This window comes from Nansenia antarctica, assembly GCF_963989245.1.
Source record: "Nansenia antarctica genome assembly, chromosome: 3".
In the NCBI taxonomy this organism is placed as follows: Eukaryota; Metazoa; Chordata; class Actinopteri; order Argentiniformes; family Microstomatidae; genus Nansenia; species Nansenia antarctica.
The window spans coordinates 61,748,494-61,802,870 of record NC_137688.1 but is presented as its reverse complement, the minus strand read 5'-3'; the positions used below and the strand labels follow the sequence as shown (position 1 = coordinate 61,802,870).

The 54,377-nt window shown below is 46.5% G+C and overlaps 2 protein-coding genes across 2 annotated transcripts; one reads left to right on the top strand and one right to left on the bottom strand.

Moving 5' to 3' along the window:
- Positions 1 to 18,051: 18,051 nt before the first annotated feature.
- Positions 18,052 to 21,534, top strand: atf3 (activating transcription factor 3; the record flags this gene model as incomplete). Its single annotated transcript, XM_080527417.1, has 3 exons — positions 18,052 to 18,297; positions 19,195 to 19,302; positions 21,172 to 21,534. The coding sequence occupies 3 exons, from the start codon at positions 18,052 to 18,054 to the stop codon at positions 21,532 to 21,534; spliced, it is 717 nt and encodes a 238-aa protein (XP_080383543.1).
- Positions 21,535 to 28,954: 7,420 nt separating this feature from the next.
- On the bottom strand, positions 28,955 to 45,419 carry emilin1a (elastin microfibril interfacer 1a; the record flags this gene model as incomplete). The annotated part of the gene is made up of 13 exons (XM_080527416.1): positions 28,955 to 29,292; positions 29,813 to 29,947; positions 30,245 to 30,262; positions 30,419 to 30,544; positions 32,451 to 32,865; positions 33,820 to 34,307; positions 34,502 to 34,723; positions 35,215 to 35,626; positions 36,316 to 36,619; positions 37,864 to 37,960; positions 38,432 to 38,619; positions 39,305 to 39,424; positions 45,253 to 45,419. The coding sequence occupies 13 exons, from the start codon at positions 45,417 to 45,419 to the stop codon at positions 28,973 to 28,975; spliced, it is 3,012 nt and encodes a 1,003-aa protein (XP_080383542.1). The 3' UTR covers positions 28,955 to 28,972.
- Positions 45,420 to 54,377: the final 8,958 nt, after the last annotated feature.

The following is a 54,377-nucleotide window of genomic DNA, read 5'->3' as shown; positions in this document are numbered from 1 at the left end:
CTCTATGTTTCCTCCAAACCCACTTCCACCCACCCTCCCTCCTCCCTCTGTGCCTGTTTACATGAACTCAAATCCTGGTTCACTTCAAATTTCCTTAAACTAAACAGTGATAAAACAGAGGTAATTCTCATTGCCTCCAAATCCACACTCACCAAGCACCCCAGTTTCACCCTCACCATAGACAACTTGGTTTCCCCCTCCCCCCAGGTTAAGAGTCTGGGTGTCGTCCTCGACAGCACACACTGTGTATTTTATATTGTTGGAAAGCCTGATTAGTCACCTTTACAACGAGGTACAACTTGTAAGGATCATGCATTGGTGGAATGAGCAACACAGCTAAACGTGTGGGTAGCGGCCCAAAAATATTTGCCAAAATCCCCTATATTCTTCTGTTGGTATTCACTCTCGTTTTGAGTTGCTTGGTGGATTGGATGATTGCACTCTCCCACAGTAATAAGGAAAAAACAACACATATCCATACGCAGTCACAACAGCTTGGCACCTCCTCCTCATGCTGGTCACCAGCCTGGTCACACACTGCTGTGGGACGGCATCCCATTCCTCAACTAGGATTTGCCGCAAGTCAGCCAACATGGTTGCGTTGGTCACTCTGGCACATACAGCACGCCCAAGCTGATCCCACAAGTGTTCAATTTGGTTGAGGTCTGGACTCACGGCAGGCCATTCCACCCTCTCCACTCCCAAATACTGGAGGTGCTCTGTGATGATCCTGGCTCTGTGCGGGCGAGCGTTGTCATCATGGAGGATGGAGTTAGGTCCCAGATTCTGGAGATATGGGATCGCCACTGGCCCCAGAATATCATTCCTGTCAATTAGGTGCCATTCAGGTGCCACTCACACACCTGTGACTGACATACACCTGCGCTTGAAGCTCAAAACGAGAGTGAATACCAACAGAAGAATATAGGGGATTTTGGCAAAACATTTTGGGCCGCTACCCACACGTTTAGCTGTGTTACTCATTCCATGAATGTATGATCCTTACAAGTTGTGCCTCATTATAAAGGTGACCAATCAGGCTTTCCAACGATATAAAATACAATACCAATTGGTATTATTAAAGGGGAGGAATAATCAACAAGAAAAGCGTTTCCGAACTTTTTTTGAGGGGTTTATATATATATATATATATATATATATATATATATATATCTGTCATATCATACCTCCACTATGATTGGAAATGAAGTAGTGTCCAGTTGTGGAATGATATTTAGCAGTAGCGATATTCAGAGTCTGGGGCAGTTCTTATGCGCTCTGCTCTGCTGACTGCGCGATGCAGGACAGCTGTGAAAGGAGACGGACCAGGGAATGTTCAGGCTTCTGTTCACACCTAAGCCTTCCCTGTAAATTACATGGAATTATACATGGTCTCGACCACGGTAATTGCCCGGGCGGATTTCCCTGGTCAGTCGCGTTCAGACATAAGCTGACCCTGGAAATCCGTGGAATCTACTGGGAAGGCTCGTATGTGTGAAAGGGGCAAAGGATAGTATAAAATCAAGCTTTATTTGTACAACATGTTTTATACATAAGTAAACCTTATCAGTGTCATGAATGTTGCATGACGTAAACACCACCTAACCATAATAATCACTTAATAATCACCTAATAATCACCTAACTATAATAATCACCTAATAATCACCTAACTATAATAATCACCTAACCATAATAATCACCTAACTATAATAATCACCTAACTATAACAATCACCTAACCATAATAATCACTTAATAATCACCTAACTATAATAATCACCTAACTATAATAATCACCTAATAATCACCTAACTATAATAATCACCTAACCATAATAATCACCTAACTATAATAATCACCTAACTATAATAATCACCTAACTATAACAATCACCTAACCACAATAATCACTTAATAATCACCTAACTATAATAATCACCTAACCATAATAATCACTTAATAATCACCTAACTATAATAATCACCTAACCATAATAACCATCTGTTACATAAAAGCAATAAATGTGCTGAGTAACTGGGTGTTTCCATAGGGCAGGGAGACACGCTCACGTGTGTGTGTGTGTGTGTGTGTGTGTGTGTGTGTGTGTGTGTGTGTGTGTGTGTGTGTGTGTGTGTGTGTGTGTGACAGAGACAGAGACAGAGACAGAGACAGAGACAGAGACAGAGAATGCTCTTTAATGGATGCCAGCAAACAGGAAATTCCCTTGGCCTGTCACATGACGAGGGTGTGGGAAGCTGCTCGGCGGGGACGGATGAAGAGATGAAATCTTGTTGTTTGAAATCCAGGTTTTGGTAAACAATGATTGCAGAGATGTTGCATCAGATGGTTTTCCTTCTTCTGTTTCCTGGTGTGTCCAGTCCTGTCAGAGTGACTCAGCAGGCTTAACCCTAACCCTAGCCCTAACCCTCAGCCCTAACCCTAACCCTAAACCTAACTATGAACCGTCATTGACAGCTTGGTTCTTCAAACCAATGGTCATTTTATTTTTTATTTTATTTATTTAACCTTTATTTAACCAGGAGGTCCCTTGAGATTATGGGGCGGCTGTGGCGCAGGAGGTAGAGCCGGCGTCTAATGATCGCAAGGTTGGCAGATCGGCGGTTCGAGCCCCGCCTGGCCACATGTCGAAGTGGCCTTGGGCAAGACACTGAACCCCAAATTGCTCCCAGTGAGCGGGCCGGCGCCTTGCATGGTAGCTTGCCGCCATTGGTGTGTGAATGTGTGTGTGAATGTGTGAATGAGAGGCCGTTGTAAAGCGCTTTGGATAAAGGCAGACCATTTAGATTAAAATCTTGTTTTCGAGGGAGACATGGCCAAGAAAGCACACCAGTACAGAAGTTACAGAATAGGCGAATAAAACATAATAAATAACAGACAGATAAGAGATAACAGATACATATTATACAAAAAACATCTTAGGGTTTGGGAGTAGCAATTATTGCTTATTATACAGTAGGCAGCATTACTTTATCACGAACGCTGCAATGGAATATAATGTATTTATGTACTCATAATATACTAGTAACATAATAAAACCAATACTATTAATATAATAATACCAACATACTAGCATGCAGTGTACTAGTATTACTATTACAGTAGGCATAGTGACACTGTGGACCTTTACTGATCTGATTCAGGCCGAGGATAAATGACATGTTGTTGACCATATCACATTGATTGTGAGGTCACAGAGGACGAGCTCTCTCTATCTGTCCAGACACGTAACACACACACGTGATGTCTGTTCTAGGAGGTAATTAAACATTTCATCCCAGCATCTTAAATGTCAGCTTCTTTAGCTATTAAAGCATGACTCATCACTACTGGCCATGAATCATTACCACCAGATCACCCCTGTCAAAGGTTTGATCACCCCTGTCTCTCCCTCTCTCTCTCTCCGTCTCTCTCCCTTTCTCTCTCTCTCCCCGTCTCTATCCCTCTCTCTCTCTCTCCCTCCCTCCCTCACTCTCCCTCTCTCTCTCTTGCTCCCTCTCTCTCTCCCTCCCTCTCTCTCTCCCTCCCTCCCTCTCTCTCTCCCATCCTCTCCCCCTCTCCCTCCCTCCCTCTCGTAACAATAACAGCCCTTATCAGACCCTGTAGTCACGTGATTCCGATTAGCAGCAAAGTGCTGAGATTTCTCCCCAACCTGAGTCACAGATCACAGTGTCAGATTTCAACAGCAGGCTACTTCTCTGCTGCCTTGTGTGAGTGTCCTCCTCCCCCGCCCCAGATGTGATGGAGGACAGTCCTGCCTTGTTCCCCGGGCCTTGTGTGACTGGAAGCCATTATGTCACAATGAGCTGTGGGCGACTTCCAGACTCTCTTTACAGAGCTCTGTGACAAGGAGGGCTAACGGCTAATGTCGGCTAACTAAGGTTGTTAGTCTGGCAAAAAGGGGGCGGCTACACGCTAGTGTAGACCTGGCTAATAGGCTACATGCTAACGTAGCTTCACACCTAGTCGTATGCTCAGACCAGGCTAGCAGGCTACGTGCTAATGTAGCCTCAGACCGTCTACATGTTAATCTGTTATAAAGAGCTGATCTCAGTTCTGTTGAGAGCTTTGTCCTACAACTAGCCTGCTTTAGACACAGGTCCTCTGCTCCAGCCTGCTAGCTGTCAGCGTAGTGTTAGTGCAATTAAAGAAAGGCAGCCTGCTTCGTTTCAAAATGCATAGGTAAAAGATATTTAATGTTTTCCGCTATAGAAGGAGAAAGTTTACAGGTTCGTCAGACAAGTCTGAACGGTTTCTCGCAAAGTCTAGATCATCATTACATTTCAGTATATATGCCCTCAGGTACCCTCAGATAACAAGTCCGCCCTCAGGTGAGGTCTAGACCAATCATTTACAAGGGGTGTGGATTTGTACATTGAGGAAGATGATGGGGGATGAAGGTTAAGGGGGAATCGATGGCTTAAGGCCGATTTAAAGTTCTGCGTCGAATTTACGTGCGTAGCTTACGTAGCCTACGTAAGGGGTCTTGCACTTTACACTTCTGCGTAGGCCGCGCTGCAATTACACCGTCACATCGCTAGGTGGCAGTGTGTTTTCTATGCCCCTGTGCTGTACCTCTTCCGGTTAGGAACTCAACGGAGCTCAAAGCTCAAAGCGGCATAATAGCGATCTTTTTGTTGTTATGCTTGTTGTAAATAAAAGTTCTATGATGCATTGAAATGACATTAAACTATATAATTAATATATAATACGATGGTTATCATAATTTTTCAAATCTTTATTAATAAGCAATTACAGAAAAAGTAAATTACATTTCTGTCATGGCTTCCGCATTTTGGCCGACGAGAGTCGGAATCTTGTCGGAATCATGTGCTACCAAGCGGACCAATGACAGAGCTTACGGTTGCGTAGAAACTGACGCGTTCTTAAATTTTTGGAGATGTGCACGTCAACCCTCTCCGTAGGCAAGGCGGGCCCACGCGGGCCGACGCAAGGCTACGGCGTCGATTTTACGCAGAAGTTTAAATCGGCCTTTAGTCCATCTAGGTGCAGGTCAGGAGAAAAGAGAGCAATCAGGTCTTTGTAATCATTTAAATGTGTCTGTTGTCTAGCCAATGTCAAGCTTCAAGTAGAGAAACTGGTTTCATTGTCTACTAGGCTGAGGTCGTCAATGTTGGTTCTGCCCTTGTGAATTCAGTCAGGTGAAAGAATATTCTTATTAATGTATAAAATGTCTTAGGCAATATTATTCCATCATAGTAGCCTAGACACAGACTGTGTGTGCGTGTGTGTGTGTGCGTGCGTGTGCGCGCCCCCCCCTAAGCCTCTCCCAGGAGGGATCTCCTCTCTCAGTCCTGATTGGTCGACAGGCAAGCGGCCTCATTAACTATTCATCCCAGCCCGGCGATGACACACACTTCAGTCACACCACGGATCTGAGAGGTGATGTCACCTCACCTGAGCCATCTGATAGGCTGCGGACCCCCCATCCCCTCCAGCAGACAGAGTTGTACTCTTGTCCACCGCTTCAAAACAGAGCTTCCAGAAAGTCACATGGTCTCCCTGCAGCCACGTCACCGCTTAAGGTTGTAGAGGAGAGATATGACTTACTGGATCTAATAACCATGAGGTTGTAGAGGAGAGATATGAGTTACTGGATCTAAAAACCATGAGGTTGTAGAGGAGAGATATGAGTTACTCAATCGAACAACCTTGCAGTTGTAGAGGAGAGATATGAGTTACTGCCCATAAGCATATAACACATTCTACACAACCATAACATGTTATACACATCAATAACACATTCTACATTCTACACAAATTAAACATATTCTAACACATTCTACACAAATTAAACATATTCTAACACATTCTACACAAATTGAACATATCATAACACATTCTACACAAATTAAACATATCATAACACACTCTACACACATTAGACATAACACATTATGCACAAGTTAAACATGCTATAGCAGTTGATATATTGATATGGGCATGTGTTTCTACGTCATGGTATTTATAATGGTTGACTTATCTCACATAAAGGCAGCTGCAACCATAACAACAACAGCCATAAACACAACCTCTGTCCACCTGTGACGTGACGTGCGGTGAGGTGTGTGTGAGAGTCCACCTGTGCTGGTGGAGGGTGGTGAGGCGCTGGCTAGTATCAAAGCCAGATTTACACACATATGAAACTGATAGAGGGAGCTTCAATTCACCATTCCATTGGCAGGTTGCACAATGTTTATTGGTTAGGCCACCGATGTTTAGGCGACCTATGTTTCATATTTCATATCAGTATTCTTTACAACACACGTAAGTTATGTATTCCATTCACATTTTATAGGCAAATGCAGTTCCCCAATTCATACTCATTGTACACAAATGAAAATATAGATAATAATAAATAATAATAATAATACATTAGACTTATATAGCGCTTTTCTAGACACTCAAAGACGCTTTACAAACTGAAAAGATCAAGGAGTAATAATAAAAAGAAACAAAAAGTAAATAGAAGACAGTATAGGGGCCTAATTAAGGTAGTGCTGGGAACACATGGGAAGGGGAGCGGGAGAGGGTTAACTGGTGAAGGCGAGCTTGAAGAGGTGTTTTTTTTTAAGTAATTTTTTTCTGAGTGGGGCAGTCCCACTCATATTTTTCATCTTTATTGACAGTTACAGTGAAGATTTAGACAGGAAGGATGGGTGAGAGAGAGAGGAGGGATGACATGCAGGATATGTCCCCGGCCGGAATCGAACCGGGGACCCTGCGGTTACATGGTCAGCGCTTAACCCGCTAACCCACCTAAGCGCCCCGAAGAGGTGGGTTTTGAGGGTGTTGGCCTGTCTGATGTGGTTGGGGAGGACGTTCCAGAGGGACGGGGCTGCGGCTGAAAAGGCCCTATATTGCATGGTCTTACTTTTCTTTTTCTTTTTACTTTTCGTAACAGCTATTTTCTTTGAAGTACGACAGGTGAGGGTCAGTATGGTTCCATAGTGGTAAATACCTGGCTGCGGATAAAACGACCTTCCCGTTCTGAAGTTGCTGTGTCATCTTCATAGAAAGTAACATGTAGAAACATGTAGAAACTGTTGAGTCACACTCCTGTTGTGGGTGGCATGGCACCGCTTTCACTTCCTGAAAAGGGACCGAAGAGGAAGTGTCTTTCAAAGACCTTGAGAAGGTCATCCACGCCTTCATAACCTCACGAGTAGACTACCGCAACTCCCTTTACACAGGGATTAGTCAGTCGTCCTTGTCGTGCCGCGTGCAGCTTGACCAGAACACCGCTGCCAGGCTCCTGACAGGGAGAAGAGAGACCCTCTTTATCAGATCTGTCCCTCCATCCCTCCATCCCCCTCTTTATCAGATCTGACCCCTCCATCCCCCTCTTTATCAGATCTGACCCCTCCATCCCCCTCTTTATCAGATCTGCCCCCTCCATCCCCCTCTCTATCAGATCTGACCCCCCCTCTCTATCAGAACTGACCCCTCCATCCCCCTCTCTATCAGATCTGCCCCTCTCCATCCCCCTCTCTATCAGATCTGACCCCTCCATCCCTCCATCCCCCACTCTATCAGATCTGACCCCTCCATCCCCCTCTCTATCAGATCTGCCCCCTCCATTCCCCTCTCTATCAGATCTGACCCCTCCATCCCTCCATCCCCCACTCTATCAGATCTGACCCCCCCATCCCCCTCTCTATCAGATCTGCCCCCTCCATCCCCCTCTCTATCAGATCTGTCCCCTCTATCCCCCTCTCTATCAGATCTGATCCCTCCATCCCCCTCTCTATCAGATCTGATCCCTCCATCCCCCCTCTCTATCAGATCTGCCCCCTCCATCCCCCTCTCTATCAGATCTGCCCCCTCCATCCCCCTCTCTATCAGATCTGATCCCTCCATCCCCCTCTCTATCAGAACTGACCCCTCCATCCCCCTCTCTATCAGATCTGCCCCCTCCATCCCCCTCTCTATCAGATCTGCCCCCTCCATCCCCCTCTCTATCAGATCTGATCCCTCCATCCCCCTTTCTATCAGATCTGATCCCTCCATCCCCCTCTCTATCAGATCTGCCCCCTCCATCCCCCTCTCTATCAGATCTGATCCCTCCATCCCCCTTTCTATCAGATCTGATCCCTCCATCCCCCCTCTCTATCAGATCTGCCCCCTCCATCCCCCCTCTATCAGATCTGCCCCCTCCATCCCCCTCTCTATCAGATCTGATCCCTCCATCCCCCTCTCTATCAGATCTGGCTTAAAACGTATATTCTTTAACGTTTCCTTAAAGTGGTTTTTGATCTGTTGTGGTATATCTACTTTCTATGTATGTCTTTATGCTTACGTTATTGTGATATATATATGTGTGTATATATTGTGACTTTATTGCCTTTATTGTGATTTTAATCCATGTACAGCACTTTGATTGAATGTGCTTTATAAATAAACATGACTTGAGTTGACTGAGGACAGAACTGAGGACAGGAGTGTGTGTGTGTGTGTGTGTGTCCAGTCAAGTTACCATGTCACCGCTTTACAAATTACACATGAGACAAAAATAATACAATACGGAGTGGGGGGGGAGGGAGGGAGGGAGGTCATGGAGTCTGACGGAGCTGCAAGTTTGGGAGTCCTGGCTGTGGCTTCCCTCTCTCTCTCTCTCCCCCCCTCTCTCCCCTCTCCCCCCCTTCTCTCTCCCCTCTCCCCCTCCTCTCCCCCCCTCTCTCCCCTCTCTCTCCCCCCCCCTCTCTCTCCCCTCTCTCTCCCCTCTCCCTCCCCTCTCTCTCCCCTCTCTCCCCCCCCCTCTCTCACCGTCTCTCCCCTCTCTCCCCATCCCCCCTCTCCTCCCCCCCCCCCCCCCTCTCAGCCTGGGATTGAAGTCCGCTTACAGTCCAGTCGGTGAGAGGCCGTCGCCATGGCAGCAGCCGAGGTAAACACAAACATTAGGAAGCAGCGCGTAGCGAGCTAGCAGAGCAGCCCTGGTTTAACGGCTGTGTTATTAATAAGTGTGACTCTGAGGGAGGGGGCGGGGGGAGCGTACTGTACTGTACTGAACTGACGGAGCGTTATTTGGAGGCCGCAGCGTCAGGGAGCATTCCAACGTAGTGAGACGCGATCGCCGCTTCGATCTTTTCAATGAAGATCTGGCCAAGAGGCCCCAGCAAGAATTTAAAAAAACATACGAACAGAAATGCTCGTCAACATAGAACAACACATACAATAGGACGGCAAAGACAGTGAAGATAAATAAATAAAAACAAAATCAACTAACCTATGTGTGTGTGTGGGGGGGGGGTTCAGGTGTGTGTGTGTGTGGGGGGGCTAGGTACAGGAAGGCTAAGGATTGTGATCCAGACACGTCTATATCCACATTAAATGAATGGTTTGGTACAATATTTCAAAACTATCCATTCATTAACAAGAACGACATCATTACTAACATTAACCACCTCAGTTATACAGCGTATATACCATTCATGTATCGTAATCATCGTAGACTTCAGGAGGAAAAAGTCAGAGATCCAGCCCCTGCTCATCGACGGAGAGAGCGTGGAGAGAGTCTCAACCCTCCGATTCCTGGGGATGCACATGCGGGAGGACCTGACCTGGAAGGACAACACAAAAGCCACCATCAAGAGGGCACAACAGCGGCTATACACCCTGAGAGTCCTCAGGAAGGAACACAGCAAGCAGGAGATACTGGTGACCTTCTACCGCGGCGCAGTAGAGAGCATCCTCACCTACGGCATCTGCAACTGGTTCTCCAGCTGCACAACAGCGGAGAGAAATGCGCTACAGAGAGTCGTGAGAACAGCACAGAAGATCACCGGCGCCCCCCTCCCCTCTCTGGAAGAGCTGTACAACACACGCTGTCTCAGGAAGGCCTCCAAGATCTCCAGGGACCCGACCCACCCTGGGTACGAACACTTTACCAGGCTGCCCTCGAAAAGGCGGTTCAGGACCTTGGGCGCAAGGACAAACAGACTGAAGAACAGCTTCTATCACAGGGCCGTCCAGGCCCTGAATACAGCAAAGACCTAGGTTCTGGGCCCTGGACAGTCTGGACGGATTGATGGCAGCTGCTGGACTGAAAAAAATAAAATAATCAGGTGTAGTGCTGAGGCACAAACATGTACATTTCAAGCCTGCAAACTGCGACACTTTAAATAAATGTGAAATAACGCTACTGTGCAATATGACAACCCTAGTCGTCTATCTGTACAGTATAGTATAGTGGATAGTGTACATAGCCTTTATTTATGTAAACCAGCTCCTTCCCTTCTTGTGATTCTTTTTAAAAAGTTTTTATTTTTTTCCCCTTTCCTAACACCAGGGGAGCCACCCCTCCTAAATTTCGTTGTTTGGTACCTGTACTGTAGCAATGACAAATAAAGACCATTCATTCATAATAAACAATAATTGCAACAATAATCAAACAAAAAAGCATTTGCTCATTTTAATTATTCTTTATTCGAGAATGTTATTACTTACAACAGGGTCAGACAATACATAGATTCGGGTAACTTGGGACGTTGGGTAATATGGGACATCTAAACTCAGGTGTGTTTATTTCTTGTTGTAACCAAATCTAGTCAATCTACTGTCGGCTCCCGCCACGCCCTAACCCTACTGTTATTATGTCAATAATATATAGATATATTTATATTATTCATATATATACTTCTTACAATAATGCCTGGATGTGTCTCAAACCAAACAGCTAATGCATGAATTAGATCACACGGCCCGTGGCGACTTTTAACCCGGCCCGCCAATAAATTCTGACAAACATTTTAATGTGGCCCGTGCACTGGTGTTTAAATTTCAGTCTGTGACAATACAACACTGAAACGCAGGAGGCGCTACCCCGCTCCACTCTCACGCTTTTATCAGAGAATGAATAAAAGCCAAATGTCATTTCAATGCATTATAGACATTTTCTTTACAATAAGCATAACAAAAAAATCGCTATTATGCCACTATGAGTACACCGACCAACTGTAAGCCCAATTTATACTTCTGCATAAAATCTACGCCTACACCGTAGGCTCACGCGCACCTCTCCAAAAATTTGACTATGCGGCAGTGCCTACGCAGACCGTAAGCACTGTGATTGGTCCGCTTGGTAGCACATGATTCCGACATGATTCCGACTCTCGCGTAGGCCAAAATGCGGAAGCCATGACAGAAATGTCATTTACTTTTTTTTTTTTTTTTTTTATCCCTTTTTCACCCAATTTGGTAGCCAATTGAACCCAACCTAGCATCCAATTATCCCCTGCCTATTGCGAAGGATCCGCCGCACGACCCCGTGGCCGGCGGTCCCAGAGGAGGCCGCCAGGCAGACTAGCTGACTGGCTCCTCGAGCCCAGCACCGTTATTCCGGCACCCCGGGGGCGCTGTTGCGCGACGGATCCTTGTCCGGAAATACTCCTATACCGCCCTCGGGAGCGGCCGCCCAATATGCCGCTCCCCGTGTGTGCCCCAGCCATATCCGGATCTGGCGAGCTCATTTACTTTTTCTGTAATTAAACAATGGCCAAAAAAGAAAAGTGGACAATGAATATCGACAATTTCAAGAAAGATGGGAAACAGAATAAAACAGATGAAAACGGGAAACAGAGGCCAATGTGTCTCGAAACAAATTCCTTGGCTTTAAATTTTAGCTGGATCTGGAAGTCGGAGGCCAGCTCATTCACCCAGCTCGCCACGGTATTTTGAGGCCATGCTGATATTTTTAAATGCCTGCTTCTTGTCGGGGCATACAACATCACATACCTTTTCGATGCAATTTTCAATAAACTCTCCCTCTGTGAACGGCTTACATGCTGTTGCTATGTCCTTCACTATTATAAAGCTTGCATTCACAGCTCCCTCAGTGCGAGTAAACATGTTTTGCTGTTCTCCCCCCCTCTGCTCTCTCCTCCTCTTCTCTCCTCTCCTCTCCTCCTCTGCTCTCTGTTGAAGGTTGCGTTTTAATCATTTTACTTTTTGTTGAACTAAAAAGCACAATGCCTATTTTGCTTAGACTTGGCATTATAGGCCCATTAATGTTGCATGTAACATTAATGTTGTTGTATTCAAGTTTGTGGGCGGCTGTGGCGCAGGAGGTAGAACCACCGTCTAATGATCACAAGGTTGGCAGATCGGCGGTTCGAGCCCCGGCTGGCCACATGTCGAAGTGTCCTTGGGCAAGACACTGAATCCCAAATTGCTCCCAGTGAGCGGGCCAGCGCCTTGCATGGCAGCTTGCCGCCATTGGTGTGTGAATGTGTGTGTGAATGGGTGAATGAGAGGCCGTTGTAAAGCGCTTTGGAGCAGCAAAAAAGGCGCTATATAAGTGCAGTCAATTTACCATTTTACCATTTCCAAAGTAAGCCATACAAACGAGATACGACTTGTTGCATTGACTATTTTGACCTTGTTGTTTTGTTAAAGGTAAAAGTACTGTGATCCAAATGTGTTTTGTTTTACTATGCAGTTATCATTTTATACAAAGTCATTGTTCAGAATAAATACTATTTTGTTTTATTAATCAGTTTTGCTGGTAACAAAGACAGTATTTGTTATTTTGTTACAGACAAAAGTAGGCTACTGTGATGCAAATGTAATTGTGCAGTTATAATTTTATACAAAAACATTGTTCAGCACTTGATAAATACTATTTTGCTTTATTAATCAGTTTGCCAGTAAGAATTACCCACAAACATGGAAAAGGCATAATATTTTATGGTTATTTGATCATCTGTGCATGCAATCCATGCATTTTCTTTTATTTAATACAGTTACTAGCCTACTTATATCTCTTCGATATCATTGTACTAAATGTCTGGGCCCAGATTTTATTCACAAACCTCAACCTGGCCCTCAGTAAGTTTGAATTTGACACCCCTGAATTAGATAAACCGACAGCGCTGCGTTCCCGAGGTGTGAACATGTGTATAACCACACTGCGCTGGAGCATTGTTACATGAGAGTTCTTAAGTATTGTTACATCATATTTCGTTTCTCGGTGTGGGAGGTTTGCAGTTTCACGGTATGACTAACTCCTCACTCCTTACTGGAATGTGCCGCTGATTCCGTCAGATCGAAAGTGCAACCAAAGCTCAACCTCCTTGGACGTTTTAATTATTTCTACCTTTTCTCCCAGGCAGTCCCGTGATCAGATGGTGCACAATCACATCTCTCTCTCGGTGCATTTCTCCGGTTCACAGCTGGTTGCCCGATAATGCAGGGAGGTGGTGAGTCGGCTACTTCCCGGAAAGGATGACGTGTTCTCCTCCTCGTGCTGCTCCCCGAGCAGGGACTTTGTTCCTTAAAGACACAATCTGTCCGTGACAGGCTATAATAGTGATATCTTACTAAAGACAAACAAGGGCAGGAGATATGTCCGAAATGGAACGTGAATGTCAAATATTTCCACTACATACTGTATGTGATCGATAAATGCAATATCTGATGATGCATATTATTATTATTATTATTATTATTATTAATAATAATAATAATAATAATAATAATAATAATAATAATAATAATAACTCCTTACTATTAATTATGATTATTAATAATAATAACACTATAATAATAATAAGAATAATGATACTAATAAAAAGAATAATGATACTAATAAAAATAATAATGATACTAATAATGATAATGATAATAATATAAAATGTACTTGTAAAGCAGGATGATAGGCGTACTGCATTCTTATTTTATTGAAGAATAGAAATTGAAAATAGAAACTCATGCTCCTGCTAACTTGACTCATTTAGAGGAAACTTAAAACATGCTGAATTAAAACCTCGGCCACTCAATCTAACATTATGCAACACCAAGCAGGAACCTCTCACACACACACACACACACCCATCAGGCCGTCACACAGGAGGTCAATCAGTCTGTTGGGCAACATGTGAGGTCGTGTTTCCCATCATTCAGAAGGTTTGACGTACGAAGGTCACACGTCCAGAGTTTCTGCTGCAAACTCAGAGTGAAACTTAGGGACCTGGTCACTCGTAACCCCTAACCCCCCCTTACCTTAACCCTAACCCTGACCCCAACCTAACCCCCCTGACCCTGACACTAACCCTGACCCTGATCCTAACCCCCCAGACCCTAACCCCCCTTACCCTAACCTAACCCCCCTGACCCTAACCCTAACCCCCCTGACCCTTACCCTACCCCCCCTGACCCTAACCCCCCTGACCCTGACCCTAACCTAACCCCCCTGACCCTGACACTAACCCCCCTGACCCTAACCCTGACCCTAACCTAACCCCCCTGACCCTGACACTAACCCTGACCCTGATCCTAAACCCCCTGACCCTAACCCTCCTGACCCTGACCCTAACCCCCCTGACCCTGACACTAACCCTGACCATAACCCCCCTGACCCTGACACTAACCCTGACCCTGATCCTAACCCCCCGGACCCTAATCCTAACTCTGACCACCCTGACCCTAACCCTAACTCTGACCCTCCTGACCCTAACCCCCCTGACCCTAACCCTGACCCTAACCTAACCACCCAGCAGGAGAAGCCAAAGTGAAAGTGTCACTGTGGATTCTGACTAAATGTCTCACAGCTGCCCCTCCCCTCCCCCCCCCCAACTCTCCCTTCATCAACAACACACATCTCCTCTCTCCTTATACCCCACTGACATCATCTCACCATGCTAGACTCAGTCTCATAGGGTAGACATGGTGAGTCAGTATTGATGACATCACAGCCCCGACTTGTCTCTGGGTGCCCGGCGTGACCCCCTGACCTTTTAATCACCTGTCCTGTCTGCCATGATGGGGCGTGGCTAAACACCTGTCTGTGAAAACTAGGAGTGCTTGAGCAGCCTTGACACAATGGAAACTAGATTTCCTCATAACCCTAACCCTACTGTCAATCAATAACAATAACAATCGAATAACTGTGGAATAACCCTAATATAACCACTCCTAACCCATAAACCAGCTCACGCCACATCTAAAGGAGCACTCACACTTCTGCTCTCAGGAAAGCCCCCTCACACGGAAGATAACATACAACTGTTGTTATCAATCCCCCTTTGTTATCAAGTCCTTTATCACAGATTACGTCATTGTTTCCGTAAGTTTCATGAAGGCGTAAAGGTATTTCCTGGCTAAGCATGTGACTGTGACTCAAGTTGTCCACTGGAGTAGATAATTGACCTGCCAACATGTTGACGATGTTAGCATACAAGCTAATATACATATGATGTAAGCATACACATACAAATTAATATACATATCTATGATGTTAGCACACAAGCTAATATACATATGATGTTAGCATACACATCCAAGTTAATATAAATAGCCTATCTATAATGTTAGCATACAAGCTAATATCCATATCTATGATGTTAGCATACACATACAAGTTCATATCCATATAACTATGATATTAGCATACACATACAAGTTAATATAGGCCTACATATCATTATCTATGATGTTAGCATACAAGATAATATACATATCTATGATGTTAGCATACACATACAAGTTAATATACATATCTATGATGTTAGCGTAACACATACAAGTTAATATACATATCTATGATAATAGCATACACATACAAGTTAATATACATATCTACGATATTAGCATACACATACAAGTTAATATACATATCTATGATGTTAGCATAACACATACAAGTTAATATACATATCTATGATGTTAGCATAACACATACAAGTTAATATACATATCTATGATGTTAGCGTAACACATACAAGTTAATATACATATCTATGATGTTAGCATACACATACAAGCTAATATATGTATATATCTATGATGTTAGCATACACACACAAGTTAATATACATATCTAGGAATAAACATGTCATTATTACTTTTGAAATATAACGTTCTGCTACTTTCATGATGAACATAATACTCCAGAGTAGTATTAACATCCTCCAACCCTGATGGCACAGAGACGCTCTTATAGGACCATATTTCCTTAAAGTTTTCTGATCAAATATAAATAAAGGTTTGGTAGGCTATTTGTATTATTATTTGTATACGTATGTATATATATAACCCATCCTAACCCAACCCTCACCTCACCCTAACCCTAAGTCACCCTCACCTTAACCCTCACCCTAACACTAAGCCACCCTAACCCTAACCCTAACCCAACTCTCACCCTAACCCTAAGCCACCCTCACCTTAACCCTCACCCTCACCTTAACCCTCACCCTCAACCTAACCCTCACCCTCACCTTAACCCTCACCCTCACCTTCACCTTAACCCTCACCCTCAACCTAACCCTCACCTTAAACCTAACCCTCACCTTAAACCTCACCCTAACCCTAAGTCACCCTCACCTTAACCCTCACCCTAACACTAAGCCACCCTAACCCTAACCCAACTCTCACCCTAACCCTAAGACACCCTCACCTTAACCCTCACCCTCACCCTCACCCTCAACCTAACCCTCACCTTAAACCTCACCCTAACCCTCACCCTCAAATGTCTGTATTTGCTCATCAGTGACAAAAGTGAAGACTCCAACTCCGTGTGTGTGTGTGTGTGTGTGTGTGTGTGTGTGTGTGGGTGTGTGTGTGTGTGTGTGTGTGTGTGCGCGCGTGTGTGTGTGTGTGTGTGTGTGTGTGTGTGTGTGTGTGTGTGTGTGTGTGTGTGTGTAAGTGTAAGTGTGTGTGTAAGTGTGTGTGTAAGTGGGCCGAGCCTGTCTGTCCGCTTATGGTGCTCCAGCTTGGTCATAGCGGAGGATCGTACCGGAGCATTGCATCATCGCCAAGAAGCTTCCGCGCTTCTATTAATAGGATGACGTCACCCAGGCCAACCACCGACTAGTAAATGCCTCGGCGCGCGGGTCTCCCGGTATAAAAGGGGTGATGCAACTGGCCGGCGAGCATGGTAACTCTCAGAACGGACCGAAGGCACAAACACACACACACACACACACACGACTTGAAGACGAGTAAAGGCGCTCTAACGCTAGACACTACCAGGTAGGTCTGATCTGAATTAAAATTAATCTGATTTGTGTTCCCGGGGAGAGAAGACTTGTTAGAGGTATTACGGTAGAGTTTATAACCGGCTACGGTCCGACGAGAGGCGAGTTGTAGCCTTACGACTCAGCCTCCGAACTCATTCATAAACTTCAAATTCTCGCCTTTTATACTATTGTTTGTGAATTAAACTAGCGTTTATTTCACTTGTACTTATAGGGGGTGTTAAAATGTCTGTTGTAAACGGTCCGTTTACTGTGTTTGACGAGCTGATGTTGTCATGTCAACGATATGATCGTCTCCGCAGAAGTGACACATGTCACAGAAAACGCGTTACGTTGTTTATTTGCTTGATATGACGAGGGACTGATGTATCAGCTGTGACATGTATACAAACTGATGGATCAGCTGTGTTTGTTACAGTGTTGACATGTGTGTGACTTGTCATGTCACTTTGTTGTTTGTTCGTTGTTTGGCCGAAGGACTTTTCCCTTCTCTCACACACCCTAACCCTATAGTCTGCTCTCTACGGCATATTTATCTAAACGCAAATATTTCAAATAACTAGATATGTTATGGTATTATCATAAAGCAGCCACTTTGTTTATTTATTTCCTTCCGATTGTTGCCCAACATATCACACATTGAAACTACTCCTTCAGTGGTTGATATTGTTGTGTCCATCTTGACCGTGTCCGGTCCACGGCGGTTGGTTCACCTCCTCTGTTTCGGTATTACTCAGCTCTGTGTGACGCGACACTTCGTGAGCTTAGAATGATAAGGTTAAGGTATAAGGTTTCGGGTAGTTCAGATATATTGAGTGTCAAAGTTTTTACATTCCATTATGTTTTGTGAGATGAAACTTTTGTATTTTATGAATTACTAACTCAAAAATGTCAACATTTAACAAAATAACACCACACAGGCATTAATAAACACATAATGGATCAGATTATGTAAAAAAACTCAATTTTGACCAAAAATGGAGATAGAACCTTATAATTCTAACGTCACGACTTGTTCTTTTACTTTCACTAGTTCACCATGATGCTCCAGCAGCACCCCGGTGCGTTCAGCCTGGGGGAGATGAGCGCCGCGGCCCTGGTGCCCTGCCTGTCCCCGCCCGGGAGCCTCACCCTGGACGACTTCACCTCCTTCTCCCACCCGCTGGTGAAGGAGGAGCTGCGGCTGGCCATCACCGCCAAGCGGCTGAACCACGGACTCAGCACCGAGATGAGCGACGGAGCGTCGAGCTCCAACTCTGACAGGACGTCCGAATACGTCAAGAGAGAGGTACGACATGTTCTCTCTCTCTCTCTGTCTCTCTCTCTCTCTCTCTCTCTCTCTCTCTCTCTGTCTCTCTCTTTCTCTCTCTCTCTCTCTCTCTCTCTCTCTCTTCTCTCTCTGTCTCTCTCTCTTTCTCTCTCTCTCTCTGTCTCTCTCTCTCTCTTTCTCTCTCTCTCTCTCTCTCTCTCTCTCCTTCTCTCTCTCCTTCTCTCTTTCTGTCACTGTCTCTCTCTCTCTCTCTCTCTCTCTCTCTCTCTCTCTCTCTCTCTGTCTCTCTCTTTCTCTCTGTCTCTCTCTCTCTCTCTCTCTTCTCTCTCTGTCTCTCTCTCTTTCTCTCTCTCTCTCTGTCTCTCTCTCTCTCTTTCTCTCTCTCTCTCTCTCTCTCTCCTTCTCTCTCTCCTTCTCTCTTTCTGTCACTGTCTCTCTCTCTCTCTCTCTCTCTCTCTCTCTCTCTCTCTCTCTCTCTCTCTCTCTCTCTCTCTCTCTCTCTCTCTCGCTGGGTTGTTGTTATCAATACTTTATTTGTTGTGATCAGTCATCCACTTCTCTGTAACATTCACTCAGTGTTGCATCAGTGATGTTTTTATTTGCTTGTTTTAGTTTTTTTTTAGCTCAAAATATCTTAACCTTGTGCCAAACTTAAATTACCATGAAGGGTTCATGTAGAGACAAGTCTGTCAGTGTTTTAAAACTGGTGTCTGAACACAAGTCTGGAGTTGTCGAGTAGGGAAATGTCAAACCGAAACAAACTCTTAACTGTCACCATATCATTCAGCTACACGTTTATAAAAGTTAGTTTATCACTGCGGTGATATTTAATATTATTATTATTATTATTACTATTATTATTATTATGGAGGAATGTTATTGCTCTCCTTCATACATCTGCTGTGTGTTGCCCAGGCGACTCCAGCAGAGAGCGACAGGAGGAAGAGGCGGAGAGAGAGAAACAAGGTGGCGGCGGCCAAATGTAGGAACAAGAAGAAGGAGAAGACAGACGGACTACAGCAGGTAACACACACACACACACACACACACACACACACACACACACGCACACACACACGCACACGCACACACACAGGTGATCTCTGGTGTTATAGTATCCTTATAATATCCTAATATCCTTATCATTATTCAGAAGGGGTTAGGGTTGTTTTTATAATGCCTCAAGGACCATTTTTACAACATTTGAAATACTTTTAATGATTTCCTTTGAAGCGCTAGAAGAGGAGTTTATGTTTGAGGACTATGAACACAAATGATTATTTACTAACATACTGTAACGATCCTGTATGAGACCCCGTTAACAGCTCCTCCAAGGGAGTTAACTCTCATGGTGTTGTGGTTAGCACGGCCGGCGGTTATGCGGGAGGTCGGGGTTCGACTCCCGCATGGGGCGAGTTACACTACCAGTTCGCGTTCGCTACACTGGTGTCAGAAGTGGGATGGAACGAAGGCCATCGGAGAGGCGTGTCCACGTGAGGGACTTGACATAGTGAAGCGTGAGGGCACGCTCTCCCGAACGGTGAGGATAGTGTAACGATCCTGTATGAGACCCCGTTAACAGCTCCTCCAAGGGAGTTAACTCTCTTGGTGTTGTGGTTAGCGCGGCCGGCGGTTATGCGGGAGGTCGGGGTTCGATGGGGCGAGTTACACTACCAGTTCGCGTTCGCTACAATACTAATAATAATACATAATATAGACTTATCATATACTTAACTCAATAATAATATACTTAACTCAGTAGAGGCAATATATGAGTAGGGTCATATATTTGATTGTGTGTTATATGTGACACCAGCTCGTGTTTTGACCAACCAGTTGCTTTTGTAAGCTTTCGAATGATGTGTCATACATTGAAATTGAAGACGATATATGTATTTGAATGTTGGTACACCTCAAACACAGAATCAATGGCCCATCGCTATGAACGTCTAATTGCATTTTTATAACATCACAACACGCTGATAGAACATGCTAAAAACACATGCCTTCCCTAAAACGAAAGATTGTTTACAAGCCATGTCTCCCTTACCAGTAGCCTACGGCAAACGAGAACAGTGAATCCCATTCACGAAGGATTAGTGATCCTTAAACTGTTGTTTATTATATCGAGTGGGTACTTCAAAACTTCAAGTTGCGTATTATAAAAAAAAAAAAACGTAAACCAGATTTTGCTGACACGAAAATCTTTCGTTTTTGAGCCTTTGACGTTTGCGCCTGGTTTACGTCAGCTTGCGTCACATATCACTAGAACAGCCGCGCCTCTTTCACCTACTAAAGGAGCCACATCTTTACAATGCTCAAGCTGCTTACACACAACAACCACTAGTTGGCCGCTTGTAAATTGGCCTGCTTCCTTCCTACACAGAAAAACAGCAAAATAGCTTCATACTAGCTTATCCTGATCCTATGATTTTGAAAATGTAAGGATACTGGGTGGTAGAACGGACATATCTAGGAAAAGTCATGAAAGGAGGGTCCTGACATTTGAAAGTTTGCAAAGATATAACATGTTTATTTACTCACAGGGGTCAAATGACCCCTCGTGGCTGATTAAGACTAGAAGAGCGAGTAAAACATTTTTTATATCTTTGCACTCAGGACCCTCCTTTCATGACTTTTCCTAGATATGTGCGTTCCTAGATATGTCCTTACATTTTCAAAATCAGTTCAGGATAAGATAGTATAAAGCTGTTTTTCTGTGTAGGAGGCAGGCTAAAAAAAGAAGCTCCCTCTAGTGATCTCTGTGTGTAAATAGCAGATTTACATTCTAAAAAGGGGGTCTATTTGACCCCCAAGGCAGATTGTAACACACAATCAAACCCAGCCTGTAGATGTGCAGATATGACCAGACTCTCTGCTGTCGCCTTGCAGGAGTCAGAGAAGCTGGAGTCGGTGAACGCGGAGCTGAAGGCCCAGATCCAGGACCTGAAGGCCCAGAAGCAGCAGCTGGTCTACATGTTGAACCTCCACCGGCCCACCTGCATCGTCAGGGCCCAGAACGGACAGACCCCCGAGGACGAGAGGACCCTGTTCATCCAGGGGCTCAGCCTAGGGGGGGTCAGCCAGCAGGAGGGACTCGGGCTGGGGGGGTTCAGCCAGGGGGGGCTGGGCTTGGAGAGCGTCACCGCGCGGGCGGTCTCGCCAGGGGCAGAGTCTGGGGCAGCAGCCCTGGAACAACTCCTAGGCCTCCCTGGCACACACACCTCTGTACCCGCCACCTGTGGACATCTGTGACACACACACACACACACACAGAGTCCGGACGTCGGGGACAGAGGTTAGAATGGACAAGGAAAGGTCTTCGGACCAGAACAGAACAGAGTTCTAATTCTACGGCTCTACTCTCCGCCCCCATGACTCCGCCCCCACCGTCCAGCAAGAGTTCTGCTGATTGGCTGAGAGCTGAGACTGCTGGTGGGGTAAAAAAGAGGAGGGGCTGGGAGGACACGCCCCCTGTGATGTCACTCAGGGTGGCTTGGGGGGGGGGGTAACGAACAAGATGTCTGAACGTCAAAGAAGAACGTCAAAGCACTAAAACAGAAATACACTGTTGTCAGGACGATGGACGATGATGTCACTGTGAACAAGCACATGTTTCACTGGTCAGTTGAGATGTTCATGCTTGTTGAGGAGGACAATAATCCTTGTATATCTTTGTGAAACATAGTATATGTGTATGTGCGTACTTGCGTGTGTGCAAGGGCATGCGTGTGTGTGTGTGTGAGACTTTGATAGCTGTGTTATGACTTCTGAAAAGTCATATAAGAGAAAAGTTTCTGAAAGTTTCTTATCCACTGTATTGAGCATCTTGTGTGTTAGCTGTGGCTGTACTGAAGGCTTGCCTAGTGACCCCCTAGTGAACCCCTAATGAAAAGCCTGAAGCTGCTAGCACCTTGCAAAACAGGCAGGCTGACGGTCAGCTGACAGAGACACAGGAAGTCACGCTGTACATTTCATTCTAACCTGCTGACACACATTGCTGGTTGCCCTGGTTACAGCTGGTAGCTGCTGTCATTAGGCCCTGGGCTAGGGTTAGGGGTAGGGTTAGGGCTAGGGTTATGATAGTGTGTATGTTATGATAGTGTTTGCTGTATGTAAACCAACTAACACCTCCTGTAGTCTTAGTGTTAGTTTTGTTTTTGAGTGTCTGAATGGGAGCTTGTTTTATGAGTCGCTGTTGGTATCAGAAGCTAGATATCAGCGTGTGATTGGATCTCTGTTGGTATCAGAAGCTAGATACCAGCGTGTGATTGGATCACACTGACTGTCCGAGGCAGCGCCTTTGAAGTCACAGAAGATTGTAAAGATTGTTCCTCACGGTTTAGTAGCCATTATCAAGCCCTTAAATCAACTGCCAAACCCCTCCCTTCCCCCCCTCCTTCCCTCCTTCCTCAGACCACTGGACACACTGTGACATCATCACAGGAGAGTTACGTAAACAGAAACTCTGACAGAAAGACGAAACTCCCTCCTCCTCCCTTCCCTCCTCCCTCCCCTCTTCCCTTCCGTCCTCTTCTCTGAGGAGCTACAGACCACCAACATGTAGTTGTTAAAGCAACTCATTCTCATGTTGATCAGGGAGGTTCACATTTCAGCCCACTGTATGTTCTGATACCTGTCTGTATGTTCTGGTACATGTATGTTCAGGAGGGTCAGAGACTGTTTGTTGATGTATGTGTATGTGTGTGTGTGTGTGTGTGTGTGTGTGTGTGTGTGTGTGTGTGTGTGTGTGTGAGAGAGAGAGACGCAGGCGTCCGAGTGTTAGAACGCTGTCAGTTCAGAGGTCCGTGTCTGAACAGGTTACTATGGTTACGGCTGAACGCTTCACCTGTAGGACGGTGATGACATCACAGCGTGTTTTATTTGTTTCACCTGTGTCACCAGACACTGCAACCAATGATCTACTCATTTTCTATGCTGTCTGTCTATTTTGTTTTTGATACTTTGTTAATAAAGATATATATATATACTTTAAATGTGTTTTCATGTCTTATTTGTGACAGGGTCTGGTGAAAAGGGCCGCATGTCTACAATTCTCAAGTCGCGCAAATGAGCAAAACTACAATTTTCTGGGTTTTTTGCATGTTACGAAAGTTGAAGTGTTGAAGAGCCCACTTATAACAAACAACAGTTTTAGGATCACTAATATAATTTGTGAATTGGATTCACTGTCTCATCTGCCTTTAGTACAGGTGGGGGTTTAGTAGGTGTTTTAGTACAGGTGTTTTAGTACAGGTGGGTTAGTACAGGTGGTTTAGTACAGGTGGGTTAGTACAGGTGGTTTAGTACAGGTGGTTTAGTACAGGTGGGTTAGTACAGGTGGGTTAGTACAGGTGGGTTAGTACAGGTGGTTTAGTACAGGCAGTTTAGTACAGGTGGGTTAGTACAGATGGTTTAGTACAGATGGTTTAGTACAGATGGTTTAGTACAGATGGTTTAGTACAGGTAGTTTAGTACAGGTGGGTTAGTACAGGTGTTTTAGTACAGGCTTTAGTACAGGTGTTTTAGTACAGGTGGGTTAGTACAGGTGGGTTAGTACAGGTGGGTTAGTACAGGTGGTTTAGTACAGGTGGTTTAGTACAGGTGGTTTAGTACAGGTGGGTTAGTACAGGTGGGTTAGTACAGGTGGGTTAGTACAGGTGGTTTAGTACAGGTGGTTTAGTACAGGTGGGTTAGTACAGGTGGGTTAGTACAGGTGTTTTAGAACAGGTGGGTTAGTACAGGTGGATTAGTACAGGTGTTTTAGTACAGGTGTTTTAATACAGGTGGGTTAGTACAGGCTTTAGTACAGGTGGGTTAGTACAGGTAGTTTAGTACAGGTGGTTTAGTACAGGTGGTTTAGTACAGGTGGGTTAGTACAGGTGGGTTAGTACAGGCTTTAGTACAGGTGGTTTAGTACAGGTGGGTTAGTACAGGTGGGTTAGTACAGGGTTTAGTACAGCGTTGAGTCTCTCTCATCCTAACATTCTAACGTCCAGTTCAGTCTGAACATTGGTCCCATGATCCTGCAGTCAACTAGGGTCACCGGTCAAGGGTCACAGTAGGGTCAAGGCAAGCTAACCGAGAGGGTTGAAGAGTTCTCTCTGTAGTTCTCAATGGGGACATAGGCAGGAAGTCTTACATCAGACAGGAAGTTATTACGTCATGATGGAACGTGTGTGATTCAGCAGTAACAGTGGTTTCACCACGGTACAGAGAGTACTGTACAGCTGTGCCTGTTGACCTGCTGGGGTTTCTGATATTGGTACAGTGGGAGGTGATAGGGCCTTTTCAGCCGCAGCCCCGTCCCTCTGGAACGCCCTCCCCAACCACATCAGACAGGCCAACACCCTCCCAACATTTAAACAGGCCCTCAAAACCCACCTCTTCAAGCTTGCCTTCACCAGTTAACCCTCTCCCCCTCCCCTTCCCATGTGTCCCCAGCACCACCTTAACCTTTTTGTGTCTTTTTATTATTACTACTCGATCTTTTCAGTTTATAAAGCGTCTTTGAGTGTCTAGAAAAGCGCTATATAAGTCTAATGTATTATTATTATTATTATTATTATTATTATTATTATTGATAATGAGTTGAAAAATCCTCATGGCTTCAATATTTTCAAGTTTCAAGTTTAATGTCACATTACACGAGTGTAAGAGAGTAACATTCTTAAGCTTCGGTTCCTGACATTGCAGCACAAGACAATAAGGCAACAGGCATAATACAAGATAAAAAAAAGTGACAGTAGTACAGGACATAAGTAACAAACAAATAATGAGACAGGATATAGTTAGTTCAATTCATGAATAGAAGTTCAGTTCGGCCACCTGACCCAAACCTGACCCACCCGGGCCTGCTCAGGGTCAGGGGTCAACATCAGGTCGTCAGCAGGATGTTGCTATGACGACTCCAAAGACAGAGCTTGAGACACAGGAAAGGGAAGGGAGGAGGGAAGGGACACACACACACATACTGACATGTTCATGTGACATCTCTCTCTCTCCCTCTCTCTCTCTCGTGCTCTCTCTCTCATGCTCTCCCTCTCTCTCTCTCACTCTCTCTCTCTCTCTGTCTGTCTCTCACTCTCTGTCTCTCTCTCTCTCACTCTCTCTCTCTCTGTCTGTCTCTCACTCTTTGTTTCTGTCTCTCTCTCTCTCTCTCCAAGTCAAAATAAAAATGTAAACAACTCCTCAAAACAAATTGAAAAGCCTCTGGAAGGTGTCTATCTTAGTTTGGCCACCAGAGAGCAGCAGTGAATCTAGTTCTGGGTTCTGAGTAACAAGACCCACTAAAGACCCTGAGAAAAACATAGTTTGTTAAATTAAAGCTACGTTGAAAAGGTAGTTCACTACATGGTCAGGGTCAGGGTCAGGGTCAGGTCAGGGCTAGGGTCAGGGTCAGGGTCAGGATCAGGGTTAGGGTCAGGGGTTAGGCCAAGGGTCAGGGTTAGGGTTAACAGTTTTTTATTACTGTTATTATAGTGCTATTACTGCATTATTACAGTGTTATTACTGCATTATTACAGTGTTATTACTGCATTATTATAGTGTTATTACTGCATTATTATAGTGTCATTACTGCATTATTATAGTGTCATTACTGCATTGTTACAGTGTTATTACTGCATTATTATAGTGTCATTACTGCATTGTTACAGTGTTATTACGGCATTATTATAGTGTTATTACTGCATTATTATAGTGTCATTACTGCATTGTTACAGTGTTATTACTGCATTATTACTGTTATTAAATTGTTATTACAGTGTTATTACTGCATTATTGCTGCACTATTGCTAAGAGTTATTACTGAATTATTACAGTGTTATTACACTTGTATTGCTGCATTATTACTGTTTATTACAGTGTTATTACTGCATTATTACTGTGCTAGTGTTATTACTGTGTTATTAAAGCATTAACAAACTCCCTGAAGAAATCAAACAGGCCCAAACCCTTAAAATATTTAAATCTAAACTAAACACCTTCATGTTTTGCACCAGTTATGATTAAACACAAACACTTCTATCAATGTCTTTTTTCCATTAACTATTTATTATGCTCCTCTTGCTGTATTTTTAAATAATGTATGTAAAGCACTTTGAAATACCCCTGTTGTATGAAATGTGCTATACAAATAAACTTGCCTTGCCTTGCCATGCCATTATCACTGCATAATTACTATTACAGTGGTATTACTCTGTTAATAATGTCAGGGTTACGGGTTAAAAAAAAAGATTGCTGTATTTTTACAGTGTTATTACTGCATTATTACAGTGTTCCTAGTGTATTATTAGTGTTATTACTGCATTATTACTGTTATTAGTGTTATTACTGTATTATTATAGTATTATTGCTGTATTATTAGTGTCATTTCTGCATTATTACAGTGTCATTACATTTGTTATTACTGCATGATTACTCTGTTATTAGAGTGTTATTAGTGCATTATTACAGCATTATTAAAGTGTTATTACACTATATGTGTATGTTATGTATGTTAGTATGTATGTATGTTAGTATGTATTTATGTATGTATGTATGTTAGTATGTATGTATTTATGTATGTAGGTATGTTAGTATGTATGTATTTATGTATGTATGTATGTTAGTATGTATATATGTATTTATGTATGTAGGTATGTTAGTATGTATGTATTTATGTATGTATGTATGTTAGTATGTATGTATGTTAGTATGTATGTATGTTAGTATGTATGTAGTATGTATGTATGTTAGTATGTATGTATGTATGTATGTTAGTATGTATGTTAGTATGTATGTAGTATGTATGTATGTTAGTATGTATGTATGTATGTATGTATGTACAGTATGTGTGTGTGTGTGTATACGCATGCTTGCGTGTGCGTGTGCGTGTGTTTGTGTGTGTGTGTGTGTGCGCGCGCTTGCGTGTGTGTGTGTGTGTGTGTGTGTGTGTGTGGACATAACTGGACAACGCTGCTGTGTAAACAGAGTATCTGTATTTGAGTCACACAACAACACAAACTGGTGTTAAATCATCATAACACATACAGTATATATATGAAAATGATACAACATATTTACAAACTATTGAGGTTGTGCAGGATATAATAACACGTATTACAACACTGCCGTTCCACAAGCTGGTTCAAGGTGGGTGAATCTCCACGCTAAACACACAGCACCATGTTCACTTCCACACACACACAGCATGATTATATCAACATTCCTGTAGACCTCCTTACTGTGGTCGGTGTGTCTGTGAATATGTATGTATGTGTGTGTGTGTGTGTGTGTGTGTGTGTGTGTGTGTGTGTGTGTGTTTGTGTGAGAGTGTGCGTACTCTGCATATATACATTAGGATATAACTCAGCTAGTTTCAGTTTGAGGGTGAGAGGGTGAGAGGGTGGGGGTGAGAGGGTGGGAGGGTGAGAGGGTGGGGGTGGAGAGAAGCATCTTAATTGGTCCAATCAGGACAGGAAGCAGGAAGTAGCCAGGCTTCACAGGAAGTGTCGCCTCATTACTGTTATCTGTCTAAGGCTGAGAGGAGGAATTCCACTGTCAGAGGAGTGTGTAGGCGTCTGTGTGTGTGTGTGTGTGTGTGTGTGTGTGTGTGTGTGTTGACCCGCCTCTGTTGTGTTCTTGGGCTCTGGTTCATGGAATGTTCCTCCTTCTGTTTGTTTGTGGTCTGCAAACTCAGCAGAAACCGCAAACTATTTTAAGTGTATTGCTGGTTTACTCCCCTGCCCTGATTATGATTATCTAGTCTTGCTGCTGAAATCAAAAATAGTCTGAATAAATCATTATATTTCGGTCAAACTGTGCAGTAGAGAGGTGAGTGAGTGGATCGGGTAACGAAGAATACAAATACAAAAGACAGAAACATCCTGAAATAGAACGGTGTGCAACAGCCATCCCAGACATACAATATGGGCTTATTATTACAGATCAAAACACAGTACAAAAACAACACGTTTCCTCTGAACTCAGTCAGACCTCAAGGCCAGCTTATGAAAATCAATAAAACATTCAAGTTTATAGTTTATCAACACCTCCTCCTGCATCTGGACCACGGTACATCACGGCCAGGGCTAGGACTAGGGCTAGGGGTAGGGCTATGGCTAGGGGTAGGGTTAGGGCTAGGGTTAGGGCTAGGGGTAGGGGTAGGGTTAGAGTTAGGGCTAAGGCTAGGGTTAGAGCTAGGGTTAGAGCTAGGGTTAGGGCTAGGGTTAGGATTAGGGCTAGGGCTAGGGGTAGGGCTAGGGTTAGGGCTAGGGTTAGGCTAGGGCTAGGGCTAGGGCTAGGGCTAGGGTTAGGGTTAGGTTTAGGGTTAGGGTTAGGGCTAAGGCTAGTGTTAGGGTTAGGGTTAGGGTCAGGGATAGGGATAGGGTTAGTGTTAGGGTTAAGGTTAGGGATAGGGTTAGTGTTAGGGTTAAGGTTAGGGTTAGGGCTAGGGTTAAAGCTGTGAACCAACACAGTAAATCATCAAATGGACAGAGGAAAGGAAACTGTTCATTAAGACAAAGTTCTGGAACGTCTCTATTCCGTCTCTCAGACACGCAGTCCTGCCTGCCTGCCTGCCTGCCTGCCTGTCTGTCTGTCTGTCTGTCTGTCTGTCTGTCTGTCTGTCTCTATGTCTGTCTGTCTGTCTGTCTGTCTGTGTATCAGCCAGTCGGGCTGGTCGGTCTCACACCGCTGAGACAGCCGCCAATCAAGCGGTCTCGTAGAGCAGCATGCCGCTGAACATGGTGAGTGGTTCTGTGGAGTGGGCCAGCCGTCCGGTGACCAGGTCGATGCAGACGGTCTCCCGGGCCTGCAGGGGCAGTACCAGGCTGAACACGGCCAGGGACCCGGGGGTCAGGCGGGGGTCGGCCACGGGCTTCTCCAGGCCCTCCGGCTGGTACCCTGCCGAGTCCCCGCGGGCCACGCCCAGGTTGGACCTGGACAGGACCGCCTCGATCTTCACGTTCTTGTGACCTGTCAGCGTGGCGCTGAAGAAGTAGCGGCCGCTCACCGGCGCCGTGAAGTACCCTGGACAGAGGACACAGTGACATCATCAGGGTCAGATCAACCCTAACCCTGACCCTGGAAGACACGGTGACATCATCAGGGTCAGATCAACCCTAACCCTGACCCTGGAGGACACAGTGACATCATCAGGGTCAGATCAACCCTAACCCTGACCCTCACCCTGGAGGACACGGTGACATCATCAGGGTCAGATCAACCCTAACCCTGACCCAGGGGTCAGGGGTCAGGTTCTTCTGCTGCCAGAGGTTCTCTGGTTCTTCACTCTCAGAAACGAAGAAAGGGTTCTTCATCCAGGGAAACCTTTTGAAGAACCCTTTTTGGGTTCCACATAAAACCCTTTTTACAGAAGGTTCCAAAAGGAACCCTTTAGAACCCTTGTTTCTGACAGTGTGCCCCAGACCTCCTGTATGAACGTTCTGTGGTTCTGACACATGTCAGACACACACACACACACACACACACACACACACACACACACACATACATACATACACACACACACACACACACACACACACACCTGTTCGTGGGTTGTAGACGTCCTTCTCGTTGACGAACACCTTGTTGAAGATGATGGTCCCGGCGCCGCGTTGGGGGCGTGTCAGGGCGGCGGAGAAGGACAGGCGGGGCACGTGAGCGTCGGCCCCCGCTGGGCCTGGGGAGGGAGGGGGGGGGGGGGGGGAGGGAGGGGAGGATGGAGGTAGAGAGAGAGGAAGGGGGGGGTGAGGGAGGGAGGGAGGGAGAAAGGGGGGGGTGAGGGAGGGGGGATGGAGGTGGGGAGGGAGGGGGGGTAAGGGATGGAGGGAGAGGAGGGGAGAGGGTGGTTAGATAGGAGGGCAGACAGATCAAACAACCACCGTTGCTTTCATCTCCTGATTAACCAGAGTCAGAGCGTGTGCGTGTGTGTGCGCGTGTGTGTGTGTGTGTCTGTGCGTGTGTGTCTGTGACCAACCTTCTTCACCTCGGAGCCCTGAAACAACAAGATGAAAGGAATGTTGAAACATGGCTGCTGATTGGTTCATACCAAGACAGATTCTTTATTTATTTATTTATTTATGTATTTATTTATTTATTTATTTATTTCATTTGTGATGTTTTCCCTTCCAGGTCAGAGGTCAGGTGTTACCTGGAGGTCCCAGCGGCCCCTGAAGGCCGCCCCTCCCCTGCAGCCCCTCCTGGCCAGGCGGGCCATCTGGTCCTGGGGGGCCGGAGGACCCACTCTCCCCCCGCGGTCCTGGGAGGCCGGGCGGGCCTGCAACACAACCACACACTCAGACAACAGAACCACACACTCAGGACACAGAACCACACACTCAGACAACAGAACCACACACTCAGGAAACAGAACCACACACTCAGGAGTCAGGACACAGAACCACACACTCAGGACACAGAACCACACACTCAGGACACAGAACCACACACTCAGGACACAGAACCACACACTCAGGACACAGAACCACACACTCAGGAAACAGAACCACACACTCAGGAAACAGAACCACACACTCAGGAAACAGAACCACACACTCAGGAAACACAACCACACACTCAGACAACAGAACCACACACTCAGGAAACAAAACCACACACAGGACACAGAACCACCTAACCCAGATCAGTAGAACCTTAGAACTCTCTCAGTAGAACCTTAGGGCTCAAATGTGCCAAAACGGGTAAAATGGAAGCAAAGACGTCCCTCCTCACCTTCATATTTCTAATAAATGCAATGAGAAATAATCCGATGGGACTGTTGAGAGTCATACAGTATCAGACTGTTTATAAAGCCCAGCTTCATGCTGCCTCTGTGCTGCCTCACTGGGAGGAGGTCATGTGACTGGAGATGACAGTTAATCACGTCAAACATTCCAGATTCCTTCTCTAGTCCATTTCCTGTACGACCTTCACCTGACCTTGACACCTCCTCCCTTCCTGCTGATATCTCCCAGCCTGCACCTCTGCTGCACCATGCTAACCACCACACACTAACAAGACGCCATGCTAACGAGACGCCATGGTAACAAGACGCCATGGTAACAAGACACCATGCTAACAAGACACCATGGTAACAAGACACCATGGTAACAAGAGACCATGGTAACAAGACGCCATGCTAACAAGACACCATGGTAACAAGACGCCATGGTAACAAGACACCATGCTAACAAGACACCATGGTAACAAGACACCATGGTAACAAGAGACCATGGTAACAAGACGCCATGCTAACAAGACACCATGGTAACAAGACGCCATGGTAACAAGACACCATGGTAACAAGACACAGGGTCATCCCTATATTCCCTGGTACCTTAGCTCCCTCCCGAAAAAAAAGCACCTCTCCCTCGGCCGTTGCGCGTCTCTCTACTGGGTAAAAGCTTACGGCACCCTAACCCTAACCCTCCCATCCAGGTCCTAACCCGGCCAATCTATATAGAACAGGGGTGGCCAACTCGCATGCGGCTCTTTGCCTGTCTGTGTGCGGCTCTTCAATCCATTCATTAAAAGTCTGTGGCTCACTCTCTGTGTCTCGATAGGCATCGTTTTGGTATGGCAATTTATGGCACCCGCCATACCTGGCTTTAAAAACCTGGCTTTTCCCCTGAAAATTAAATCTGAAATTATAATTTTTGTGATTTTATCCACACAACGGTAACTCAAAATCCTCCCGGCTCCATCTCACCTATAGGCGCTGTAGTGGATTGGGACATCGAGGTTTCTGCTCTGGCGAGTAGCCTAGCAACAGTTCCTCAATAAACAAGCCATGGAGTAACATTCATGTTAAAACCTTGTCCATGATCCTTGTTAATTCAGGCGGGTTAAACAAACTGTATAAACGCCATAATACTGTTGGTTCAAATGTAACATATTAATGAACAAGTCCATGTCATGTTGTGTTAATACAAACATTTTCTAATATGTTATTTTAGTGAAAAACCCGACCTAACGTCACCAGCAATTGTGAAGCTAACTCTAACAAGCTAGTTAGCGAACGTTAAAGGGTACAGCTAGTTTAAGTATGTCAACCATGTCTCTATTCTCAATCATTTCTGTAATAATTGTACCAAATTGGGGCCAGTAACAATAACTTGTGTGTGAGTAAGTTATATGTGTGTGGTGTTGTTCCAGCCCCACCACACTCCGCCCCTTCAACTCACCCACAAAGTCCAGCTCCTGGAAGTCATGGAACTGTGACAGGAAGTCCTGGAGGGAGGCGTTGAGCGAGCGTACGTCTGCACGGACGTTCCCCAGCTGCGTGCCCTGGATGTCCCGGATGGCGTCGCCATGGGAGATGGCCGTGGTGTTGAGCTCGTTGACGCAGCCCCAGAGCCTGGAGACGTGTCGGTTAAGCCCCTCCCTGATCCCCCGGAGCCCCTCCCACACCGCGTCCAGGCGGCCGGAGACGGCCTCCATCTTGGCCAGCCTGCGGTCCAGCCCCTCCCCCGCCCGCCGGCAGGCTGCCACCTCCTCCTCGTAGCTGCTGCTGAGGGTCTGGAGCTGCCGGTCCAGCGACCCGAAGCGCTCCTCACTGCTGCCCTCGTGGCCTGACAGCTGTCCGCGCACCTGGACCACCTGACACACACACAACACATCACCTGACACACACAACACATCACCTGACACACACAACACATCACCTGACACACACAACACATCCCCTGACACACACACAACACATCACCTGACACACACACACAACCACATCACCTGACACACACACAACACATCACCTGACACACACACAACACATCACCTGACACACACACACAACACATCACCTGACACACACACACAACACATCACCTGACACACACACACACAACACATCACCTGACACACACACAACACATCACCTGACACACACACACAACACATCACCTGACACACACACAACACATCACCTGACACACACATCACACCACCTGACACACACACAACATATCACCTGACACACACACACACAACGCATCACCTGACACACACAACCACATCACCTGACACACACACACAACACATCACCTGACACACACAACACATCACCTGACACACACACAACACATCACCTGACACACACAACACATCACCTGACACACACACAACACATCACCTGACACACACAACAGATCACCTGACACACACAACACATCACCAGACACACACACAACACATCACCTGACACACACACAACACATAACCTGACACACACACACAACACATCACCTGACACAAACAAACACATCACCTGACACACACACAACACATCACCTGACACACACACACAACCACACCACACTACACACTTACACACTACACACACCACACCCACCACACCACACACCACATACCACACACCACACCAAACACCACACCCACCACACCACACACCACATACCACACACCACAGCACACACTACACACTACACACCACACACTACACACCACACCAAACACACCACACTACACACTACACACTACACACAGCAAACAGGAAGGCTACAACGTGTGTGTGTGTGTGTGAGTCTCCACCTCTGAGAGGATGTTGTCCTTGGCGGTTGCGAGGTCCGCCAGGGTGGTACCGTGTCTACGGGCCGTCCGGCCCAGGCCTGCCAGGGTGCTGTTGATGGAGCTGAAGGTCGCCATGACGCCAGACACCTCCCCCTGCACCTGGCTCAGGCCACGCCTCCAGATCCTGGTCCCCTCCTCCAGGTCGTCCCTGAGACGGCCCACCTCCCCCCGCAGGTCAGAACACACCTGGGAACAGCCGTACTCTGAGGAGTCCAATCGGCCACGCAGGCCGGTCAGTTCGGCCTGGCACCTGCGGAGGGCGCTGTCGGTGGCGTTGGCGAAGGAGCGCAGGTCCTCCTCCACGGCCGTGCAGACGGAGCAGGCGTCCAGGCGGGTCTCCATCTCCGTGACGACCCTGTGGAAGCGTTCCTCGTCCTGCCTCGTCACGCCGCCTCGGACCTTCTGGAGGTCACTGGTGAGGTTCACCACGCGGTCCGTCAGAGACTCACCTGACGGCGTTAAAACACAGCATTAGTCCATTGAGGGCTAATTCTAATACTACTTTTCATGCATTTGTTTCCTTCTGTTTTCTCAACATTTTTGACAATTTTTATTCGACACACACCTAAATATATGACACACCGGCCTCCGCCGGCCTCCACCGGCCTCCACAAGCCTCCACCGGCCTCCACCGGTAGCGTACCTGAGACAGTCAGGTCCTTCAGTCTGGTGTCAAACCTCTGGACGTCGTCCTCGGCGGCGACGACCCGCCACTCCAGAGTTTTCACAGCGTCTTCCGTCTTCTGGCCGTCGGGACCGCAGGAGCAGACGTCCAGCGCTGCCGTCAGGTTCTCCAGCCGCCTCAGGCGTATGTCGTGGTCCGTCACCGTGGCGCCCAGGACCGTCACGTCCAGCTCCATTTGACCTGTCAGATCAAAACAAGACATCAAACTTTGCTAAAATAGTCAAACACACGTCAAGTTGTTGCAGACAGTCACCCCGCAATTCAACTTGACCCAACCTGCGAACCTCTGACCTGCATGTGACCGTCTCCTCAAAACACCAGACGTAAACCAGCTATGCTATCAATGCTAGCTGTTGGACAGGGTCGGTGTTAGCTGTTGGACAGAGTGGATGCTAGCTGTTGAACAGAGTGGATGCTAGCTGTTGGACAGGGTGGATGCTAGCTGTTGGACAGGTTCGATGCTAGCTGTTGGACAGGGTGGGTGCTAGCTGTTGGAGAGGGTGGGTGGTGATGTTTGAACATGAGGAGTGAGTTTACCTCAGTCACCAAGGTCACTCAATGTCAAACACAGCTGCAATACGAGAAGTTAATAAACAACAACAACAAAAAGAGAAAATAAAAAGAAACACACGATAAAACCACCAGAGGATGATAAAGGTCAGAGGTCGTACCGATCCGGTGGCTGTGGTCGTCCAGGCGACCGAGGACGAGGCTGCGTGTCTGAGACAGCGACCTCTGGAGGCCGTCCCTCACGCTGCTGCCCGTGGCGCTGCACCTCTGCTCCGCCTTCCTCATGGTGGTGTTCAGCCTCTTCTCCACCTCCCTCAGACGCCCGTTCAGCTTCTCCTCCGTCACCCTCCCCTTCCCCCCTCCTCCTCCTCCTCCCCCCTTTCCTCCTCCTCCTCCGTTACCCAGCAGCTCCTTGTCCAGGCGCTCTTTGATGACCTCATAGCCCTGGGTGGTGGAGCTGAGCCGGGCCTCCAGGGAGGCCAGACGGCCCTCCACGTCCTTGTAGCGCTCCAACAGCAGGCGGTAGTGGTGGTCCAGGGAGCTCACCAGCTTCTCCAGGCCTCTGATCCTCTCCTGCTCAACGTCAAACCAAACCAAACCAAACTTTATTGACACGACTCATTTCGTACGCAGAAACGTAGAAAACATAAACATTGTCTTACAAACAAAGTGGCCATGACTGGTTCTGAACAGCCCAGTGTGGTGGTACTGGAGTTGATGCCTGACTGGTGTACAATGTAATAACCATGTAATAACCATGTAATAACCATCTGGGTTAGAATGAGAGGAGGAGTCAGTGCTCTAGAGGAGGAGTCACAGCTCAAGAGGAGGAGGAGTCAGAGCTCTAGAGGAGGAGTCAGAGCTCAAGAGGAGGAGGAGTCAGAGCTCTAGAGGAGTCAGAGCTCTAGAGGAGGAAGAGTCAGAGCTCTAGAGGAGGAGGAGTCAGAGCTCTTGAGGAGGAGGAGTCAGAGCTCTAGAGGAGGAGGAGGAGGAGCTCTACAGGAGGAGTCAGAGCTCTACAGGAGGAGTCAGAGCTCAAGAGGAGGAGGAGTCAGAGCTCTAGAGGAGGAGTCAGAGCTCTAGAGGAGGAGGAGTCAGAGCTCTAGAGGAGTCAGAGCTCTAGAGGAGGAGGAGTCAGAGCTCTAGTGGAGGAGGAGTCAGAGCTCTAGTGGAGGAGGAGTCAGAGCTCTAGAGGAGGAGGAGTCAGAGCTCTAGAGGAGGAGGAGTCAGAGCTCTAGAGGAGGAGGAGTCAGAGTAGCCACCTGGTCCTGCTGCTGTTGCCTCCTCAGCGCCTCCTCCACGGCCGCCTGGCAGGAGGCACAGGAAAGAGACACCTTCCTCTCCAGCTCCCTCAGGATCTCCTCCCGCAGCGCCTCCATCTTCTGGCCCCCCCAGGGCGAGCCGTCCAGCTCGTTGGCCCCCGGCCCACCCCCTCCCCCCAGGTGGCTGTTGATGCTGAGCAGGGTGCGGTCGTGGACCCGGCTGCGGTCGTCCAGCTGGTCCAGTCTGGTCTGGATGCTGAGGATTGTCCCTGACACCTCCGGCTGGGCCGCGTCTGCTGGGGGGCTGGGGGGCAGGGGGGCAGGCCGGGGGGGCAGGCCGGGGTGGGGGGGTTACAGATGAAATATTAAAACCAATAACATTCTGAATGTTTTGTCATTGTTATACTACTCTTTCTCTCTTTTCTTTCATTTCTTTTCTCTGTTCTTTCATGCTCTCCTTCTTCTCACTACATTTTTCTCCCGCATGTTCAGGCGTTTCATGCAAGAATTACATTATTTACAGGGCTGTCAATTTTCAAATATTGCAATATTTATTACTATTATTTTTTAATAATGATAATCAACTTGTGAACATTTTTCTTACAGATTATTACACTAGTGGCTCATGTCATAGTATAGTGGTCTAGTTAACACAAACCACTGTACTCATTAACATGAACACTTACATAGAAATAATTAACTATATAAATTTAGTTATAATAAAGGTGTAATGGCAACCTAATGTAACGTGTGACTTTACTGTGATGTCACTACTGATGTTCCTGTGTGATGTCACTACTGGTGTTCCTGTGTGAAGTCACTACTGATGTTCCTGTGTGATGTCACTACTGGTGTTCCTGTGTGATGTCACTACTGATGTTCCTGTGTGATGTCACTACTGGTGTTCCTGTGTGAAGTCACTACTGATGTTCCTGTGTGATGTCACTACTGGTGTTCCTGTGTGATGTCACTACTGATGTGATGTCACTACTGATGTTCCTGTGTGATGTCATTACTGATGTTCCTGTGTGATGTCATTACTGATGTTCCTGTAATGGTAAACTGTATTCCATTCTTGATAGAACTGTTTAGTCAATTGTTCTGTAAAATAACTGTTTAGTTTAACGTATGCTGATAGTATGGCTAATGTCACATGCTTTTGATGAATGTACATCCTTTGTATACATGTGTCCTAGGAGTTGCCCCATTGTTGTAAGAATCAGGGCACATGAGTGATGTAACTGACTGTGAGACCCCAAACTGGTATGTTTCCCAGCCTAGTTAATAATGGTGTGTCTGTGTGTTGGTTGCGAAAGGGTTAACTGAGGAAACAGCCTTGTAGGGAGATTTACAATCTTCATAGAGTTACAATCTCTGTGCTGATGTTCCTGTGTGATGTCATTACTGATGTGATGTCACTACTGATGTTCCTGTGATGTCACTACTGGTGTGATGTCACTACTGATGTTCCTGTGATGTCACTACTGATGTGATGTCACTGCTGATGTTCCTGTGTGGTTCAGTGTTGACCTCTGGTTGACCTCTGACCTGTTGACCCTCTGGTTCATGGTGGACTGGAGGTCATGGAGGTCTTTGGTCAAACGTTGGACCTTCTCCTCCAACTGCCTCATCTTGTCACTGTTACCTGCATGAACCACACACACACACACACACATGAACCACACACACACACAAATCATACACGCACGCACACACACATGATTCAACAATTATCTATGACCTGAGGCTATACCATCTCAAAGCTCTAACCACCAACCAGTAACAGACACTATTCTCTTATACTGAGATATCGCAAGCTAACAAGCTAACAGGCTAACAGGCTAACAAGCTAACAGGCTAACAGGCTAACAAGCTAACAGGCTAACAAGCCAACAGACCAAAAGGCTAACAGGCTACTGCCTAACAGGCTAACAGTATACTTTAGCACCATTCAGTATCTTATTAGCGCATTTGATTCCGTCCCATGTATCACAACAAGCCTGTCCTCCAATTTCTACCTCCACCAGCCTCTCCTGGTGTTCTACCTCCCCCAGCCTCCCCTGGTGTTCTACCTCCCCTGGTGTTCTACCTCCCCCAGCCTCCCCTGGTGTTCTACCTCCCCCAGCCTCGGTGCTGGTGCTGGAGCCAGTGTGTGTGAGGCGGGGGGAGGTCTGGCCGTCTCCTCCGTCCCCCGCCGGGCCCTGGCTACAGTCGTCCCCGGAGTAACCATGGCAACACTTCCACTCCATCTCTGTCACCATCTTGTAGGCCACCTTGTACCTGGGTCTCCTGTACGCCCGGTACCTGTCACACAGTGAGTGTGTGTGTGTGTGTGTGTGTGTGTGTGTTTGTGTGTGTGTGAGCGTGTGAGTGTGTGTGTGTGTGTGTGTGTGTGTGTGTGTGTGTGTGTGTGTGTGTGTGTGTTAAGAAAAGATTCAGTACATTCAAAACATTCTGTGACTATGAGACATGAAGGAAGGGTTCAGAGACATGAAGGAAGGGTTCAGAGACATGAAGGAAGGTTCAGGAAGGTTCAAAGACATGAGGGAAGGTTCAGGAAGGTTCAGAGAGATGAAGGAAGGTTCAGGAAGGTTCAGAGAGATGAAGGAAGGTTCAGGAAGGGTTCAGAGAGATGAAGGAAGGTTCAGAGAGATGAAAGAAGGGTTCAGAATGAAACATCAAAAAATACAACTGAATCTGTTTCAGCTGCAGAACCTCTGGACGACTCTCTGATCGAAAACAGTAATAAAGTTGTTTTTGGCCGGTAGTTAGATCATAACAAGGAGCAGAACCAGAGGAAGCGTGTGTGTGTGTGTGTGTGTGTGTGTGTGTGTGTGTGGGTGGGTGAAGCAGAGGAAGGGGGTTGTGTGGTGACTGGAACTCATTCTTAGCATAGCATCAGACCTGCTCGGACCAGGCCTAGTCAGGGTTAGGGGTCAGGGTCAGGGGTCAGGGTCAGGGTTAGGGTTAGGGGGACCAGTCTACCCACCCCAGGATGCGGGTGCACGGCCCCCAGGAGCAGCGCTGGTAGTCGGGCTTCACATACGTCTCCACCCCGTCCTCCATCACACAGCTGGTGGTGCGGGTCACCACATAGGCACACCAGTTCCTGCAGAACACACACACACGAAGCAACTTATGATAGATACATTTGAGTAAGCAAGTGAATCATCAATTCACCAGTCGTAGCAGGAAAAGTAATCTAGCTCAGGCCAGGGGCCATTGGCAGATTTTTTATTTTTTATTTTTTCTATAACACACAGCTGTTAACTCACAGCTGATAACTCACACCTGATAACACACAGTCAGCTTTTGTGCTGAGGGAGGAGGAGAGAGGAGGAGGAGGAGAGAGGAGGAGGAGGAGAGAGGAGGAGGAGGAGAGAGGAGAGGAGAGACAGTCCTGTTCTGTCATCATTTTCATAAAGCCTGCCTGTCTGTATGGCTGTCTGGCCTCCCTAGCCTCCCACACACACACACACACACACACACACACACACACACACACACACACACACACACACACACACACACACACACAGTCAAACACACACAGATAAAATATCAGCACTGAAATGTTCTCACACTATCTGACGGAGAACAGACGCTACACTTCATATAAACAAACTCCTCCTCCCCCTCCTCCCTCCCTCCCAAACACACACACACACACACACACACTCCCCTCCCCCCTCCTCTCTTTCCATGTCAGAGCTATTACACTTGACACTCCTACGGAACACGAGAGAAGCATTTATCTCTGTGTGTGTGTGTGTGTGTGTGTGTGTGTGTGTGTGTGTGTGTGTGTGTGTGTGTGTGTGTGTGTGTGTGCGCGAGCGTATGCATGCAGAGTCTGTAATCCCATAAATCTGATGAATGTTCACCCAGACAGAACAGGTCGTGGTATTTATGAAGTAAAGAACCCGTCAAAGACAGGCGTGACCGCTCTGGTGTAACCTTAACCCTCTCCCTCTCTCTGGGTTAGAGTTAGACCCTGGCCTCCCTCTCCCCTTCCCTCTCCCCCTCCCCGTCCCTCTAACCATCTCCCTCTCTCTGGGTTAGAGTTAGACCCTGGCCTCCCTCTCCCCCTCCCCTTCTCCCTCTCTCTCCCCCTGGCCTCCCTCTCCTCCCTCTCCCTCTCTCTCTCTCTCTCTCCCTGGCCTCCCTCTCCCTCTCCTCCCTCTCCCCCTCCCCGTCCCCCTAACCCTCTCCCTCTCTCTGGGTTAGAGTTAGAACCTGGCCTCCCTCTCCCCCTCCCCTTCTCCCTCTCTCTCTCTCCCTGGCATCCCTCTCCCTCTCCCTCTCTCTCTCCCTCTCCCTCTCTCTCTCTCTCTTTCCCTCTCCTCCCTCTCCCTGGCATCCCTCTCCTTCTCTCTCTCTCTCTCTCTCTCTCTCTCTCTCTCGCTCTCCTCCCTCTCCCTCTCCTCCCTCTCTCTCTCTCCCTGGCCTCTTCTGGAGCCCCAGGGCCAAAACTCAGACAGCTCCTTCCCCCAGGCGATCAGGCTCATGAACAAGCCTACTGTAGACAATTGACTACCGTCCACAAGCACATCCCATGTATACAGACTCCCTAAACCTTAAGCTCACAGCCACTTTACTACTGAACTATCTATTATTACTAGTGGCACCACTTGTGTATCCTGTCTTACTTGTACTAGTGTCACTTTTATATTGAATTATTATGCCTATCGCCTTATTGTCTTGTGCTGCAATGTCAGGAACCGAAGCTTAAGAATGTTACACTCTTACACTCGTGTGATGTGGCATAACAATAAACTTGAAACACAGTGCCTCTCTGGTCCCTGCTTGTTGTCGTTGTCGTCGTCCCCGTCCCTCCCCAGCCTGTCTCCCTGCCTCCCCCCCTGTCTGGTCTCCCCCTCCTTCCCCAGTCTGTCTCCCTGCACTCCCCCCCTCTCTGGTCACCCCCTCCCTCCCCAGCCTGTCTCCTTGTCTCCCTGGTCCCCCCCTCCCCCTCTCTCTGGTCGCCCCCTCCCTCCCCAGCCTCTCTCCTTGTCTCCCTGTCTCCCTGGTCCCCCCCTCCCCTCTCTCTGGTCCCCCCCCTCCCTCCCCAGCCTCTCTCCTTGTCTCCCTGTCTCCCTGGTCCCCCCCTCCCCTCTCTCTGGTCCCCCCCCTCCCTCCCCAGCCTGTCTCCTTGTCTCCCTGTCTCCCTGGTCCCCCCCTCCCGCTCTCTCTGGTCCCCCCCTCCCTCCCCAGCCTGTCTCCTTGTCTCCCTATCTCCCTGGTCCCCCCCTCCCCCTCTCTCTGGTCCCCCCCTCCATCCCCAGCCTGTCTCCTTGTCTCCCTGTCTCCCTGGTCCCCCCCTCCCCCTCTCTCTGGTCCCCCCCTCCCTCCCCAGCCTGTCTCCCCCCCTTTCTGGTCCCCCCTCCAGCCTGTCATGGCCATGTATGGAGGTTATATTCTAGACACTATGGTAGCTGACAGATTCATGTATGGAGGTTATATTCTAGACACTATGGTAGCTGACAGCTTCATGTACAGAGGTTATATTCCAGACACTACGGTAGTTGACAGCTTCATGTATGGAGGTTATATTCTAGACACTACGGTAGCTGACAGCTTCATGTATGGAGGTTATATTCTAGACAATATGGTAGCCATGTACTTGGCCATGTATGGAGGAAGACGGACTGCAGACACTTCATCATGTTAAGATAAAGGTGTGTTTATTATGTAGAAGAGCTGAAGCTGTTTATGATGTTAAGATAATGTTGTTTATCATGTAAGATAATATTCAGTTAATCATGTTAAGATAATGTTGTTTATTATGTTAAGATAATGTTGTTTATCATGTTAAGATAATGTTGTTTATCATGTTAGATAATGTTGTTCATCATGTTAGATAATGTTGTTTATCATGTTAAGATAATGTTGTTTGTGCCCCGCGGTGGTGTAGCGGTCTAAGCACTGGCCACTAGTGCATGCTGCCCACCGGGGACTGGGATCGTATCCCAGCTCGCCAGATCCGGATATGGCTGGGGCACACACGGGGAGCGGCATATTGGGGGGTATAGGAGTATTTCCGGACTAGGATCCGTCGCACAACAGCGCCCCCGGGGTGCCGGAATAACAGGTGCTGGGCTCGAGGAGCCAGTCAGCTAGTCTGCCTGGCGGCCTCTTCTGGGACTGCAGGCCACGGGGTCGTGCGGCGGATCCTTCGCAATAGGCAGGGGATAATTGGATGCTAGGTTGGGTTCAATTGGCTACCAAATTGGGTGAAAAACGGATAAAATCTGAAAAATAAATAAAAAAATAAAAAAATTATAATGTTGTTTATCATGTTAGATAATGTTGTTTATCATGTTAGATAATGTTGTTTATCATGTTAGATAATGTTGTTCATCATGTTAGATAATGTTGTTCATCATGTTAGATAATGTTGTTCATCATGTAAGATAATGTTGTTCATCATGTTAGATAATGTTGTTTATCATGTTAGATAATGTTGTTTATCATGTTAGATAATGTTGTTCATCATGTTAGATAATGTTGTTCATCATGTTAGATAATGTTGTTCATCATGTAAGATAATGTTGTTCATCATGTTAGATAATGTTGTTCATCATGTTAGATAATGTTGTTTATCATGTTAAGATAATGTCGTTTATCATGTAAGATAATGTTGTTTATCATGTAAGATAATGTCGTTTATCATGTAAGATAATGTTGTTTATCATGTAAGATAATGTCGTTTATCATGTAAGATAATGTTCTGAGGTCTGATAATCTTCCATGAACCTTCATCCACAGCAGCGTCGTCAGAACAATGAGACCAGACCGAGAGTCTTTTTCTGGCAGAAGATAAAGAAGTTGACAGTAAGTGGTTAGCGGTTAGCGGTTAGCTGCGCTGAGGGAGACTCACACACCGCAATCTGGAATATTTCACACATCTGTCAAAACAGATCATTAGAGTTCAAACAGAGTCTGAGCAGTAGCTCTGTGGGCCAGGGAGGGAGCGCACACACACCCACGCACGCGCACGCACACACACACACGCACACACACACACACACACACACACCCTTCTCATGCCATCAGTCCGCAGGAGAGCAGTTAAGGACTCACTGGCCTTAATCCTTCCAACACTCACTAGCAACTGACTCCCTGTTATACATGGCAGCCCAGCTGTCTCCCAGGACCCTGACCACCTTCCACCGCTGCACCACTGAGACCATCCTCACCAACTGCATCACGCTGTGTCTGACCAGAAGGCCCTGCAACAGGTGGTGAAAACCGCCCAGCGCTTCGTCGGCACCAAACTCCCTTCCATCGAGTCCCTCCAGGCAACCCGGTGTCAACGGAGGGCGGCAAACATCATCAAGGACACCTCCCCCACCCCAACCATGGACTGTTTGACCCCCTACCATCTAAGAGACTCAGGAGGTACAGGATCCTCAGGTCCCGCACCAGCAGGCTCTTCCACAGAGCTATCACTCTGATAAACAATCATCCCCTCCACACATCCCCTGAACTATTGCAACCACACTCAACTGTATATAGCCCATGACTACTGAATATACCTCTAAACTAAACTGATGTTTACAATACTACCTCTGTATAGTGCATAGTTATCCATCACTACCATTCTTGTTTATTTATATCATGTTCTTATATCACTATTTGCACTTTTGGTTGGATGCTAAACTGGATTTCGTTGTATAGTACTTGTACTCTGCGATGACAATACAGTTGAATCTAATCTAATCTAATCTAATCTAATATTCTAGAAACTACGGTAGCTGTTATATTATAGACACTATGGTAGTTGTTATATTATATACACTATGGTAGTTGTTATATTATAGACACTATGGTAGTTGTTATATTATAGACACTATTAAAATAAATGCGACACTTTAAATAAATGTGCAATAACACTATTGTGCAATATGACAACCCTAGTCGTCTATCTGTACAGTATAGTATAGTGGATAGTGTACATAGCCTTTATTTATGTAAACCAGCTCCTTCCCTTCTTGTGATTTTTTTAAAAGTTCTTTTTTTTCTTTTTTTTTTCTTTCCTAACACCAGGGGAGCCACCCCTCCTAAATGTCGTTGTTTGGTACCTGTACTGTAGCAATGACAATAAAGACCATTCATTAATTCATTCATTCATTCATTCATTCTATGGTAGATGTTATATTATAGACACTATGGTAGCTGTTATATTATAGACACTATGGTAGCTGTTATATTATAGACACTATGGTAGTTGTTATATTATAGACACTATGGTAGTTGTTAGACACTATGGTAGTTGTTATATTATAGACACTATGGTAGTTGTTAGACACTATGGTAGTTGTTATATTATAGACACTACAGCAGCTGTTATAGACGCCCTCCTCCCTCACACACACACACACACACACACACACACACACACACACACACACACACACACACACACACACACACACACACACACACACACACACACACACACACACACACACACACACACACACACGCTCCATTACAAGCAGGACGTGTGGGTTCACTGCTAAACGCTCAGCTTCAATCACTCCCCAAGCATCACAACATATACTACAGCCCCAGGAGTTATACTAGATCTAGACTATAGTTAAACTACATCCATAGATCAACTACATCCATAGTTAAACTACATGCATAGTTTAACTAGATCTATAGTCAAACTACATCTGCAACGCAAAGCATATTATTTCATTTATGTTGCGTCGGAGCCACGAGCGGTGACTTCCAGTTGTTTGTTATTATTATGACATCACTGCACAACGATACTGATATTAATATTCATACTGATATTGATATTGATATTACTATTGATATTGTCTGATTGTTGAGGAGTTGCTTACCCTAAAGCATGTCAATACATGGTGTCCTGTGTAGGCTATATTGTGTAAATGACCATCACAACATTATTTAGTCGGGTCTCTGTACCTGTGCCTGCTGGCCACGCGGCCCCCGTTCTGCGCGGTAGCACTGGACCTTTCCTGGCTCTGACTCGGTACCGCTGGAGGACTGGACCGGGACAGGTTTGCAGAAACACTCCAGCTACCTCCAGACAGCGTCACCCACAGCAGCAGGTAAATTAGCGACGTTTCCATTTTTAACAACAACAACAACAACACCTCGTGTATAAATCCGTGTGCGTTTAGTGTCCAAATGTCAAATCCGTTCCTCGTTCCAAAACCGGTGAAATGAAAAGGTCCAGGTGGGTCCGCTAGTCCTGACGCGCAGAGGAACCAATCCTAGAAGTTAACAATCATTTTAAAATGGTCTGGAATTATTCCTCCATGCTGTTGGTGCGTTTATAAAGGAAAGTTCCTTTCGTGAAATACCACGTTTAAATCCGGTCAAGTGGACGCAGGTTCAGTCCGCTCAGACGGTGAAAGTCATAGAAGCCATCATCATCATGAGCGCGCTAGGTTCCCTTTTCTTCTCCTCAAGCTCCCGATCTCCCCCTCCCTCTCTCTCTCTCTCTCCCCCCCTCTCTCTCCCTCTCTCTCTCTCTCTCTCTCTCTCTCTCTCTCTCTCTCTCTCTCTCTCTCTCTCCCCCCCCCTCTCTCTCCTCCTTCTCCATCTCCCCCTCCTTCTCCCCCCCCCCTCTCATTCGATCTCCCCCCCCTCTCTCTCTCAAAATTATTTGACTAAAATTACCCTAACCCCGATCTCTAACCTCTAACCCCTGACCGTGATCCACCCTGGCCTTGGTTACAACATATCCTCTTCAACATCTTTTGGGGAATTTTTTATCACAATCTATAAAAACAAATAAAAAGACATGTTTTACTTTTCATTCAACACTGACTCTTGATATTCTATTCTGTTCTCTACTATTTTATACTGTACTGTACTCTACTGTACTGTTATCTATTACTGTATTATGTACTCTACTGTACTGTACTTTACTGTACTCTACTGTACTCTACTCTACTGTACTGTTATCTATTACTGTATTATGTACTCTACTGTACTGTGCTTTACTGTACTCTACTGTACTCTACTCTACTGTACGGTACTGTACTAAACTGTACTGTACTGTTCTCTACTATACTGTACTCTACTGCACTGTACTCTACTCTACGGTACTGTACTCTACTGTACTCTACTCTACTGTACGGTACTGTACTAAACTCTACTGTACTCTACTGTACTCCACTGTACTGTACTCTACTGTACTCTACTCTACTGTACTGAACTGTACTGTACTCTACTGTACTATACTCTACTCTACTGTACTCTACTGTACTCTACTGCACTGTACTCTACGGCACTGTACTCTACTGTACTCTACTGTACTCTACTCTACTGTACTGAACTGTACTGTACTCTACTATACTATCCTCTACTGTACTATACTGTACTATACTATACTCTACTCTACTGTACTCTACTCTACTGTACTCTACTACACTGTACTCCACTGTACTGTACTGTACTCTACTGTACTGCACTGTACTCTACTGCACTGTACTCTACTCTACTGTACTGTACTGTACTCTACTCTACTCTACTCTACTCTACTCTACTCTACTCTACTGTACGGTACTGTACTCTACTGTACTGTATTATGTACTTTACTGTACTGCACTGCACTGTACTATAATAATAATAATAATAATAACTTTAATTTATATAGCGCCTTTCAAAAACCCAAGGACGCTGTACAAGGGGATGAAAACGGACAGACAAAACAGAAAACAAACAAAGCAAAAACTAAAACAATGACTAGGGGCCAAATGCCTTGGAGAGTACTTGCCTGTACTGTACTGTACTCTACTGTACTGTACTCTACTCTAGTGTAATCTACTGTACTCTACTGTACTCTATTATGTACTCTATTATCTTGTGTTTCTTTCTATGAACCCTATCAAGGTGCAGGAAAATTGAAACGTTTCCATTTAGTCCAGTTCACTATGTCCACATATAGTGGGTTTGTTCCCATTTTTTGGGGAGTTGGAAAACTCTGTTTGAAAACCTTAGAGCATAACAAACCAATTGATATCGTCAAGAGAGTTCAAGAGTCAGTTTGGCATTGGAACAGCTGGCAAGAACACAGAACATCCTGGACTAGGATCTTTAGACATCAGAAGAGATCATGAGAGATCAAATAAAGGTCATGTTCTCACATGAGAATCCGAATCATGACAAGCAAGTGGATGAGATTGCAACATTGTTGCATTCATTATTTCTCTGATTTGCGTTCTCACAGCCCTTTATGTAAACAAAGTAACATACGTCACCGAAGAAATCAAAGCACGCAATCGAAGCAACAGACGTGGTAGTTGATTGGTCCGAAAAATTGAGAGGGAATTCAACAGAGACACGAATGATGGACCTACAACAACGTATGGTGTTCGCCCTACTGGCGCTTCATTTTGGTTTTTGGTGCCAGATAATGGCAAATCAAGATCAATACGAGTATGAGCAGGAAATAGATCTTCACCACCTGCAAATTACTCGGCTGGCTAGGCAGATCTGCCCGTTCGTCCCGCTCTTATCCAGATCAACACGCATGCGCTGTTGTTTTCCTATGGACAGCCTCGAGCAGCGTTCTCCCCAAAAGCGAAGTGATGCATGCGTCGTTTCTAATCGGAGCGAAACCACCCTTTTCAGGCGGAGCATGCGTCGGTTGTTTGCTCCGGGAGTGACTTCGATGGTTGGCTGATAATGCTCTTTGCCTTCTTAAGCACCTGTTTTTGACTCCTGTTATTTTGGAGCACACTTTAACTATGGATCTGCTATCTACATTAGCTGCGTTTGTATGTACTGTATACTTACCGAAGGGGATCCAAATCAACAACTTCCCTGAACTAAGATGGTATCTTTTCTGCAAGCACATGGCAGAAAATGACAAGCTTCCACCCACACTTGTACTTGTCCTAAGAGCTCATATCCAGAGTGTGGGGTCAGGCAAACATCACCCAGCAGTAGTTCCTTGACCCACTACAGAATGGCTGTACTACAAGGATAAGGATGGCCAGCTGAAACCAATCACAGCTGAGTTCCTTCCAGCACCAGAGGCCATCATTGAGATGGTCAGATGTCAATGTAAAGCAGACTGTTCTTCACACGTTTGTGCAATTCAGTGGAGCTACCCTGCACACAGCTGTGTCAGTGTAGCGCTGACTGCTGAAAAATGATGAAGACTCTCAGGATATCACACTTGCTAGTGACAGTGAAGGTGATAGTGAGGACTAGGGATGTCCCGATCCGATCCACGGCATCGGTATCTGTGCGATATTGGTCCAGAATGCTGGATTGCAGATCGGACAGGAAAGAAGATAGGCTCCGATCTGCGCTCCCGATCTGGCGTGTCACTTACGTGATGACAACAGTAGTAGTCAGTGGTCACGTGCATGAGAGTTGGCTAGTAGCTACCTGTGTGTAATGAATCTGACGCCAGCTGGTGAAATCATAAGCCATTTGAAATCATAGCCAAGTCATTTTTCTGTTTTTTATATAGTCTGAAACTACAGATTGTAAGCTTTCAAATGATGTGTCATTTCAAGATGTCATTTCAAAATTCAAGATGACACGAGTATTTGAATATTGGTGCACCTCAAGAATGGGACTGCGGGGGCCCCGCGGTGGTGTAGCGGTCTAAGCACTAGCCACTAGTGCAAGCTGCCCACCGGGGACTGGGATCGAATCCCAGCTCGCCAGACCCGGATATGGCCGGGGCACACACAGGGAGCGGCATATTGAGCGAATATTGAGGAATATTTCCGGACAAGGATCCGTCGCGCAACAGCGGTGCCGGAATAACGGTGCTGGGCTCGAGGAGCCAGTCAGCTAGTCTGCCTGGCGGCCTCCTCTGGGGCTGCCGGCCACGGGGTCGTGCGGCGGATCCTACGCAATAGGCAGGGGATAATTGGATGCTAGGTTGGGTTCAATTGGCTACCAAATTGGGTGAAAATCTGAAAAACAAATTTAAAAAAAGAAAAAAAGAATGGGAATGCGACAGAATGGGAGAAAAGTGTCAAAATATTTGAAGATATAATTTATAAATATCCTGATTGCCAGAATAGTCATTTCAATATGATTATGTTCGAGATCATGTTTACCGCAATATGAATTCAGCTATGCATATTAAAAATGTAAGATAGCCACCCATACATCTCGTATCATACGTATCATTGGCCATTTATATGATTTGTAATTAGCACCATTTGATTCCTTGCCCCCAAAAATGTGGATTTGACCACTGCAATCTTGATTCTAGGTAATCCAGGAGGCGAGATATTGAGAAACTTGTGTTTGAAGGTCGCCATTTTTAAATGACCAAGATGGCCGCCATACAGACATCTGAGGAAATGGAATCAAACATTGTCTGGTTTGTTGTTTCAAACATGTATAGTTTTCCAACTCCCAAAAAAATGTTAACGAAGTTACACAAGGAACATGACTAATCTCAGAAATGCAGCTTCTGTACTTTAAATAGAAACGGTTTGACATGGTTGGATTGTTTCAGAGATACCAAACACACACACACACACACACACACACACACACACACAGCTAATCTCGCCCTATCAGCACTGAGGCTGATCTGATCTAGGAGACATGGAACTGCTGGGAGGGAGGGAGGGAGGAAGGGAGGGAGAGAGGGGGGAAGGGAGGGAGAGAGGGAGGAAGGGAGGGAGGGAGAGAGGGGGAGAGAGGGATGGAGAGTGGGAGAGAGAGCGGGAGATAGAGGGATGGAGAGGGGGAGAGAGAGGGAGGGAGGGAGAGAGGGAGGGAGGGAGATTGGGAGGGAGGGAGAGGGGGAGAGAGGGATGGAGAGAGAGGAGGGGGGGAGAGAGAGGGAGAGGGAGAGAAATATAAGGAGTGAAAGGGGAATTCCCTGCCCAGTAGCCTAACACTACCAAGCAGAGGTTGGGGGAGGCTGAAGGAGGCTGGGGGAGGTTGGGGGAGGCTGAAGGAGGCTGGGGGAGGCTGGTCCTACATGTGTTAACCTCCTTTAGTTCTCCAGTGGGGATGGTGGGGGGGAAAGGGTCTGACCTCTGACCCCTGTCTGACAGGACATGTGTGAGACCAGTGGGGGTCCTGGGGGCCGTGGGGTCGCGGTCTCCCATCCTGACAGGCTGATCATCTCTCCTCCTGACAGATGAGAGGCCTCGTCACGCTGAAAACAGCATAACAGCATAACATAAGAAGACAGTATTGCTTTTTAACTATTAGGAGCCCAAATACGATGGCCAGTCAGGCAAACAATTAGATAACGTCATTGCCGATCAACGATCAGCGTCTTTATATAGAAAAAATAACGAAATAGGCGTTGATGATTGTCCTTTTAGTCTGCCTCCATCCATGTGGATGAACGACCTGATGGCCTGAGGTGTCATATAACCCTAACCCATATCCTGACATACAACTACCTTACCTTGAATCTCCAGGTAATGTATTTCTGACATCACTTTTTTTGTCGTTATGTAAGACGAGCTCACTTGCCCCCCACCACCAGCCCTAGTTGTCGCTCGTTGTTCATTATTTTGATGATAAATCGTAGCTAGCTAGCTATAACCTCTTCATATATATACATCTACTATACTATGCAGGCTATATACTGATTAACAGTTCACATTGGCAAATGCATCATCTATGCCCATTGAAGAGATTTATTCAGATTATGATTGGTCTTCAGAAAGCAAATGTAACACTCTCATCTAGGGATTTACACCACAAGTCAAACGATGAACTACAAATTCCTGGAAGCACATGAGCTCTTGACCAAGTGTTTGCCACAAACGTACACGTGACTGGAAGGTCCCTCAGTTCACCATTTCCATCCTCTGTGTGGAATGAGAACATTTCAGCCATGTGACTGATTGATGTGGTGGCTCCAACTTTACTACAACTGAATTTCTCGACATTTTCTTCACATAATTAACTTCTATTTTCATAAACTGGGTTTAGTATTGGTCTCCGTAAGTCAGCCCAGTGGTACACAACACAACACAACACACACACACACACATACACACACACACACACAAACACACACACAGTGGTACACAACACACACACACACACACACACACACACACACACACACACAACCCAACACACAGACTTCGGCTCTGACAGAAACCAGAAAAAAACTTCTTCTTGCATCTTCAAAGCCTCTTCTACAGAAACCCACTGAGACCAAAGCCTCTACTACAGAAACCCACTGAGACCAAAGGCTCTTCTACAGAAACCCACTGAGACCAAGGCTCTTCTACAGAAACCCACTGAGACCAAGGCCTCTTCTACAGAAACCCACTGAGACCAAGGCCTCTTCTACAGAAACCCACTGAAACCACCAAGGCCTCTTCTACAGAAACCCACTGAGACCAAGGCTCTTCTACAGAAACCCACTGAGACCAAAGTCTCTTCTACAGAAACCCACTGAGACCAAGGCCTCTTCTACAGAAACCCACTGAGACCAAAGCCTCTTCTATAGAAACCCACTGAGACCAAGGCTCTTCTACAGAAACCCACTGAGACCAAAGCCTCTTCTACAGAAACCCACTGAGACCAAGGCTCTTCTACAGAAACCCACTGAGACCAAAGCCTCTTCTACAGAAACCCACTGAGACCAAAGCCTCTTCTACAGAAACCCACTGAGACCAAAGCCTCTTCTACAGAAACCCACTGAGACCAAAGCCTCTTCTACAGAAACCCACTGAGACCAAGGCCTCTTCTACAGAAACCCACTGAGACCAACGCCTCTTCTACAGAAACCCACTGAAACCACCAAGGCCTCTTCTACAGAAACCCACTGAGACCAAGGCCTCTTCTACAGAAACCCACTGAGACCAAAGCCTCTTCTACAGAAACCCACTGAGACCAAAGCTCTTATAGAAACCCACTGAGACCAAAGCCTCTTCTACAGAAACCCACTGAGACCAAAGCCTCTTCTACAGAAACCCACTGAGACCAAGGCTCTTCTACAGAAACACACTGAGACCAAGGCTCTTCTACAGAAACCCACTGAGACCAAAGCCTCTTCTACAGAAACCCACTGAGACCAAGGCTCTTCTACAGAAACCCACTGAGACCAAGGCCTCTTCTACAGAAACCCACTGAGACCAAAGCTCTTCTACAGAAACCCACTGAGACCAAGGCCTCTTCTACAGAAACCCACTGAGACCAAAGCCTCCTCTACAGAAACCGACTGAGACCGAGGCTCTTCTACAGAAACCCACTGAGACCAAGGCTCTTCTACAGAAACCCACTGAGACCAAGGCCTCTTCTACAGAAACCCACTGAAACCACCAAGGCCTCTTCTACAGAAACCCACTGAGACCAAGGCTCTTCTACAGAAACCCACTGAGACCAAGGCCTCTTCTACAGAAACCCACTGAAACCACCAAGGCCTCTTCTACAGAAACCCACTGAGACCAAGGCCTCTTCTACAGAAACCCACTGAGACCAAGGCTCTTCTACAGAAACCCACTGAGACCAAAGCCTCTTCTACAGAAACCCACTGAGACCAAGGCTCTTCTACAGAAACCCACTGAGACCAAGGCTCTTCTACAGAAACCCACTGAGACGGGAACGGAGCAGTCACTGGCTGTGGCTGAAACGTAGGGACCCAACATGGGCTCCCAAATGACCACGTGGTGCCACCGTGCGACACACACCCAGGCCTGATCAGCCTGTGGTGGGCCAACCTCGGCAGAGGGTGTCTTGTGATAACTGGCCGAAACACCCAATGAGGTCGGGGACCACAACTGAAGATGTGTCGTACTGGTGGCACCACGTGATCATTGCCAAATTCCACTCCACCCAAGAGGACATCTCCAACTCCACTCAATTGTTGTGCTGAATATTTAGGGATTTTAACAACCAGTCCTATTAAGAATCCTGATGTCTGGTGTCAAAACCAGTGACCGCTGCGAAAGGGCAGCTGACAACCTGGGAAAGACCTGGTGACGGCCTGAAGAGACAGCTGACAGGAGGGAACAGACCCCAACGGGGCTGGCATGGGTTAGCTACCCGTGTTGGCAGGAGCCTTTCACTACACAGTGACTTGGTTCCACCCAACCATGGCTACGAAAAATGCAAAAGGAAAAACACCCCTAGAGTCTGCGAGAGCGGGGGCGGAAGATGACTCATCGGCGGATCACACGGTAACAGACCCTGGAACGGAAATGACAACGAAGCAAATGATCAGCACGGTAGTTGACGGAGTAACAACACTGGCAGGACACAAGCTACAAAGCTGCATCTGTGGCTGGAAAAAGATAACATCAGAGAAGTGTCTCAAGATCCACCAGGGCAGGAAAAAGTGCCTAAGAGAGCTTAGCGAGGTGCCTCGCATTGACCGCTACTTCCTCAGAGGTAGGGCAAATCAGTCGAGTGAAGCCCAGTGGCAGGATATTCACCACAGTCCACAGGGTATCAGAACCCCAGACGAAGCTCAACCAAGCACAGATCCATCAATGGACATGAGTCCAGAGCCTATCCAGCCACAGACAGCAGTAGAGAGGAAGATGAATGGACGAAAGCCTCAAATCTTGTGGCCTAAAGCCTGCCAGAAAAAGGAGTGGGAAAACACAGACACAGACCTTGTCCATCTTCTAGAAGGTCTGAAAGGGGGCGTGGAAAGAAAACTGGACAAGATTGGAGAGATCATTTACAGCTATGGAGCAGAGAGATTTGGGGTGAAAAGTAAGAACCATGGGACACAGAAGGAACCATCAGCCCATCTCAAGTCCAGGAGACAACAAGAGATTGAAAGACTTGTGAAAGAAAGAAGGTGCCTGAGAAAACAGTGGAAGAAGGCCACAGAAGTGGAAAGGAAAGGACTTGAGGCACTACAGGCCGACATCAAGCAGCGTCTTGCAACACTGCGAAGAGCAGAATGCTTGAGAAAGCAACACAAGAAGAAAGAGCGAACGAGGACTGCCTTCTACAGAGATCCCTACAAGTTCGTCAAAGACCTCTTTGTCAAGGAGAAAACAGGGACCCTCAAAGTACCCATAAGGGAACTAGAGGAGCACCTGAGGAAGACCTACTCTGACAACCAGAGGCATGTGCCAGCCAGCATTCCGGATGACATGCCACCAATC